This window comes from Pristis pectinata, chromosome 44, assembly GCF_009764475.1.
Source record: "Pristis pectinata isolate sPriPec2 chromosome 44, sPriPec2.1.pri, whole genome shotgun sequence".
In the NCBI taxonomy this organism is placed as follows: domain Eukaryota; kingdom Metazoa; phylum Chordata; class Chondrichthyes; order Rhinopristiformes; family Pristidae; genus Pristis; species Pristis pectinata.
In genome coordinates, this window is record NC_067447.1 from 3,316,993 (window position 1) to 3,389,081 (window position 72,089).

The 72,089-nt window shown below is 46.6% G+C and overlaps 1 protein-coding gene across 1 annotated transcript; it reads left to right on the forward strand.

The window, feature by feature from the left end:
- Nucleotides 1-12,512: 12,512 nt before the first annotated feature.
- LOC127566678 (NACHT, LRR and PYD domains-containing protein 3-like) lies at nt 12,513-33,615 on the forward strand. The gene is made up of 11 exons (XM_052009210.1): nt 12,513-12,631; nt 15,377-15,542; nt 20,445-20,531; nt 24,173-24,339; nt 25,262-25,433; nt 25,533-25,598; nt 29,627-31,364; nt 31,838-31,924; nt 32,082-32,252; nt 32,408-32,575; nt 32,741-33,615. The coding sequence occupies exons 3-11, from the start codon at nt 20,474-20,476 to the stop codon at nt 32,826-32,828; spliced, it is 2,715 nt and encodes a 904-aa protein (XP_051865170.1). The 5' UTR covers nt 12,513-12,631; nt 15,377-15,542; nt 20,445-20,473; the 3' UTR covers nt 32,829-33,615.
- Nucleotides 33,616-72,089: the final 38,474 nt, after the last annotated feature.

Here is a 72,089-nt window from a genome sequence, read left to right on the forward strand (position 1 = left end):
GTGAAAATGCAGAATCAGTTACCAATGTTGAACAAAATACTGAAAGAAATCCAGGAGCTCAGTATGTTAAAACAATGCAGTGAAAACAAAATCACATTGGAACATTGTAGTTTTAATTATATTAGGTCTGTTTTCATGAAAGCTCATTGATTTAAACAGGTCCTGATCCATGTCAATACCTGAACATTGCCTGAGGTTTATCTGAATTACCCACTCAACTGAAAGGTGAGAGATGAAGTGCAGATTTCAAACCACTTCTGATTCAATGTTAGACTGCAGCTTGACAGAATTTAGGAATCAAAACTTGAAATTGGAGTGCATCTCATCAGGAATAAGATTTACTTAAATGCGTAAAACTGCTGAAAAAATGTTTTGCTAAGTATAGCAGGGGAGTGTTTGGGGTCGAGAAAAGACCATGTGGTCCAAATAAATTAGACCCCTGAGAAGTGAGGCAAACCACCACCCATTCCCTTCTTGCTTTAACAGTGTCCATGTAAATGTGTTCTTTCTCCTTGATCACATTTGTCATGGACCTTCAAAGTCCAGACTTCAGTTAACTTTGGCGGAGGAAGATAGGTTCAAATATCCCATTTATCTTGGCCACACAAAATAATCAAACTGACAAGCACATCCCTCAAATGAAATTGCCAATAAATAAAACTTTTGCTGATTCCTTTCTGGAACAGCGAGGTCTTGCATTGGTCTGAAGCAACAGCCATCACCAGGCAACAGACGTATACTTTTCCTCTCCCCTTTTGCCATTCAATAGGAACTGTTCCTTCAATAATTCCCCACTTCTGTTTCATCTCCAACTCTGAATTGTGGATTTTATAATCTCTTCTCTTCCCACCTTCCTGGTGAAGCATCCATTCACTTGCAATGGCAAGTCAGTACATTTGCTTGCTCAAGATGTGGTTTACAGTGGGAAAACCACAGATTGGTTGAGCACTTGGCAACGTGACCCCTACTGTTACCAGTCACATGGTAATGGTGACTCTGAGCTTCCAGTTGCCTGCCCCTCTGACAAGTCTCCACACTTCCAACAAAGCCAACTGTGAGCTCAAGCAATAGCACCTCATCTTCTGGCAAGGAACCTGACTGCCCTCTGGGTTCAACAATAAATACAGCTCCAGCTTAGTTGTGGCGGGGGGTGAGGTGTGAGTGCGGGAGGAAGTTTCGATGTTCCAGCTCAGTCCTGCTCCAGTTACCATGTCTCTTTTCTCCAGTAAATACAACAGTTCTGGATGACCAGCACCTCTAGTCTGTATCAGATTTTCTCTTTTGATGAAACGTTGTTAAACTGTGATGTCAACTTCACTATTTTCCCCTTTTCCACAGACGATCCCTGACCTGTTGCTTGTTCTTCTCATGGTTCCAGCATTGTTTTCTCCTCTCCTCTACTTCCATTTGCATCTCCTCCAGACAGATCACCTGCAGTCGACAAGGATTCACCAGCCTCTGCTCACCTGCACCAGCACCATTTATATCATTCTGGCTCCACCCTATCACAGATAGTCCCTTCACTCTCCCCACTTCTCCCTTCTCTGAAACTGAAGATACTCTGTTTTTCTTTGTAATTATTCTGTAATGTCATGGACCTGCAATGTTGTCATGGCTTCTCCCCTCACAGATGCTGCCTGACCTGCTGAATGCACCCAGCACATCTTTTTCCCACTTCTATGCAAAAAAAACACCTGTGATTGTCCTATTTCCTCTTTAGCAGAATGTCCAATGAGCGGTTCAACCACTCCTTGCAGATTTATAGAGGAGCTTTCAAGATGTGGTCCATAAGAAGAGTGCTAGCTGTAGTTTAAAGGGAGGTGTCTACTGTAAGGCAGGCAGGATACTTTAAATTATCAGGGGGAACATTCACCTTCACAGCTCGGTTCTGAATTTGATAAGCTGATGTTTTTTGGCTGTTTCTCACTGAAGTTTATATTCTGCAATTAATTGAAGTAATTGTAATCTTGTACACTGAGTGTTGAGTCAGAAATTTGATATTAAGTTAAAATGTGTAATGCTGTCGATGCTTTTCCGGGTTCCTATAGAAGGTGTTCAACAGAAACACAAGGAGACTCTGCGGGCACAGACTGAAACACTGAGAGTGAACACAATCCTGATGCGGGAGAAGGTGAAGGTTTTCCAGTTGGTTGAGCTCACGGTCATTTCTACTGTTCGAGATCGGAGACTTGTGGAACATGAGCTGTTGTCAAGAGGCTGGTACCATGAGGAGTGGAGAGAGAAACATCTCCGAGGAGAGCTTTAAAAAATCCGGACGGTTCAATTTTTCCAGAGCAGTTTTCCCAGTGTAAGTCCAAATCTGGGACCTCGGCAGCAGTGGCCGGAGTCCCGGGGATCGGGAAAACAACCATGGTGCAAAAGATTGCTTATGACTGGGCCACGGGGAAAATATACCAACACTTCCAGTTTGTCTTCAGCTTCAAATTCCGGGATTTAAACTCCATTAACTGTAGAATAAATCTAAGGGAACTGGTTCTGGATCAATAACCCTACTTTGGGAATATCCTGGCAGAGATTTGGAAGAACCCAGAGGGATTGATGTTTATATTCGATGGTTTGGATGAATTCAAGCACAGAATCGATTTTGCTGACAGTCGGAGAGACACAGAACCTCAGCACATGTGCCCAGATCCTGAGTTGTGGTGTGAAGTGTCTGACATTGTGTACAGTTTAATCCAGCACAGGCTGTTCCCAGGGTGACCACCAGCCCCACTGCGTTACATTTATTGGAAACGTCAGAGATCAACATCTGGGCAGAAATCCTGGGATTTGTTGGTGAGGAAATTAAGGAATATTTCCACAGGTTTTTGAAGATCAGATGGTAGCAGCAGCCGTTTTCAAACACGTGGAGGAGAATGAGATCCTGTACACCATGAGCTACAACCCCTCCTACTGCTGGATCCTTGGTCTGGCACTGGGCCTCTTCTTCACACAAAGACACAGGGACACAGTGACCACAGCGACCATCACCCAACTATATTCCTACTATATTTACAACATCCTGAAAAACCACGGCCGTGAGATTGAAAACTCCCATGATGTGTTACTGAGGTCTGGTCAAATGGCCTACACAGGAGTGTCTGAGAAGAAGATTGTGTTTACAGATGGAGATTCGATCAAGTCCAATCTGCAGCCTTCCCAGTTCCAGTCCGGGTTCCTGATGGAACTCTTGGAGAGAGAGGATTGTGCCCGGAGCATGGTGTACACATTCCCACACCTCACCATCCAAGGGTTTGTAGCCACACTCGCACAATTCCTGACTCCAGATCCCAGGGATATTCTGAAACTCCTCACTGAAGCCCACAGCACGACAGATGGGTGATTTGAGGTATCTCTCCATTTTGTTGCTGTTCTCTCCTCCCCAGGGTCAGCTCAGGGGCTGGAGGAGTTTCTGGGTCCATTTCCTCATCAAACAATCTTTCAAGTGATTGACTGGATGAAAGAAGAAGTTAAACACCAGATCAGGTACACAGGGAGTGAAGCTGGTAAAAGGAGGCTCCTGAACACACTGCACTACCTGTTTGAGTCACAGAACCATGGACTGGCTCAGGCCGCACTGGGATCTGTGAAAGAACATTCATTTTATGAATTGCAGCTGACCACGATTGACTGCGCCATCCTGTGTCATGTCATTGGGGTCTGTGATACAATAGAATGCCTCAAGCTGTGGAACTGCCACATTCAGTGTGAAGGACTCCAGCACTGGGACCCAGGCTGCACAAGTGCCAGAGGCTGGGGTAACTGTTACTTTGTCTTTTGCTCTAAATTTTAAAATTGTCTTGCTTTTGTTTCTTCTGAATGGAAGATGAGGACATTTTTGGCTAAAATTAACGAAATGCAGCTTCAGCACAACTTTGATGCATTATCAAGGTCAGTAATTCCAAGGAATGGAGGAGCTAAATTGGCTCATTGTGAGTTGGAGTTTTTATCAGAACAGTAGATAACAATCATTGATTTAACTAATTAATAACATTTATTGCCATGTTCCTCACTGTCTGCAACGTGTCCATTGATGACACTCCTTCTCACTGTTATGACCACCCAGGCCAACACCGACTGCGGTAGTTGGTGAGTCAGAGCATCCCACCCTCTTGCCAAGGAGAAGGGACAAGTGACAGCCACTGGACTGTTGATGGGAGCATTCAGTTCCAGAGGACAGGCACAGCTGTGGGCAGTCATTTGTCAGTGGCTGAGCTTGCTTTCTCTACATTCTTAACTTGGAAAGCAGACAACCAGACAGCCCTTCATATTCTACCACCCACCTATCATCCCTTCACATAGCATTTGATGGTAATGGATTCAGGACCATGCTGATATATTTGGCAGCTAAAATCTGCCAGTGAATGGTCACAATCTAGCAGGTGTGGGGTTTATCCTGGGAATACAAATGCAGACCTCCCAAGGAGTGAGCCACTGGGGCAGGAAATGTGGGAATTCTCTACAATCTGCCCCCAGGCACTGGGTTCCACTGGGGAGGGAACTTTGGGAACCAGTTACACCTGAAAGAAATGTAGGGCTGGTGTAATGGGGATAAAGGGAGAGCTATCCCTCCTCAATGAACTCAGTTGGGTCATTGAGAACTTTAAATGAACAGAATAAATGTTTCCCACTATCTCCTAGTTCAGGACATAAATTTAGGAAAGCTGTGAGCATCATTTCAGAATAAAAATCATTCAGTATTGTACAGGTTAAAATGTGGTGTGTGACATCTTGGTACAAGGAATGGTGCTGTTATTTTAATCCTGGGACAAGTTTCCCATTCCCTTAAAATCCACTTTTGGGACACAGTAAATAAAGGATGGAACATGAAGAGCTGGTCACTTTGCTCAAGAATGATGGCTCTAATCAGGGAATGTGACTATGAAAGAGACTGACAGCACTTCATTCATGGAATGTCAATGATTTATGGGATGGGAGCAGAGAGTGAGATCCCTTTTCATTGTGGGAAATGTGGTGATTAATTTCCTGAAATATCAAAAGGTATCATATCTGATCAGTGATTTGACTCAGTTTGTTTCTCATTCTGAGTGTTTGTGTTTAGACTTGGGAACAATGAATTGGGAGATTCAGGTGTGAAATTGGTGTGCAGCTCGGAGGAACCTGGACTGTAAAGTACAGACGCTAGAGTAAGTAGCAGAATCTGAACAGATTGTGTTTTGGTCACATTCAGTATCAATGTGATCTATATGCTGTTGTTTATAAAGGCTTGAGATTTCATCATATCAATTTCTTTCCATTATTGCCTCTAATCTTCAGTCTGTATGTTAATGGTCTCACAGCTTCTTGTGCTCAGCATCTCGCCTCTGCTCTTGGTACAAACTACTCACTGATAAACCTGTACCTGGATTTAATCAGCTGGGAGATTCGGGGATGGATCTGGTGTCTGTCATTCTTGGGAAGTTGGACTCTTAAAAGCTAGAGACTGATGTAAGTATTGAACTGTGAGAGATTGGAGCAGATCTTCTGTTCATTCACCAATTACCTCTGTCACTGCAGACAATTGTATGCCCTCATCTTGGGTTTGGAAAGGTGGTCACCTCTACCTCTCCAGAATTAGTGTTTTCCATCCTCTTGAAGAACCAGAATGCTTTCCATCCATGTATGTATGAAAGGAAAGTATATATGAAAGGCCTTTATCCAGTTCCTAGATGGACATGGGCCCACAATATGAAACTGCATACACCTGGCCCCAAATGACAATCTGACAAAGAAAGCTACAAGGAAACACAGGTTTTCTGTGGAATGTTTCTTGCCAAATAGATTAAATTTCAGTCGATTGTGTTTTTTTTATTTGAATTTATCAGTATTTGTGTAAATAATGAATACTGATCATTACTCTGGGTGTCAGTAACTCAATCATCTCTTTCCACCTTATGGGATATGTATCTTTGTCATGAGGATATCACGTTAGTATTAGCACATGCAGTTCACTGGGTCTGGGGTGAAGAAACTGGGAGGTGTTGGAACCAATCTGCTGTTTGCAACTTGGAACAGAATAGAAAAAAAAATGGGATAATTTCCAGCCAGTGTTGTAATAACCACTGGAACCTTCTACTGGGTGTCGGCACTTCTGTTGCACTAACCTGGATTTCTTTGCACCAGCTTTGGCTGTTACTGAAGCAGGTGCCATCTTCTGCTTGCCCCAGTATTGCCATGTGAAGGGTCCATGGAGTCCAGTGGGGTAGCACAGATTTCCTCAGATTCCCACATTCACAGGTTGCTCTCCTGCTGACCCTGTGACAAGTTAGACCAGTCACATTCAGTGGACAGAGTAAGATCAATGGACAGCAGTGAATTCTGGGGGAACAGTTAGTGGAATTTGCACTTGAAAAAGGTGAATGATCTCTATTGAGTGAGTGTTTGACTTTTGAATGGTTCTCTCTTATTTTCAAAAGTTTGTGAGTGATGTTTGAATATTTAAATGTTTGAGATTCTCAATTGTTCAATTTCAGTGACAGACAGTAGTGAGCCTGGGGCAGGGCTTTAGCAGCAAATCTCTTTCTGCTAATGCAGCCGGATGCTGAGGTTCTGAAGCCCACTTCTGCTGAATGATGGGGAGCCTCATTTCAGAGGGCTACTTCCCCAAGGATCATGATGGTAGGAAGAGCTAATCTCAGCAGACAGTCAATGAAGTCTAGTTCTGTGGGATGCCTGCCCAATCACTAATGTCAGTCTGAATAACAAACTGCTGGAGATTTGCCTGATTACTGTTATTTCTCTCTCTGATCTGCAGTTTAAGGGGTACCAGTCTCTTGGATGCTTGCACTGAGAAACTTGCCTCTGCTCTCAGTGCAATCCCCTTGCTGAAGTAGCTGGACCTGGGAAAGAACTCCTTCACAAACCGATCTGTCCCTGCTCTCTGACATCTCATCCAAACCGGCTGGAGTCTGCAATGGATTGCATGAGTGTCTGTGTAGATATTTTGTATAATAAAATAAGTGGATCCATGGGCTTTTCTGGTGATATGTCTGTAAGTGCTGATGGAATAGTAACCCCAGTCAGCTGTTATTGACATTGTTGTGCAATCTGTTTACTTCCTCTTTGTTTCAGGCTGGGGGTAGATCATCAGTTCAGTCCAACTGGGGAGAAGGAATCCAGACCTGGACTGACTTTGAAAATGTGAACATCTCAATGTATGAACATCTCTGCCTTTTGGTATGGGAATAATTTTGGCTGATTTTCCATTCCCTTTAAATTGTTGCATTCCAGGTCTTTGGTTTCCAGAACAAGAAGCACAGTTCTGTGACATTGCTTCTGCCAATGGCTCATGCAATGGTGACCTGTGTAAATGTGGACAGACAGGAAGGGCCTGAGGCGAGTTAACTTTGGGCTGCCTTCAAAGAATGACACGCAATAATATTGCCATGAATCTGTTCATCTAGGATGTGCTCCTTGTTCAGTGCTCTCTCGGATTGCCGTGATCCAGAGAACGGACCCCGTCTTGAGAGTTTCCTGATGATGATGCGCAAATTGGACAAACAGTCAGTGTTGTTTTTCCCAAGTGAAATCATTGACTGGAAATATTTGATGTGTACTGTACCATCCATAATGGAACTCAGACAGGTGTTATCTGTCTGGGCCTTTTGAACCTGTGTCACCACTCATCAAGGTCATGATTACACTGTACTGTCCCCATATTCCATAATTATCTTAATATTAGAAGTCGATCGATCTGTGTGGAATGAAAATGTCTTGGCCTCCACAGCTATCTGGAGCAGAGAATTCCACAGATTTATCATTCTTTACATGAGAAGTTTTTCCTTGTCTCTGGCCCAAATGACCAACTCATTATTCTGAGACTGACTTCTGAGTCTAGCCTCTGTGGCCAAGAGCATAGCCTGCTTGCATTCTGCCTTTCATCCTGCAAGAATATTGTTTGTTTCTACAAGATCAAACTTTTGAGATGACAGGTGCAGTCTACTCAAACTCATTATTAATGCAAACCCACTCTCCCTGGAACTTGTCTCATGCATCTTTGCTGCATTCCCGCCACTGTAGGTATGTCTTTATTTTTAAGGAAGGAGAGATATGTTACACACAATCCTCCAGGTGTGTTCTCTCAGCTTGTATAAAATTGCAGCAGGCCATCTTAACTCTGGTACTCAAATCGTCTTGAAATGAATGTCAATATACCACTTTCCTTCCTTGTGCACAAGTACTCATGTGATGCTCTCTATCACATTATCAAGTCATACCATTTTAAAATCATGCTCTGCTTTTCTGTTTTGTAACAATGTGGCTCACTTCACATTTTCCACATTCTGTTCCATTTGCCTTATTTTGTACCCCTTGCCCATCTCACTCAAAGCCTCTTTATACTCTCCTCCCTAAGCACAGTCCCAGTTAGTTTTGTTATCGGCAGGCATGGAAATATGACATCAGATTAAATCATTAACGTAGAATCTGAATGTTTGGGACCCTAACCCCTATCCCTGCAGTACCCATCAGTCACAGTGTCAAAGTTGAGTGTATTGTCATCTGCACAATTTCATGAATGCACAAGTGCAATAAAAATCTAACTTGCAGCAGCAGCAGCATCACAGGTGCAGCATTCACAAGAAAAACATCAACATAAATTATACACAAAATGCTGGAGGAGCTCAGCAGGTCTCTGGAGGACAGCATCTATGGAGGGAAATAAACAGTCCACCTTTCAGGTCAAGACCCTGCATCAGCCCGGTATTTTGTTTGTTTTGCTCCAGCTTCCAGCAGCTGCAGAATCCCTTGTGTCAACATAAATTATACACAATTTTACAAGAAATAACACAAATTAAAACAAAAAAAAAGCACATTTTAGTGCAAATTGATCATCATGTTGCTGAACTGTGGTGATTAGTTTGTGCCGGTTGGTTCAAGAGCCTGCCAACCTGAGAAGTATCCTTTTGTTTACAACTTTTGCGTTCTATCCAGTAACCGATTTTCAATCCATGTAAGGAGAGAGTTAAATTTTCCAGAAGTCATGTTTGATTCTCCTTCGTATGTGCAACAGTGTACGAAGCAAAATGGTGTCAGCTCAGAATGTGGTGAATGTCTTGAGAACGTACCGGAGTCTTGGCACCCAACCTTGGTGTAGCTAACGGTGAATGTTGAAAAATATGTTTTTCTACAAAACCTGATGTCTTGGTCTTTAAGTTATCTGCCCAGAGATAAGAAGGTAGCACCTGGTACCTTGGAAAAGTACTCGGGTAAGGGGTTTTAAGGGGTATAAAAAAAAAGCTGCTCCTTTGACTAAGGAGAATCTACGTTAGGCTGGAGATGTGATGGGTGCTGAGAGACTGACACCAGGCAGAGAGAGAACTGCAGAAGCGGCTGTCAGAAACCTAAGGTTCCCTCCTGCATTCTATCGGATCGATCCATTGACTGATTGGTGGATAAGTGTTCTTTCCTTCTGTATTGTAGTGAAATGGTTATTGAGTGGACTTTGTATAATCCCAATAAAGTAGTTTTGTTTTTAAAATGACCTTTAATGCGTGTACAGAGCCTCTTTTCTTTCTGAATACCTCTTGTTGCTGAATCAGGTAATAACAAGGAAGGAATTTTAAAATATTCTGTTACAAAATTGGCATAGCTTGTCGGATTCAGCAAAACACTTTGCAAACAGGACGTACCCACAGGTGGGAGTGAAGTTCGGGCTGGACGGACAATACCCATGGTTTTGGAGTAGTGGCCAAAACATTGTCTGTGTGTTGCCCTCTCACGTGTTGGGAGCAGAGATGGCAAGCAGTCGTGGCGACATCCTGGGTACGGTAGTCACTCTGTTAAATAAGGCAGGGTTTCCTAAACAAAAGCAGAGTAATGGTACGGCCGAATGGATCTTGCTGTGCACCTGGAAAAAGGAACAAAACCGGCGTCAGGCGGCGGAGCAACGAGTGGCCACCCTAAATGGGAAAGTCGTAACCCTAGAACTGCAAAGTGTCAGTCCACGAATGGGCCGAAACCCAGCAAATCCCCAGCCTATAAACTCATTCAAGCATGCCAGGAAAATTGGGAATGGCTGAGGGATCAAGATCCGGATCCTGTCAGAGTAAGCGCCAAGGGTTGGGATCGCGATAGACGGGATGGCAATATATGGTATTATCCCGACACTCCGTGTGGCGATGGTCCCGAGGGTCTCCCGCCGAAGTATGAGCGGGGCACCACGGATGAGAAGCTGACCGTACAGGCTTGACCGATAACGATCCACAGGACTAAGAATGTGATAGGGGATGAATGCATGACTTAGGAAGAGAGGCTGACTGGGGCGGTGGACAACTCAGGAAAAAGTGGCAATGTGGGATAAATATAAACTGAAGACCCTTGTTTAAATTTATCCCACAATGAGTCCCTTGCCTTATGGTTAATTCAGTTACGGGGTGTGGTGGCCAACGCGGTGTTTCTAACCGCAGAGGGGGCAAATAATTTGCTTCCTTTCTCTATCCAAGGCAACATTAATCACCAGATGCGAAGTGATAACGATGACCCTACGTCCCCGTTCGCACGGATTCAGCGTGTGATATTGATGGTGTATCCCTCTGCGGTAGATTGGGAGCTACACAGCTTACCTTGGCATACCAGAGATGAGGGAATTATCGGACTTCAGTCTGTGGCTACGTATACTGGGATTTACCGGAGGTTAAGGTGGATACATGGATGGATGTTCAATATGCACCTGCCAACATGAAGGGGGTCTTGCTGCATCTCTTAGTACCACAAGTGCGAAGGCCCTTGAGGGAGGCATGTGACAGGATAGAGGGACTGCGACAGATTGATGATGGAAAAGTGGAAGTCAAAGTTCTGCGGTCAAAGTTTAGTCTGGGAGGCAATGATGATGATGCAGTCAGTAAACCCGGGTAACTCGGAAAGAAATGTTTCTGGCCCTGTTGAAGGCAGGACTGGGAAAAGCAAAGATTGATGGTGTTCCTCCGGGAACCATGTCTGCCTTATGGAAACATCGCTGTGCCAGTGAGGGAGTTGAGCCTTGTGCCACTCCCGTGGAAGAGCAATTCATGACGGGGACTGAGGTAGAGAGAATGGTTGACAACAAGGTCGCAGGGACTGAGTCAGTGTGGCCCAGCACTCCTCAACCTCTCGCATCGGGGTGTAGCCAGTGTTCTCAGGCAGTCAGGACGAAGGGGGCTCCAGCCCTAATGTAGCCATCACTTAATGGAGGGGAGACGGAACTGAGCAAAGGGTTAACACTCTCTGAGACATGGTCGCTGAACAGTCGGGTTTTTAGTGGAAACCCTGACTGTCATCAAGGACCCCTGGTGCAGAGAGAGGGGTCAGGGGAATTTATAATAAAGATGCGAGAGACGGCGGTTCCATCAGCTATTGGGGAGGGACCCCGATGGAAGCCCGAGTTTCCAGCAGCTGCGGGTGTGTTTCCGAGGCCCCGCCTCCTGATGTCGCACAGACCATACTGCGCATGCCCACACTGCGCATGGACCCCGAGGGCTCCCCGCACTCATGTGACGTCACACACGGGCTCCCCACACAGGCACCGGCCGGTTCGCGGCCCTGACGTCACCCCCGCGCTGCCCGGCTCGCGCGGAAACGGTTGAACGGCCGAGCGCGCGCCCGCCAACCGTCACCTGACCCGCCCACTGTCAACAGAGGAGGGTCGGGAAAATCCCGCTCCCATTGGTGCGAAGGGACGTCAATCACTGGTTATACCCAATAGCGGAGGCGGACCCGCCGAGCGGGCGTTCCCCCCGCAGACCCCGCCTCCCCAAACTCCCGGTCAAACTGAGCAAATCTCAGAGCAAAGGAGCCGCTTTTTATTTCTTCCCGTTTCCCTCCGGGGGGAGTTGGGGCCGTTTGTGAACCGGTTTCCCCACCGACGGGTGAAGCGGCTTCCCGGAGCCGGTGAGTCCACTCATTTATCGGTGAGAGGCATGAGGAGGCCGCTCGGCCCATCGGCTCCATGCCGGCCCCCCGGGGGAGGGATCCCCGCAGCCCTGGAGTGGAGAGAGTGAGGGGGGAGGTTGTCCCGAGGGAGGGAGCCTTTCACTCCGTGTGGAGGAGACCGGGAATGGGCAGCTGCTGCTGTTTGTGCCGCTGATGGTTCAGTGTTGTTGTTCAGTGGGGCCGGGGGGACGCGAACACAAATCAGGTTCAGCAACATCGCAGCGACTGGAATTAAATCAGCGTGTTTCCCCCTCGGCTGTGAACCGTGTGTGGGGCTGGTGCGGGGACACAGCCCGTGTCTCTGGGACCGGGGGTGGGGGGACGGTGACGGGGCAGATCCGGCCGTCAGAATAAAATGCAGCTGCTGTACCGGTGACTGAAGCGGAGGGGGCGGCTGGAGGGTCGGGCTGCGGGTGTGGGGCGGGGAGCTGGGCCGGTGGGTGGGGCAGCGGGGGGGGGCGGGGAGCTGGGCAACCGGGTCACGTGATCCCGTCCCCCGCTTCACCGCGGGTTTGCACCAGCTGCGGGTGTGTTTCCGAGGCCCCACCTCCTGAAGTCGCACAGACCACACTGCGGAAAGTGCCCGGATGGGCGGCGGTTTCCTTCCGGACTTGTGTTGAAGCGGGTCTGCGGTTGTGGGGCTGGGAGTGGGAGAGGCCCCGGTCTGCGGGGCTGGGAGCCGGGACAAGGCCCCGGCCTGTCGGGCGGGTACAAGTTCCCATCGGTGAGTATTTCCACTCGTCCTGGCTGGGTGAGGTCTGATGTTGGGCAGTGACTCCGGTTCTGTTCCCCGAACAAGGCGGCCTCGGCCCCGCCTCCTGAGGCTGAGCTGCAGCTGAGGCGCTTGTTTTCGGGTTCTGGCGGCGGAGGATCGGTGAGGGTGGTTGACCCATTCATTCAGTTTTCTTCTACCTTTGCTGACCGTCCCCACCCCCCTCCTTCACCCACCTGTTCCACCTTTCCATTTCCTGCCCATCCGGTTCCACCTATCATTTCCAGCCTCTGTCCCACCACCCCACTGCTATATATCGGCGATGTTTCTTCTTCCCTTTGTCCTGATACAGGGTTTGACCCGAAATATTCAATTTCACCTTTTGCCCCTTCTGATGCTTCTTGACTCACTGAGTTCTTTCAGGTATTTTGTTTGTTAGCTGGAACTGCCAGAGGATTTATTGAATGCACCACGAGGCAGGGTAAAAGCAACCGTTGGAATTTTACTTTCAATGTTACAAAATGGCTGAATTTTATGTCTTAACCTTTATCATAAAGAGACCCGCAGCATGTGATGCTGAGTTTCTTATCTCTTTTTTCAGTTATTTTTGGTGAGGCACTTCTTCTATTCCCTGGGTAACAGCCTGCAAGAGCTGCAAGGGGTGTTGCACATTTTTATCGCTCTCTGCTCACTGCCTCACAGTGGAGAGAAAGTGGCCTCAGGAGCAGGTGCAACAAGAATGATAGTGGATGTTTTGGGTATTTAGCGTGTGGGATGCATTATGCCCGTGTTGGAACGAATTGATAACTAACGAACGGGTGGGGATGGCATTCACGCAAATCTGTTGATAATTTCAGGATGTTCCAAACATTTTGCTATCAGTTAAAATTAGTGTATCAAAATTTTTTTTAAAAATCGGGGTTTCAGGAAATTTCAAAAAGACAATTCTGGAAACGCTCAGCAGGTCAGACAGCATATTGGACAGTCCCAGATCCGATACTGGTTCTTCCACCATTTCTCTTTGCACAGATGCAGCCCGATGTGCCGAGTTTCCAGCGTTTTCTGTTTTAAATTGCATATAAATGCATTTTGTTCCTACTACATTGGAGAGAACATGTCAGCCAATTGTGCTTGGCACGATCCCACTCAGCAATAAGAAAATAATCAAATAGCTCAGTTTAGCTGCTGGAGAAGGGATAAAGTGTCTCCGTGCCCTCCGATGACCTACAGCCCGGTTTTCCAGCCTGAACCCTGACCCGGGTGGAGGATCATTAGGTTCCAGTTATGCCTTAGTTTGTGAACTGGAAATGGAAGGAACCCTGCAGCAAATTGCTGACAGCAAAGAGTCCTGGGGCAGTCGGTGTGAGAGTTATAATTCTGGGGTAGTGCCTCCGAGGATATGAAACTGGCAGTATATGGGCTTCAGCAATTCTACAGCTGTAACTGGATGTTCCTCCTTTTGCAATGAAGCAGAAGTCTCAGGTGGTTGGACATTGATTGTGTGGAAATCACTGACTGCACCACCATATCTGAGACGGTTTCTAACCCAGAGAGGATGGGCCCCGGGGATCAGGCTGCCCGGGTTGATGATGTGTTTAGCGAACAATTCTGTTTTGGGGTCGGATGTTTGGAAGCTGTCAGTGCTTCTCTGGGGAGAGAATGAATTCCCATTCTATTCCTCACAGGGAGACACCATGAATAAATGAACAGTTCTGCATTTGCAAGATGAGAAATGGACCTGTGGTTCAGAATTCTAACCTTGTTTGGAAGCTCCCCCTCACTGTCACCTGTGAGCTGGTGGAAATCAAAGAAAATGTAAAGATGCTGGAGATCTGCAGTGAAAACAAATTGTTTGAAGCTACTCTGACAAAGGGTCTGGGACCTGAAACATTAAATTTGTTCTTCCCTCCACAGCTGATCTTTACCTGCCGTGTTTCCAGCATTTCTGGCTTTTATTACATCCGTCTTGGAATCGTTTAAGTCTCCTGGGAAATGGCATTGATTTTGTATTAGTTAATGGGGCAGTAATGAAACCACAGATTTTCCCATTAAACTATCCTGCCACCAAATTGCATGTTGTTCTTGGAAATGTGCTCATTAGTTGTTGTTTACAAGGTTCACAAGAATGATGAAGAATTTACATATGAGGAGAGTTTGACAGCGCTGGGCCTGTACTCAATGGAATTCAGAAGGATTGGGGGGAGGGATTTTATTTAAAGCCACCGAATACTGAGAAACCTGGACTGAGTGGACGTAGAGGGGACGTTACCGTCAGTGGGAGAGCCTGGGGTCTGAGGGCACAGCCTCAGCATAAAGGAACTGAGGGGAATTTCTTCAGCCAGGGGGTGGTTAATATGCAGAATTTGTTGCCACAGAGGGCAGTGGAGGCCGTCGTTGTTGTATGTATGGCAGAGATTGATACGTTCTTGGCTGCTGAGGAGCTCAAGGTTTACCAGGAGGCAGGACAATGGGGTTGGAAAACTCGGTCACGATTGAATGGTGGACCAATGGGCTGTATGGCCTAATTCTGCTTCTTTGTCTTATCATATCATTCTGAACTAAATGATGACTCCTTTATATTCGCATGTCGAGTGTTGTGATGTGAGAGGGACAATTGTATATTAGTTCACTGGGATCATTATATTTGTATTCAACATTGAAATTTCAGAGAGTTTTGTTTTTAGGAACACTGACTAGAAATGTTTTGTTCTCCTTTGTATTGCTAACTTGCTTCATCATCTGTCCTGTTAAATTTAGTCCTGCAGTGAGAAACTGATTTGGGGAAAAACCTCACAGCTGGAAGTGAACAGCAGCTGAAGACTCGGGAACAGCAACAAGGGAACCAGCCCCGGAACTGAGAGAAGCAACTGGAGAGAACCCTTCTGATCCAGAGCTTCCATCAATTCAGTTGGGAGAAAGCTTGGTGAGTCTAATTTACTCAGACACTTGTCCTTTGGATGTTACCGATCTGTACAAAGGAAGGCAGGAGATAGTTGGCGTGACACTGAATGTGCCCAGAAGTGGTAGGTTACACCTTTGGCAGATCACGTTTCAGTTGCTGTAGGTGTGGTAGCAGCCCAGCTCTTTAAACCGATCTTATTCCCTTCCAAAGTATTTCCTCATTCCAATGCCTTGCATCTTTTGAAATAGTTTTTGGTCAGTTGTTCTGAAATTTTCTCGTGCAGTTGTGTTAAGTCATAACCATCTCAAAGAGGATTGAAAATTCTCCCCATTTTAAGACGCCTCAAGGGTAGTCATTGCAAAAATAAGGTATTGCCATGAAGTGCAACAACTTATCGTTGATTCTCTGGATACTGCAAGCTGGAAGTGTATGTTATGGCAATGTTGGTCATTAGCTGTGGCAGTTGGCAATATATTCCACAGGAAGTGCCTCCTGGTGCAGTATCATACATCCTTTCAACAAGGGCCCACTGCCGTGGCACTGAACTGTATTTGTGTGAGCGACGGGTGTAAATAACCAGCACTTGGAAGTGGAAGCAGGCAGAGTCTGTTGGTCACATTACATTTCCAGGTTGTCTGTCACAGACAGATTCTACTCTGACTACTGACCATGATGTTCTTGGGCCTTTCAGTGAGGGGGTGAGGGATAACTGAAGGGTAGAAGCCCTTGCTGAGGTCCAAACACTGGTGTAAGTGATTCAGTTTAACACCATCTCTGTGTCGAGGTGGAGAAGAAGGATCCCAGTGTTTTAATGGAGGAAGGCCTGGCGACAAAACTGACTGGATTTGCATTGAGAACTCTTCAACGAAAAGTGTAACAATGTTAGTGGTCATCTCAAGTTAATGTTTTCCTGCCCAATCTTACACCCCTAAGCTGAGGAATGCTGAGCGGTAGAGCATAGGGGATGGATCAAGTTAATGGATCCCAGGTAAAATTGTCGGCTGTCTCAGAAACAGACTGTCTATGCACAGTCTGTCCCTGGGTAATGGACAGAATGCCATACGAAAAGTATCCACTATCTCCAGTGTGCACTGTCCTCTGATCTATCTCTCCACTCAGACTTCCCCTGTTTACTGAGAGAATACCACAGAGAGAGTGTCTACATCTGCAGTGTGGTGGGAGAAAGAGGAGAGAGTGTCAATGGCTTAGCATACTTGTCAAGTGTATCAGTGCTGCAGGTTGTGAAACATTGAGCAAATATCCTGCTCAGTGTGGGCTGGACCATCACACGTGGAGTTGAGCTGGGGCCAGCCACCTGTTGGTAAAATGGAGAAGAGAGTATAGGCACCCAGCACTGCTCCAGAGCCTTATGGGGAGAGCCCAGAGATAGGCCGCTGAAGACTGACTGCGGCTAAAACCTGGCCAGCTAAAACTCATGGTAACAATTGATTGGCAGTCTAGTGCCATTTTCTCCATAATGGTAACATCGGTAGTACCTACAGGAGGCACTGTGTCGAGATGGCAACAATCGTCATGAAAGATCCCCATCATCCAGGCCATGCCATTTTTCTCACAGCTATCTCTCTCTCTCTCTCTCTCTCTCTCTCTCACTGCCACTCCCAGGCCTTGAGGACTGGGACCTTTCCACCCCTCTCCCTGTGCTATGTACTCCTGGGAAGGAGCGATCCACCTCAGTCCATCTCCCTTCCCCATGTGTGTGAGCAGCCACCCCTCTGTTTGGGCCGGACTGAGGTCCTTTGCAGCGGGTGTGGACCCTGGGCTGGGCTCAGGGTCATTTCCCCCGGGAGACAGTCCCATTCCCACAGCCCCTGGGGATTGCGGGGAAGCAGAAAGGAACAGTTTTGTCCAGATGTGGAGGGCTGCTCCTGAGAGTGAGGAGTGAAAGGGAATGTGGGCCATCCCCTGGCTCCACACTGAGCTCACCTCAGGGTGGATGGTGTGGGCTCTGTGCCACTGACACAGGACAGTCTGTGAAATCATCGGGACAGCAGGATGACCCACCAGGCGAAGGTGCTGTTGGGAGCTGCAGCTCGGGGACTGAACCTCGTTCACGTAGTGTTCATTGCTGGATGTCCCATTGGGTTCCGTCTCTGTCGTTGTCTGTCTGTCACAGCATTAATGTGTTGGCACCTGGTTAAAGTGTTCAAGTGTATGTGGAGTAAATTAGTGGGGAACAAATCACAGAGACACACAGGATCAGTTCACATTCGCCCTCTGGCAAACAATGACCATTAAAGGCAGGAAATGCAGCAGCAAGTTGTGGGCTCCTGCTGTTGCCTATTGGCTGGGTTATGAGCCCAGGAGCTGGTGTCCTCGTGGCTACTGCAGCACCGTCCGCACCGTAACTGTCCGCTCAGGACAGTGGGCTCAGGGCTGCTTTAGAAAAGGTCGGATGTCCCCGTTCACACAGCCCTAGGCCGGCAGTGCCCAGAGTCTGGCTCTGGGGGAAGGAAGCAGCAGCGAGAAGGAGAAGGGGTTGTTTTCCATCACTGGGGAGTGGAGCAGGGGCATCACTGCCCAACTGGTGCTGGGTCGCACTGATCTCTGACCGTCTCGCTCCGGGCTTTGTTGTCGGGGAACATGGAACGTAGAACAGTGCAGGGACAGCTCCTTTGGCCCACCATGTCAGTGCTGTACCATGATTGCCATCCACACTAATCCCATCGGCCGGCACGTGGTCTACATCCCTCTATTCCCGTCTGTTCCTGTGGCTGGCTGAATGGTCCTGAAACATTGCTGTCGGATCTGCGTCCGCCACTTCCCCCTGCAGCGCGTCCGAGGCACCGACCTCCCTTTGTGTCCAAAACCTGTCTCGCACATCTCCTTTAATCTACACCCCCCTCACCAACATAAAACCTTTGTCCTCTGGTATTTGAATTCCCACCTTGGGAATGTGACTCTGACCATCTTCTCTATCCACGCCTCTCAATTGCACAGAGTTCTGTCAGGTTCCCCTTGTCCTCTGTCGCTCCAGAGAAAACAACCCAAGTCTTCCGACCCCTCCTTATAGCTAAAACTCTTTGATCTTGGCAACATCCTGGTAAAGCTTTTCTGCACCCTCACCAAAGCCACCATGACCAGAACCGCGCCTGTGTTCCAGATGTGGTCTGACTGAAGTCTTATACAGCTGCAGCGTGACTTTTTGACATTTATACTCCACACCTCGACCGATGTCGGCAAGTGTGCCTCCTTCACCACTTTACCTAACTGTCTTGCCACTTTTTGATAGCTATAGACTTGCAGCCCAGGGTCCCTCTGTACACCGATGATCCGAAGGGTCATGTCCATTTACTGTGTATTTTCCTCTTGTGTTTTCCCTGCCAGAGTGCACACTTCACACTTGTTCAGGTTAAGCTCGATCCTGCACATCTGCCCAGTTTTCCAACTGGTCTCTATCGTGCTGAATCCTGTGACAACCTTCCTCACTATCCACATCTCTGCCAGATTCTCTGTTGTTACAAACTTACCGTTCATCCCACCTCTAATGAGATTTTTTTTTAAAAATCATTTCTTGTTCTTTTCTGACTCAGCTGCAACAGGTATTCGCAAAGAAAGGAGACCCCGTGAACATGTTAAAGGTTATAGAGGCACTACTTTATTAGGATGACAAGAAAATACTCATTAACCACTTCAAAAACTACAGAAGGACAGAACTCAGAACAGTGATTAACCAATTAGTGAAGTGATCAATGCCAGAGCGAACCCCAGGTGTCTTACAGCCATTTCCACTCTCTGCCTGTGTGTGTGTCCCTCCCCCTCTCTGGCCCTCGCCCCCTCATCCCCCCTCACCCCCTCAAGGCCAATTATGAGGTGGTGTTTCTCCAACCTGTGTCTGGTCTCAACGTAGCAATTGAGGAGGCCATGGATAGACATGTCAGCAGGGCAGTGGGCTGTAGAATTGAAGTGGCTGGCCACCGCAATGTCCTTGCTTTTGCGAGGACGGAGTGAAGGCGCTTGAAGAAGCGGTCACCCAATCTGCGTCGGGTCTCACCGATGTAGAGGAGGCCGCACCAAATGCAGAAAATGACACTTAGATTTGCAGGTGAAGTCCTGCCTCAGCTGGAAGGAATGTCTGAGGCCCTGAATGCTGCTGAGGGATGATGTTTAGGGGCATTTGTATCACTCAGCGCAGTTGCAAGGATAAGTGCCTCCTCCTTTTTTCAGTAAATGGGGTTTCCCTTCCACCATCAATACAGCCCTCACCCGCATTTCCTCCATTTCCCTACATCTGCTGTCACATATCCCCCCTGACATCACAGGGACAGGGTTCCCTTGTTCTCCCCTACCACCTCACAAGCCTTTGCATCCAACACATCATTCTCCGCAACTTCCACCATCTCCAATGGGATCCCACAAGAGGCACATCTTCCCCTCCTCCCTCTTCGCATTCCGCAGGGATCGCTCTCTCCGTGACTCTGTTGTCCACTTGTCCCTCCCAACCGATCACTGCCCCACCCCCAGCACATAACATCAGCACCAGTGTTGTAAAGAACCAGTTGTGATTGAATAATTTGTGGAGATCAGTGATGAGAGGAATCGATGTTTCATGGCCAACAAAATGGTTTCAGGCTGCGCTGCTGGAACAGGCATCCGCTGCTCAACATAGCGCTACTGGTGTCAGGAGGACCGAAGCAGCGGGCGCTGTATGGTCAGCCGCTCCAGCCTGCCCGACAGTTCCCATGACCCACAAACTGGTTTTACACCATAGCCCTGATCCAGGCAGCATGATTAGTTCTTGAAACGGGACTGGCGTGAATTCCGTGCCGCTGGATCAGGGGGTGTCATGACCCGAGTGGATAGACCCAAGTTATTTCGAAGGGCGTGGCTCGATTCGCCAAGTATCCACCCCCTTTTCAGCTTAGTTAATGTCTGACCTTGCTGTTACTTCTGTGTTTATTACAGAATGCCAGAATCTGACACCTGTCCCCAAAATGGCTGAACGAGTGGGCAGGGGAGGAGTTCCAGTGAGATCAACAGGAAAGGCCACGGGTATGTGAGAGAATTATTTTAAATTATAAATATTGTGTTGACTGTGAGGCCGGATTTAATTCAGGAACGGCAATTCACAAAATATTTGTGAAGGGACCGAGCAGAGAGATGAGAGACAGTTAACATCTATAGAGACAGCACAGTCACGTGTGGAAGAGGTACAATTACTGTTTGATTCATGATCCTCTTTGCGGATTCGCAATAAAACAGTGAGAGACTCCAGAGATATACTGAGGAACGGGGTGACCCGGCAAGCAGAGGGTAACCCAGAACAGAGCAGTGCTGATGGGCAAGTTGAACATTAACAGGACAGTGAGAGTGACGGGTTTCTACTTTCACGGAATGAGCAGTGTCTTATCCAAGCACAGGTCCCCAATGGATAGTCTATGTTCCTGAAGACAGGAAAAGGAGGCTTCAACAGGTGGGGCCATCTCTGGGAAGGGAAGTAGGAAGAAACAGAGTAACAAATATGATGGGCTGAATGTCCACCTTCTCTACCACCTCCTTTGACCTGAATCAATAAAGTCATTACAGAGTACTTGATATATTGAAAGCAGGAGAGATATGACTCTGTATCCAGAGGATGGTGTTTGGGTCTGAATCAGACTCGCAGCAGGATGGTCCTGAGATGCTTTGATCAGTCACAGGACGTTGTGACGAGAACAGGTTTAATAATAGCTTCCGACAGACCAACGGAATACTTGCCCAGCACAAGCATCATGAAGGTAAAAAAACCTACAGGTAACTTTCACCGCCAAGCACTCTCCAGTCCTTGGACACATGAGATGAGGGCACTCTAGAGTTGGTCAAATAAATAAAATGCTGTTTCTTAAAGGAAGAGAGATGTGGAGAGATTAAATATAATAAGGGATGGAGTGACCTGGTGATTAATGTACTGAGTTTGTATCCTGATCAGCGAAACGTTCGAATCCCACTATAATGCTTGAATATAAAGCAAAGTGATAAAATAAACCTGTAGCACAATACCAGTGTTAGTTATGGTGAACACGCAACTGCATGATTGTCGTCAGAACGTTTGTAACTGTGCAGCGGAAAGCTGCCATCATCCCCCACATGCTTGTCTCCAGATCCTCTAAACGACGACTGCCCTCAGATGGAGAATGTGTTACATAGTGGCTGAAGTTTTGTCAGTGTTGATGGTTTAGAGGCAATGAATGTGTGAGGTAGCTGCATTTGGACACAATTCATGTGTGACATTAAACAGAAAATGGCGGAAACACTCAGGTAGTCGAGCAGCATCCGTGGAGAGAGACTCGCACAGATGCATCTGAACGGTCTTTCTTCCTCAACTGTGGCTTCTGTCAAAGCGAACAGAGCCCGCGAAGGCATCTCATCTATTTCCCACATCACTGCTCTCACCCGCTCTCCTCCTGGACAGACCAAAAGCAAAGGTTCCCTCGTACTCACCTTCCACTCTATCAGCATAGCATTCAATGGATCATCCTTCACAATCTCTGCCAACTTCAACATGATTTCACACAGGACACGCATTCATTCTCTTCTCGCATTTCAACATGGCAAACAGATGCACTGCTTCAACTCCCCAGAACGCTCTTCATTCCTCATTAAACAATCCCCTTATATCACTTTCCTATGTACCACCAACATTTGACATCTTACCACACCACCACCTTCTCCCCAAACAACATTTCCAGGTGAAGCAGTGACTCACTTGTACTTGCAAACTAGTGTATAGCATTTGGCCATCTCTGCGGCGAACTCACGCCGGAGAAGCCTAACTCAGATCGTGGGACCGTTGTGCAGAGCCCCTGCAATTGGTTTACAGGAGTGCCCTCAGCTTCCAGTTACCTACAATGTTAATTCATCATCCCACTCGCACTCAGTCCAAATTGTCTGAAGTATTCTGCATGGTGTGTAGCCTCATGTTCACCTTTTCAGATGCTGGCAGGTGTACTTAGCTCCATTAATTGAATTTCCCAGCTGTTATGGCAGTGCTCTCTACAAAAGAAGTCTACTTCAGAAGAATTGCCGATCTGAGTAACCAGAAACCTAGGAAACAGGAGCAGCAGTGTGTCATTCAATGCTCTGAGCCAGCTCTATCATTCACTATCTCTGTCCATTTCTACCTATTTCACTTGATCTCTCCAATGCCAAGCAATGTCCAACTCCTTCTTGATTATATTTAATGATTTGACTTCAACTGTTTTATGTGGTGGAGAAATCTACAATTCATCTTACTTGAAGTGGCTTCCCTTTATCCTAAGATTATTATACTTTTTCCTAATCTACCTGTTATCAGGAACATCCTTCTGCATCCATTCTGTTAGTTACTGTCAGAATTTTGTTGGTTTATCTGAACTACCCTCCCATTTTTGTAAACACGAATGCCTATCAGCCTAATTGGCTCAATTTATCTTCGCACATCAGTGCTGCCATCCTAGAAATCAGTCTGGTGAACTATTTCAGAACTCCCTCCATAGCAAGAACTTTATCCTCGGATAAGGAGACCAAAACTGCACACAATACTCAAGGCGTGGTCTCAAAAGAACACTGTGTAATTTCCGCAAGACATCTATGTTCCTGAACCCGAATCTTCTCGCTCCGATGGCCAGCAACACATTGGCCTTCTTTTCTGCCTGCTGCTCTTGCACAATTACCTTCATCGACGACGAACATGGACTTCCGGGTGTCCCTCCATCTTCCTTTTCAGACAGCACCATTCAGATCATCCACCTTCCTGTTATCGCTACCAAAGTGGACAAACTCACGTTTGTTCTCCACATTGCATCTGCCATGTATCTCTTCACTTCCTCAACCACTTCAAATCAACCCGCAGCCTCTCCGCATCCTCTTCAAGGATCACTTTCCCATCCAAATTTTCTTGTTCCACAAACTTGGAGATGTTACAGTTAATTCCATCATGCAAATCATTTGTAGTTATTTTGAACAACTGGGGTCCTGACACTAATTTTGGAGGTGCCCCACTAATCATTGCCTACCATTTGGAAAATGACATATTTATTCCTACTCTGTCCTGTCGACCAGTTCAAGCCAATGAACATGTACTTTAACTTTGTCTGCTATTCTCTAATGTGGGATCTCAATAAACGTCCAAATGCACTGCATTCTGTGGTACCTCTTTATCTCATTTTATAAACCATTGTCGGATTTGTCCTACCCTTTCAGTTTTCTCCTTTTTCAGTTTCCTCCATAGTCTCGAATTATCCACACCACTGATGTCAGACTAACCAGTAAACTATCTTTAATTTTAGCTCTGCCTTTTCTTTGAGGGAATTACCTCCCAAACCATTCAAACTGTCTCAGAGCCTACCTCTGCTTTGACGGATTCTGCAGCCACTTTATGCAGTATCCTCGGCCTGTTTAAAGAAAATTGCTGAGCTGGGTCAATGCAGGTGGAATTAGTGAGAAGCGAGTGACACCAAAGTTGATTCAGGAGGGACTGGAATGGTTCAGATGAAATGCCTTTGTTCAGCACAGACAATGTGGAAAAGTGAAATCCCAGACGTTGTGACTGTGTGTGTTTCGGATTTTGTTTGGTGACGTGGCGCACAGTAGCCCCGTCCTTTAGTACCAAAGAGAATGTTGCTGCCCAACAGGAGGTTGACAATGTCTTTAGTTTTCTCCATTTTCCCTCACAGGTCCAGACTCTGAGATCACCGAGCTCCTGGCAGATTGGAATGATTTCAAACTGCTCCAGTTGACAGATTTTTACCGGGACAGGCTGCAACAGGCGATGGAAGGAGGGGTGCACGGAGTCAGCTCAGCGTTAACGTACGAGAATCAGTTCAGTGGTTGGGAACATCGGGTGAGTGGGAAGGAGAGAAACTGAGTTTGGGTTATTCACACATCATGGGACTGATGGGATGTCGGAAATCAGAGCCATCGGGTGTTAAAGTAGGAAAACAAACTGGGGAATATCTATCAAACTGGAAAAAAAGTGAATCTGAAGCAATGATAAAATGGGCTGAAAATATCCCATGGACTGGTGGTAGCTGCCCAATGTTCAGATGGAGGGGAAGCAGGTAAAGTTTTTATGAGCTTAAAGTAACAGAGCTTAAATGGAAATATGATGGGAAACTTCAGTTTGGGAAGATTGTGTAGCACAACAGCAGGATGTCAGAACCGGGCCAGCATCTGAGGGTGCCACAGGGGCTGGTGTGTTATGGATGGAGATGATTGTGTCATAATTTGAAACTGTAAATAATGTGGAATACTGCAATGTTGTAATAATGTGATGGTTCAATCACTGAATAAACCTCCTTTGGAAAAGGAAAAATCAAGTATTGTCTTTCAGCCAGTAATTCGCTGTCACGTTTGACACCGGCGGATTGAGGCGATGAATCACATCATCTGTTCTGTAGCTTCTCTGAGACTGCCGCTCTCTTAGAAATATTGTCCCAACATCTTTCTTCATCTGTGATCATGATTTTCTGAATTTTGTTTGACAATCTCAAACCCCGTGAGGTATTATTTTCCAGCATTTCTGGATCTGGAGTCACGTCAGCGAAGTTGTCGAGGACCAGCCAGGATCTCATTAACTGGTGGAACAGGCAGGAGGGTGAATGTCCCTCCCCGCGTTCTGCTCCCAGAATGTACAGTCCGTGTTCAGACAGGATCAGCATTCATCCTGGTGGCTGCTCAGTGTGAGCCCGTCACGGCACATCATTTACTCTAGTTCTCTGTGTGATTCTGTCAGTTATCAACATATTGATTGTTCCTCTTCGCAGAAAGTTACTGAGCTCGCTGATAAAGGAGAGCGAGCGGACAGTTCCAAACTCCTCCTGAACCTGGTGATGGAGAAAGGTTCCCGGGCCCGGAGAGTGATGTGGGAAACCTTTGTGAAAATGCGGAACGGGGTCCCGAAGTTGGACAAAATACTGAAAGAAATACAGGAATATGGTGAGATATTATCAAATATGATTTCAATTTTGAATACAAACACTGCACATTTTGCAAATTTACATATTTCATTTCTTCAAATTGTGCACTTTGAAACAGGGTGTGTTCCGTATGATCGAGCAAACATCGCTCAAGGTTTACCAGGGGTGCCCAGTGAGCTGAAAGGTAAGGGAAGAAACGGTTCCTTCCACCAACGGTTGATATTTGTGCAGCGCCATTAAGTCGATGATCCACGGGGGTTTGATCAGGTAAATGTTGGCGCTGTGACACAGCACATAGTGGGACACGTGGAACACAAACTGCTGAAGGGAGAGCATTCAAGGGGCATGATTATGAGGAATGAGGCAGAGAGCTGGGAGCTTGAGGAAAGGCATCATGCCTCTCTGCGGCCTATAGCTACAGCTTCCTCCACCAGAATCAGAGCGAATCGTGTTGGGGAAGACAAGGGGGCGGATCTGGAGGAAGGAGAAGCTGGTCAATTACTTCACCAAAAAGGTCAAATTCCTCCCCAGCGCCCATCCTAAACGGTCCTCACCTTAAATCATTTTCTAAGCTCCCTCTGTTCCTTCACAGCAGCATTTCTCAGGGTCTGGAGTCTGTGGAAGTTCAGGTCACGGACTAACAGGAACAGCTTCCCTTTAGTTAGAAGAGCAGGTAACACCCCAGCTAATGTGTTCAACCCCCAAACAGCAAATGAAATCCACTCTGCTCACTTCTGCAGACCCTCAGTGCAAACAATGCCACAGTTATCCAGTTTAATGTCCAACTCAATAATCCTGGGAAGTCCATCAAGAGACAGAGTTGGTGAGGGTGGGATGGGGGACACCATCCTGAGATCAGTCCACAGAAGCTGCAATGCACTCGTGCCACTGGTGTGTGATGGAAACTGGGGAAGTGCAAAAGATGTGAATCAGTGCAGACAAACTGAGTGTTGTGGGGTTGGGGAGAAGAAGGCCCAAGGAAAGGCTTGGAGAAATCTACAAACAACAGTGCAATTAACTATTGGACAGTCTGAGCGGGAACTGACGTCCATCAGTAAACACAAGGTGTCTGTGTAAATGGAGTTCGGTGCAGTGCATGAGCTCAAGAGTTTGGAAGGCTTTATATTTGCAGAATATGTTGGAATACTCCACAAGTAACCAAGATGAGAGCAAGGTTTAAGATGCAGACAGGGACAGGTGGGTCAGGGAAAGAACGACATAGACTGCAAAACTTAATCTTGCAATGGGCCATTTTTTTATGATTATCCAAAGGTGTTGAACAGAAACACAAGGAATCCCTGCCTGAACCCTTCTTCATCCTCTCTCATTTCCAATAAGTCCAGGGATGCGGCCTTCCTTCTTGGACAAGAAACATACCGATAAGGAAGTTTACAAAGCTCATCCTCATCCATGTCACTTCTGTTCCTGCTTCTCCAGTCCACATTTAGACATTGAGGTCCCTCACTTTCACCCCACCATGGATTTGGTACCTCACTACAATTCACCTGCAGAGTTGTTCTTCATTGTCCTCCCTGCTTCCTGCCTAGAGAGCAGACATGGCAGTCAAAATCCCTCATCGTTTCTGAAACAGAATTGATTTTCCCTGTGTCATTGAAGAAAATCCTCTCTATCACCGCCGTATTCTCTCAAGTAACTATTTCCACAATCTCTGCTTCCCTATGCCGCTTGTCTTGTCCTAATCTGTTGAATAGATAAGCATTGAGAAACCGTGACTGCATTTTGTTCGCCAAGTCACTGCAGTTGTCTCCACAGCTCTAAGATCTCCAAGTTGATGACATAAATATAAACACTTTTGGCTAGGCCCTGAAACACGATGACGACTGATCCGGTCCTACCAAGATCCTGACACACTGCCAAACCGCATATATAGCTGGCAGCTTCCAGATACCAGGAAGTCCACACAACAGTGGCAAGCTCCTGATGCACAATTCAACCCCACACAACTATGAGAGGGCCCTGACGCACAATCTACTTACTCCTTGATCGCATTTTATGTCTCAGACATATCGGTGTCTGCTCACCCATTCCAATTCAGTTATCCTTTATTTCACCTCGTGATTCTGCCGTTGAAAAGTCTCCTAATTACTTTGGGAATGGTGGGCTTGCTTGCTTATTCCTACAGTGTTGGGAATGTCATTTATAACATTCCAATATGTGCCCAGACTCTTGGTCGAACACAATACACTTCAGGCTTCCCACGACCTAATTTCTCTCTTCATGTTTAGCAGGAATCTTTTTGCATGATTCAGTAGTTGTCGAGTTAAATTAAATGGTCCACAGAAATTCCGCCAGTCCTGAAATTCTTGACAATCTGTCTTTTTCCAGATCCAGCATCCCAGACCATGTTCTGGATGCTCTAATAAAGTGGAGTCTGTGAAGATTTGGATGGGGGAGTGGTGTTGTGTCTGCATTTAGATCCTCCTAAGCTGAAAGGTGTGGCTTCAGGGGAGGTGTGGAAATACGGGAGGGGCAGCATGGCTGAGTTGGAGGCTCTGAGAGGTGCCCGCTGGAGCAGGAGACAGAGACATGGTGGACTTGTAATGGGTCATGAACTGGAATTAAGATTTATTTCGAAACAGGATAATCGTGGATTGGTGACCAAGGTAGGGAGAAGCGTGGGGTTGCTGGGTGAACCAGGACTGATGAGAGTTAGGGGACAGTCACCAGCGGTTCAGACAAGACGGAAGGTTGAGGGAAGGACCGAGCACTGCAACTGGAAAAAATGGAATGATCTGGTGGTTTAAGCACCAGAGACATGGCAAGAGGGACTATATTACTTAGGTGGAACTGGACGGGTCTCGCAGTCAGGGTGATACGATATTAGGAACTCAGCTGAGGCTCAAATGGAAAACTCAGTGAAAACGTTCCATTCTCTCTCTTCCTCTCCCACTGCCCCGTAGACCCATCTCACCAAACCTCTCACTGATACTGCCCCAGTCGAAGCCCTGTTCATTCACAGAGTGTCCCAGATAATCTGCCCAAGGGGTGAAGCAACAGCCACCACTGGAAATGTGATGTCAGCACCAGATGCATCCCCTTCCCTCTCCATTCACCATTCAGAAGGGACCGTTCCCTCTGTAATTAACTGACTCACCTTCGTGCAGCACCTTTGCTGTTCTTTTACCTCTTCCCTTCCAACCGTTCAAGAGAACAAACACCTTCCTGGTGAAGCAGGGATTCACTTGCATTTATTACAGTTGAATGTTAGGCTCTCACCATGTTACTTCTGCCACTAACGGAGAGTGGTGATCACTTTACAGCATGCCTCCCCCTCTCGGCCCCTTTCAGTTATATTCCACTTCAATTCTCCATCGCCCACTCAGTCTGTCACCTCTGACTTTAACCTTCCACACAACCCCAGCTTGAGAGAAAGAACAGCTCCTCGTCTCCACATCAGGCAAGCGGCAGCCTTCTGAACTCAACATTGTACACAGCACTTCCAGAAACCCAGTCTCTTGTCTATGCCATAGCTTTTCTTCTGAGGACAGGTGGTCAACCTGGAATATTCACTCAGTTACTTTGTCCTTTTTCCTTCAACGCTGCCCCGTCGATTTATTCCTCCTATCGACACGAATGCTGACCCACATGGTCCTCTTTCAGCGATATATGTCATCCAGTCTCTCCACTGATCTCCCTTCCTTGTGTTTGAAGACACGTTGATTTTCCAAATTGTAATTCGAATGAAACTAGGAGACCAGTAACGTTAACGCTCTCGCTCTCTATCTCTCTTTCACCGGAGGTTGCCAGAACTGCTGAGTATTTCCACCACATTCTGTTTTTACTTTGAAACAGTAACAGTGTGATTGTGTTTATTTGTTAACAGTGTCAACAAATCCCCAATGTAGGTGTTCCATTATCAACACTGGTGCTGTCCATATTTGTCCTACATGAAAAGAAATATGGCTCTGGGGTTGTCGTGCGAGTGGGTAATAAAGGTCAGATAGGAATAAGTGAACCATCAGGAGAACGTTCACCTTCACAGCAGTTAATGTCCAAGTTTGAGGGAGTCACTTTTTTCAGCCATTGCTCACTTTGGACTCGCGTGTCTGTAACCGTTTAAATTCCTGCGCTATAAACCATTGGTGAATTGACTTAATTCCAGAGCACATGATTAATCGTGTAATCTTAAATACTGAGTTTTGACTTGAGCCATCTAACATGTTGACCATTCACTGTCTGTTCCCATGGAAGATGTTCAATGGAAACACAGGGAGACTCTGCGGGCACAGACTGAAACACTGAGAGTGAACACGATCCTGATGAGGGAGAAGGTGAAGATTTTCCAGCTGGTTGATCGATACGCTGAGCTCACTCTCATTTCTACTGTTCGAGATCGGAGACTTGTGAAACATGAGCTGCTGGCAAGAGGCTGGGACCATGAACAGTGGAGAGAGAAATATCTCCGGAGAGAGCTGGAAAAAATCCAGATTAATCAGTTGTTCCAGAGCAGCTTTTCCCGGAGTAAATCCAGATCTGGGAGTTCAGCAGCAGTGGTCGGAGTGCCGGGTATCGGAAAAACAACAATGGTGCAAAAGATTGTTTATGACTGGGCCACAGGGAAAATATACCAACACTTCCAGTTTGTCTTCAGTTTCAAATTCCGGGATTTAAACTCCATTAACTGCAGAATAAATCTGAGGGAACTGATTCTGGATCAGTATCCTTACTTCAGGAATATTCTGGGAGAGGTCTGGAAGAATCCAGAGGGATTGATGTTTATATTCGATGGTTTGGATGAATTCAAGCACAGAATCGATTTTGCTGACAGTCAGAGAGACACAGAACCTCAGCACATGTGCCCAGATCCCGAGTGGTGGTGTGAAGTGTCTGACATTGTGTACGGTTTAATCCAGCACAAGCTGCTCCCAGGGTGTTCAGTACTGGTGACCACCCGCCCAACTGCGTTACATTTACTGGAAAAGGCGGAGATCAGTGTCTGGGCTGAAATCCTGGGATTTGTCGGTGAGGAACGGAAGGAATATTTTCACAGGTTTTTTGAAGATCAGACGGTGGCAGCAGCTGTTTTCAAACACGTGGAGGAGAACGAGATCCTGTACACCATGAGCTACAACCCCTCCTATTGCTGGATCCTCGGTCTGACACTGGGCCCTTTCTTCACACAAAGACACAGGGACACGCAGCCAGTTCCCAAGACTATCACCCAACTCTATTCCTACTATATATACAACATCCTGAAAAACCACAGCCGTGATATTGAAAGCCCCCGTGATCTGTTACTGAGGGTTGGTCAGATGGCCTTCACAGGAGTATCCGAGAAGAAGATTGTGTTTACAGATGGAGATTTGATCATGTACAATCTGAAGCCTTCCCAGTTCCTGTCTGGGTTCCTGATGGAACTTTTGGAGAGAGAGGATTGTGCCCGGAGCGTGGTGTACACATTCCCACACCTCACCATCCAAGAGTTTGTAGCCGCACTCGCACAATTCCTGACTCCGCTTTCCGAGGATATCCTTACACTCCTCACTGAAGCCCACAGCACGACCGACAGGCGATTTGAGGTATTTCTCCGTTTTGTTGCTGGTCTCTCCTCTCCAGCATCAGCTCGGGGGCTGGAGGAGTTTCTGGGTCCATTTCCCCATCAAACAACCTGCCGAGTGATTGACTGGATGAAGGAGGAGGTGAAACATCAGATTGGAAACACAGGGAGTGAAGCTGCTCAAAGGAGCCTCCTGAACACGCTGCACTACCTGTTTGAATCTCCGAACCGTGTACTGGCTCAGGCCGCATTGGGATCTGTGGAAACACTTTCATTCAGTAAATTGCGACTGACCCCGATTGACTGTGCCGTCCTGTCTCATGTCCTTGGGCTCTCTGATACAATAAAACACCTCGATCTTGTGGGCTGCCACATTCAGCGTGAAGGGCTCCAGCGGCTGGGACCTGGGCTGCACAAATGCCAATATTTGGAGTAACTGTGAATTTGTTTCTATTTCTGAATTCAAAACTTCCCCGATCTGTATTGTTTCTGTCTGACTCCCTGCCCCACCTCACCCTCCCGGTGTAACACTCTCTCCTTCATCTGTTCACTTGATGGGACTCTCTCCCCTACCTCCTCCCCCGGCGCATCCACTCTCCCACACCTTCCCCGGCACGTTCACTCCCCCCACAGCCATCCCCAGCGCGTCCACTGTTCCCCCCTCCTCCAACCCCCGGCTCGTCCACTGTCCCCGCTACCCTTAGCCCCGGCGCATCCACTGTCCCCCAACCCCGATAAATTGCTGACATTCCGTGAGTGACCAAGAGCTGGGCACTGAGGGGTGGAATTAGTAATTAATTTCCTGAAGTGTATCATGTAATATCTGAGTTATATCCTGTTATGTCAGACTCTGACTGGACCCTGGGTGTGAATCAGTTTGTTCCTCACTCTGTCTCTGTGTTTAGACTGGGGAAAAACGACCTGGGAGATTCGGGAGTGAAACTGATGTCTGCGGCTCTGAGGGACCCGGAGTGTACAATACAGACATTGGGGTAAGTCCCAGACTGTGAGAGATTGTGTTTACAGTCACTGGGTGTCTGACCCTGAACATTAATGTGGTCAGTAATTGTGTTACTGATAAACCCTGGGGATTTGCACCGTCTCCTGTCTCTGTGTCCCTCACCCTCACTCTCTCTCTCTCATCTCCAGGCTGAGGGATGTCGGTCTCACAGATTCTGGTGCCAAGGATCTCGCCTCCGCTCTCAGTACAAACCGCTCACTGACGGAGCTGGACCTGAATGATAATAACCTGGGAGATTCGGGAGTGAAACTGGTGTCTGCGGCTCTAAGCGACCCAGAGTGTAAAATACAGAAACTGCGGTAAGTCCCAGTCTGTGAGAGATTGTGTTTACAGTCACTGGGTGTCTGACCCTGAACATTAATGTGGTCAGTAATTGTGCGACTGATAAACCCTGGGGATTTGCACCGTCTCCTGTCTCTCTGTGTCCCTTACCCTCGCTCTCTCTCATCTTTAGGTTGTGGGGGAACAATCTCACAGATTATGGTGCCGAGGATCTCACCTTCGCTCTCAGTACAAACCGCTCACTGATGGGGCTGGACCTGGGATCAAACTCCCTCACAGACCGATCAGTCCCCGCTCTCTGCCGCCTCATCCTGACCCTCCCGAGTCTGCAGTGGATCTGGTGAGTGTTTGTGTTCATGTTTAATGAGATAAAATTTCAGTGGATGGGCGGGGTTTTCTGATGCCATTTGTGTGTGAGTGTTGTTGAAACATGAGCCCCAGTCCCCAGTCACTGACACTGATGTGTCATCTGTTCATTTCCTCTTTACTCTTCACTCTGTTTCAGGCTGGAGGGGAATTGGTTCAGTCTGACTGGGGCGAAGGAATTGAGGTCGTTGCTAGAACCCAGACCCGGACGGAGGGTGATCCTGTGAACGTCCCAATGTACAGACATCCCCGCCCGCAGGATGGGAATATTTTTGGCCGGTTTCCCGCCCTCCCCTTTAAAAGTGCTCTCCCGGTTTAAATCCCAATGGCCGTAGCGGAGCGCGCGCCTCTTCCCGCTGTGACGTCAGGGAGAGTCCCACTGACACGTGAACCGAGCACTGCCACGTATTTTCGGACTGGCTGTCCCCTAGTGGGGCTCTGAGGAATTACACAGACAGGAATGTCCCAGGACAGACATTTAATATTCGGGTGGGGCTGAGTACGGGAGACCAGTACTGGCATTCTGTGTCCGTGGTGGCGCTCGGTCTTGGACACGAGTGATGGCATTCAGTGCCCTGCTCGCGGGCTCAATCTGGGACACCAGTAATGCCATTGAGTGAGACGGGGGGCGCAATTAGCCGGGTTTGGAACCTTTCTGGCCACGTTGCTGAGGGGATCGGGTGTAATTTTTCCTCCATTGAGCAGCCTGCGTATAGATTAGTGATAATTTGTAAAACACTTCAATAGATAACCCCAGACCTGTAGCTTTCTCGGACATGGCCCTGAAGTGTGATTTATAATCAGTCTGCTGTTAATTTGAGTGAAGACAGAGAGCATCCGGCAACTCCTTCTGGTGCGGAATGACGTTGACTGATTATTCAACCTGCCACTCATTGTCGCTTGTCTGTTAATTGTGCGCGAATGGCACTGAATTGTAAGCAGCTTATTTTACTAGCACATCAGAAAATCACTAAGTGATGATTTATATTCGATAAAAGTGAGCTCAATAAAGCATAGTCAGTTGAATTCTGAGTTCCTGTCTTGGTATCTGACTTGTGTCTGTCTTGATAAAAATGAGCGATGGCACACCAGCGAGGCACAGAGCGCCTGTTTTGCTGAACAGACCCAGTGCTTCAACGGCGGCATCGAGCGCCCAAAACTGCCAGAGCACCAGCAGTACACTTCTACGTGAACCCAGAGCGTCCCTCGCCGACAGAACACCAGCGGTACACTGTAACATCAGCCCACAGAGTCTCTCACTGACAGAACACCAGCGGGACACTGTAACATCAGCCCACAGCCCCACTCACCGACAGAACACCAGCGCGACACTGTAACATCGGCCCACAGTGTCCCTCACCGACAGAACACCGGCGGTACACTGTAATATCAGCCCACTGCATCCCTCACCGACAGAACACCAGCGGTACACTGTAACATCAGCCCACGGCCCCCTCACCGACAGGACAGTTGCATTATCTAATGAGTTTGAGGACAAGCGGCAGACGGAGAAAGAGGGAGCGAAATTTGGAGAGAAGAATGGGTGAGACGGGGTGTAGAAAGAGATGGGAGAAAGGTTTGGGGAGGAGTTGGAGGGCGTGGGGAAGAGGCGAGAGAGTGTTTGGGAAAGTGATCGTGAGGAATCTTGCAGAGCGAGGTGGTGAAGAGGAGGGAGTGGGCGGGAACTGGATGGGGAAAGTTGTTGGAGAGATGTGGGGAAACGGGGAGAGCGCTTGGGGAAAGGAAGGTGTGCGGTTGGTGAAGGAGAGGAAGAGTGGTTGGGGTCGGAGGGGAAAGGGGATGCGGAAGAGGTGAGGGTGGGGAAAGTGGGTGAAGAGGTGGGAGATATGGTGGTGAAATCCGTAGAGAAGTGTGGGGCAAGAAGTTTTGGGGAAGTGCGAAGAGTTGGGGGAAAATGTGATTGGGAATAGAGGGGGGTTGGGAAAGGGTGTAGAGCGTTGAGTGAGTGGAGGTGAGGAAGATGGTGAGTGGGTGTGTGGAAAGGTTGAGAGGGATAGAATGATTGAGGAAGATGAGAGGTGAGAGATTGTGTCAGAGAGAGAACATGCGTGCGAGAGCGAAGGGGGAAAACGAGGGGACAGAAAGAAGGGGAGAGGGGAGGAGAGAAAGGAGATTAGGGAGAGAGGGAAAGAAAGGTGCAGGGAACTGTCGAGACATGGGGGAGCGAAACGGGGACATAATATAGAGAAAGTGGGAGAGAAGGGCGAGAGAGGGGGAAACGAAGGGGAAGAGGAAGGAAGTCAGTGGGGAGGAAATCGGCAAAGAGAGGGTTAGAATGTGAGAAACGGAATGGATGAGCGATGGACAGATGGAGGGAGAGGCGAGTGATAAGGGGACAAAGAGGGGTGAGAGTTGAGGACTCGAAGGCAGATGGGGAAGCAGCAGGGGTGAGACGGGATGGGGGAGAGAGAGATGAGAGTCACCGAAATCAGGAGAGAGGGAGAGGAGAGAGAAGTAGTTAAAAGTGGAGAGGGAAGAGAGAGAGCAGGGAGAGGGGAGAGCCCCAGAGAGACGGATGTAGATGTGGAAAGACAGGTGTCGGGGCCGGAGGGTGTCCAGAGACGGAGACGGGTGGAGGGCAGGGGAGTCACAGAGACCGAGAGGGGTGTAGAGGCCGGAGGGGTTCACAGAGACGGAGGGGAATGGAGGACCGGAGGGGCTGACAGACAAGGGCAGCGGTGTAGGGGCCGGAAGATACAGACACGGCAGGGGTGCAGGGTCCGCATGGGAACATGGAGACGGGGATAGCTGTTCAGGCCGGAGGGTGACACGGAGACGGGGAGGGGTGTAGGTATTGGAGGGGATCACGACGGCGGAGAGGGGGTGCAGGGGCCTGTGTTGCCCACAGTAAAAGGGAGACGTACGTGCAGGAGTTGGAGTGCGTTACGGCAATAGAGCGAATTATGGGGTTTGAGGGGAGGGGTTACAGAAATAATGAGGGGTGTTGGAGACGGATAGTTTATAGAGTTAAAGAGGGGTGCAGAGACTGCAGGGGATTATAGCGATAGGTTGACTTATGGGGCTTGATGATGTTACAGAGATCGGGAGGGATACCGGTGGGGAGGGGGTCACAAGGAGGGGAAGGGTTGTAGGTGCCGTGCGGGAGTTTACAGATACAGGGAAGGGTGTGGGTACCGGAGGGGGTCACAGAGACGTGGAGGGGTGTAAGGGCCAGAGGCTGTTACGGAGATAGGAGTGGTGTCGGGGCCGAAGGGTGTTACGGAGACCGGGAGGGGTGTAGGTTGTAGGTGGTCGGGTGGGGAGGGGGGGGGGGTTACAGAGATAGGAAATGACATCAGGGCAAAAAAGGTCTAAGACTTGACAGTGTGACTGACTGCGGTTCTGACTGTTAAATCTGGCATTAACTGTGTTCGTGCATCAGGGTGTTTTCCAATCATCCTGTGACCGAACAAACACGCAGACAAACCTGCTGGGATACAGTCGGAGTAGCTTCTATAAATCCGGAGTCCCCACCCCTCTCCCCCATAAATACAAATGAAACAGTTTTACAGACGCTGCAATTCTGAAATAGAAACAGAAAATGCTGGATCCACTCATCAGGTCGAGCCGCGCCCGTGGAGGGAGAAACGGAGGGAACGTTCTGGTCTGAAATAAAAGTGGGTGCAGGCAGTTGTGGGTGCAGGCGGTTGTGATCAGGAGATCGGGCAGCCTCTGTGGGGAGAGATGGAATTTTGCCCGGACAAGTACAAAGTGATGCATGTCGGGAAGTTAAACCAGGGCAGGACACACGCAGTGAATGGCAGGGCCATTTGTTGTGGGACAGAGAGAATCAGAGGTACAGGTACATCGTTCCGTGTGAGAGCCACAGGTGGACAGGGCAGTGAAGAAGGCGCACAGCACGCTGGCCTTCATCAGCAAGAGCATTGACTACAAGAGTTGTGACATCATGTTACCGCTGTACAAGATGTCGTTGAGACCGCACTTGGAGTGTTGTGTGCAGTTCTGTTCGCCCAGCCACAAGAAGGGTGTGATTAAGCTGGAGTGGGTGCAAGAAAGATTCACAGGGATGTTGCCGGGACTGGAGTGCTCGAGTTATATAGAGAGGCTGCGAATATTCATGCTCTCCTGTTTACATCGACGGCGCTGAGGTCGAGAAGGTTGAGAGCTTCACGTTCTGAGGAGCGAACATCACCAATAGCCAGTCCTTATCTAAGCACGGCCAAGAAAGCTCACCAGCTCCTCTACTTCCTCAAAAGGCTAAAGAAATTTGGCATGTCCCCTTTACAGATACACCATTGAAAGCATCCTGTCCGGATACATCGCGGCACTTCCCGTCATTGCAAGAAACTGCAGAGGACTGTGGACCATGCTCACCACATCATGGAAACCAGCCTCCCCTCCACAGACTCTGTCTACACATCTCGCTGCCTCGGTAAAGCAGCCAACATAATAACAGACCTCTCCCACCACAGAAATTCTCTCTTCTCGCTCCTCCCGTCCGGCAGAAGATACAAAAGCCTGAAAGCACGTACCACCAGGCTCAAGGACAGCTTCTATCCCACTGTTGTAAGACTATTGAACGGTCCCCTAGTACGAAAATATTGACACCTGACCTCACAATGTACCTCGTTATGGCCTTGCAACGTATTGTCTGATTGCACCGCACTTTCACTGTAACTGTAACACTTTATTCTGCATTCTGTTATTGTTTTCTATTGTACTGCCTCGGTGACCTGTTGTGATGAAATAACCTGTGTGGATGGCTTGCAAAACAACGTTTTTCACTGTACCTCGGTAAATGTGACAATAATAAACCAACTTACCAACTTACTGGAGCAAAGGAGACTGAAGGTTGACCTTATGAAGGTTTATAAATCCATGAGTGACATAGATGTGGTGAAGGGTCACTTTCTTTGTCCGCAAGCTGGGGAGTTAACAACTGGAGGGCAGAGGTTTAAGGTAGAAGGGTAAAGATTTCAGAGGTACCTGAGGCGCATGTTTTCCACACAGAGGGTAGTGAGTCAATGGAACAAGCAGCCTGGGCAAGTCGCAGAGGCGGGTACATTCACAACGTTTGAAAGATATCTGAACAGGTACATGGATAGGAAAGGTTGAGAGGGATATGGGTCAAAGGCAGGTGAATATGACGAGACCTCAGGTAGGCAGCTTTGTCGGCATGGACAAGGTGGGCCGAAGGTCCTGTTTCCGAGCTGTAGAACTCTCTGACTGTAAAGAGTTAATGGCTGATCAGATTAGCTAATGTCATATATGCCAGGGTGCAATGAAATTCCTTGCTCGCCTTTTCCAGAATTTCATCTTATTTTATTTTCGATATGAAACACTCCCCCTGTTTCTCCCTCCACACACTCTCCCGACCAGCTGACCATCTCGCTTCTGCATTTTCAGAGAAAGCAAATGCCATATGGTTTGAGAATACGATATTCAGTCCTGCAGCCTGTAACCTGCCTGGACAGAAACTGAGATGATGTTCCTCCAGCTCACTGTTGTAACAGTGCAGGAGGCTAATTTTCCGGTCCCATCCTACCCGCCTGTGAACAGTGCATGTGTCATTGGAGAGGGAGGACTCTGTGTCCACTGTCCCGCCCTCAGTGGGCACCTCAGCGGGTGAGGTACACCCTGTATACTGAACTCAACGCTCCGATTTGCATCTAAAAGTATATGACATATGCCTTCCTCTCTGCCCTATCCACCTCTGTTGGAAATTTCATGGAACAATGGACTTGGACACCGAGATTTCTCCGTTTATTAACATTCTTTCGTGCCCTGTCATTTACTGTTCCATGATCCTGTAATCATATTCTCCGCTTCTTCGATTTAAAAAAAAATGTTTGCCATTTAAGTTTATTCAGGTCAGACCCTAACCTTTTCCTTTGCGATGCAGACTGTCCCTCACTTTATACCCAGTCTGGTCCTGCCTCCCTGCGTCCTTGCACCAATCCAAGATGGAGGCTTTACTTGTTCCGGCTCTTAGGTCATCGGAAACTCCTCCATCAACCCAGTGGGGAGGGCCCTTCGCAACTGAGCCTCGCGGGGGGCAAACTGGAAATCAAACATCAAAATGGCCACCTCCGACAGCTTTGCCTGATAAACCCTGGGGATCTGTACCGTCTCCTGTTTCTCTGTGTCCCTTACCCTCACTATGTCTCATCTCCAGGCTGGGGTGGAACCGTCTCACAGATTATGGTGCCGAGGATCTCGCCTCCGCTCTTAGGACAAACGGCACATTGAGGGAGCTGGACCTGGGATCAAACTCCCTCACAGACCGACCTGTCTCCGCTCTCCACCGCCTCATCCTGACCTGCCCAATTCTGCAGTGGATCGGCTAAGTATGTTAACGTTAAATTAATAAAATTACAGTTGTTGTTCCGGTGTTCCCAGTGATATTTGTGTGTCAATGCTATTGAAGCATTAACCCAGTGCCCTGTCATTGACATTGTTCCGTTTATTTCCCCTTTGTTCTGAAGGCTGTTTGAGGCTGGAGGGGAATCCATTCAGTCGGATCGGGAAGCAGGAATTGCACGACGTGCTGGTGCTGAGCGTTGCACGTTGGTTCCGAGATGCCTCTGAAAACGGTGAATGTGCCAATGTGTGAATATCCCCGCCCTCGGAGTGGAAATGTTTCTGCATCTTCTCACGTGACAATCTATTGTCAGGTGACCCGGCCGTCTGTCCGCACGGCGCTGCTTCTGCCGGATATCCGGGACTGGGGTTCCCAGTGGGTCTCCGGAGAGTGGCACAGACAGGAACACTCTGGGGTGGGATTCAGCCTGGGGCACTAATGAAGACGTTCAATGTCCCTGCGTGGGCTCAGTCTGGGACACCAGTAATGGCGTTAAATGTCCGGGGGAGGGGTTCAGTCTGGGACACAAATATTGGCATTCAGGGTCCCGGGGTGGGGTTATCCGGGTTGAGAAGTTTTTGACCACGTTGACGCCGGTGCAGCTGGTACTTTCACTCCAGTTCCTGCTGCAGTCTGTCGATATGATGTTAATTTGTTAAATACCTCAGTAGTGGTCTCTGGGTCTGTATCGATCTCGCACACTGCCCTGGAGTGTGATTTTATAATCAGTGGTCACCCTGACGCAGAATGATGGTGGAAAACGGAAAGGATTATTTAACCTGCCACTCATTGTCTGCTGATTGTGTCTGGTTGGAACTGAACTGTAAACTGATTATTTTTCCACAAATTAAAAAAGTCACTCTGTATTTTGGTTACAATTACGATGGAGGAATCAACCAACAGTTGTCAGCTCCGGACGTGCTGTTTGACATGTGATGATTTGCGGGTGGTATGTGCCGACGCACCGACTGCTGCAGTGTATGTGGGTCTGGCTGCTGGAAACAGTGAGACGGAAGTCGTCAATGGACGTGTCTTCAACCTGTGGGAACCGGACTTAGGCTCCCAGCTCTGATGTTCAGACTGTTGTCCCCGAGTGCCAGACTTTCCGTGGGAATAGTTTTTCTCCCTCTCTTCTAGCTCATCCCTCTGATATTCCGAAATCATCCGATCATTCTTCAACTTTCCACATCCCAAGGATACATCCTGGGTCGTAATATCTGCACTGGAATCCCGGGAACATACTGGTCAATCCACACTGCTGTCACTGAGGCTGGATTCTCCCTCCTATGGTGTGGGATTGTGCACTGCTCCCTGTGCTCCCGGGAAAGGCAGACCAGGGCTTTGTATCGCTGAAGCATAGTCCCTGAGACATGGAGTAAGGGGTCCCTCAGTCTTTCTGTTTGACTTCTGTAATTGCCCAGGACCTTTATAGAATCGATGTACACGGACCTCCAAGTCACTTTAACAGCTGGAAGAAACAACAGTTCCATCCGTTGGGAAGTGTGATCCAGGTTTATTCTGGGGTACTTTCAGGGAACACTCACTGATATTTGAGCTGATTCACAAGAGCGGCGCTCCAACCCCTGAGCTGTGGGGCCACAGGTAGCAATGGGACAGTGGGGTGTGAAGGGTGGGTGTGGATGGGGGACGTGGGCTGGGAATGGAATCGGATGACGTGCATTAATAGCTGTATAGTCTGTGAGTGAATGCCCTGCTGTCCCTCTGTAACATGGAGGGTCTGAATCACAGGAACACAGTGCTGGAAGAACTCCTCAGGACAAGCAGCATCCGTGAAGACAAAGGGAGGGGTGCCATTTGAGGTCGAGCCCCTGATCAGGACTGATTGTGGAGGGAAGATGGCCGGTATGTGGAAGTTGGGGAGGAGGGGAATGGGCGGGGTGGACAACAGTGGGGGATGGGGGGTGTATTGTGGAAGGGGATGGGCAGGGTGGAGAGTGTGGGGCGGGACGTGAGCTGGTGAGGGGTGGGACGGGGTGAGCAGTGGTGGCTGATGGCTGGAACCAGGTCATGGTGATAGGTGGAAACATAAGGGGGAGTAAAGGTGGTTGGGTCCGGCTGTGGGGAGGGGGCTTAGTGTGGAGGCCGATGTGCGAGAGCTGGATCCAGAAGTGGGGAGTGAGGAGGGACTGAATAGGCCACGATAAGCATTAGGCCATTCGGTCCATCGAGTCTGGTCTGCCATTCAATCATGGCTGATTACTTTCAACATTCTCTCACCTTCTCCCTGTAACTATTAACCCCCCCCCCCCCCACCCCTCACCAATCAAGACCCATCGATCTCTGCCTTAAATGCGCCCCATTACTTGGCCTCCACCGCTCTCTGGGGTAACGAATTCCACAGATTCACCTGAAGAAATTCCTCCTCATCTCAGTTTCAAAGGGTCGCACCTTTATTCTGAAGCTGTAGCCTCGTATGCTGGACTCTTCCCACTGCTGGAAACATCCTCTCCATGTTCACTCTCTCCACGCCTCCCAGTGTCCCGTACGTTCAGCAGTCAGAACCTCCATCAGTCACCGGGAAGACACCCCTGTCGGTCAACAGTCAGAGGCCCCGTCAACCCCACCTGTCAATACCCACCCCGACAGTGTCCGTCAGTTTCCAACCTGGCTGTGTCTGCCTGTCAGACTCTCTCTCCATTTATTTATTTCCCTCGGTCTCTCTCCCTCTGTCGGTCTCTTTTTCTCCCCCTCTCTCTATCTCTCGCCATTTGTCCGTCCGTCGGTCTCTGTCATCCACTATCTCTCCACCTCTATCTCTCTATCTGTCTCTCTATCTATCTTTCTCTCTCTTTGTATGTCTGTCTGTCTGTCTGTCTATCTCTGTCTGTTTAGTCTCTCGCTCTCTCTCTCTCCCTCGCTGTATCTGTCTGTCTCTGTCCATCTATCTCCCCCTCCCCCTGTGTTCCCACCATACCAACCCCTCAGCCTGTGCCGCCAATTCCCGGGTAGTAGCGCCCCGCCTTAATCCGGCCCCTTTCCCCATGTGACAGGCTCCCATTCCCGCAGATCCCGGGGTTGCGCGGTAGAAGGAAGGGGGCAGTTTTGCCCAAACGTGAGGGCGGGTGCTCCCTGAGCTCTTCTGGTAGTAAAGGGGAATGTGCGCCGATCCCCGGCCCCCCACTGAGCCCAACTCAGGGAGTGAGGTGTGGGCGCTTGGCCACTGACCAGGGGCGGGGCAGTCTGTGATATCACCGGGACAGCAAGGTGTCCGTCAGGAGAAGGTGCTGTTCGGTGCTACAGCTCGGATACTGAACCTTGTTCACGTCGTGTTCAGTGCCTGACGTCCCATTGGGCTCCTTCTCGGCTGTTGACTGTCTCTCACAGCATTAATGTGTTGGCGGCTGGTTAAAGTGTTCAATTGTATGTGAAGTACATCAGAGGGGAACAAACCACTGATGTAAATGGAACAGACCTGGAATTTCCAGATTTGTCTCTGTTTACTTTCTGAAACAGAAGAACAAATTCTAACAGAGACAGTGAAAAATATATAAAAATATAACCACACTGGCGGCAGGGTGTCACATCGGGCTACAGGTGAGACAGAAACTACTTGTGACCGTGAGGCAGATTGAACACAACCTCTGTTATTCCTGTCTGTATTTCCTTCGTCTTCCCGCTCTCTGACCTGTGCCCCGACCGGGGATCCGGCCGTTCTGTGAGTGTGAGTGGAAGCGGGTCGTCCACCTTTACCGGGGGTCGGGTCGCCCCACGTCGTTTTTGTGCTGGGCTAATCAATTAGCGATGTTATGAGTGAAGGGCAGAGCAGGCACCTTCGCCCCTTACTCCTATGTCCCTCTCTCTCTTTATCTTTCCCTCTTTTTAAATCTAATTCGCCTTCTACTTAATTCGCTGTTACGTCTCTCTCTTCCCTACTCTCAGATATCACTGCAAAAAGAGAATGAATCATTGTGTGTACATTCTGAGGTTGTGCGGCGGAAGAGTGAGGACAATTTGTGGACAAAATACCAAGATATTAGGCAGAAGCTAATATCCCGTCCTGGGAGAGAAGTAATCACGGGAACAACGTTATGTAGAAAAAGAGGTGAGAGGCAGGAAGGAAGACATGTAAATTACCAAATCCATCATTTGTTTTATTTTTGATAGCTCCCCCGCCCCACCTTCCGCCCCGGTAGTTTGGTGTTGGTTGTACAAGTCCTGGATACGCCCGCAAATCTTTCGAGGTGCTGAGGGTCAGATGAAGCCCATTCATCAGCACTTCACTGATGCAGACAAATCCAAAACTCTTTTATCAGGACACAACGGTGTGGCAACATTCATTAACTTATCAAAATGACAATCCACCGATGATCATAGGCTGGTTAGCTCAGGAAATCAAGACAAACAAACCCATCAAAAATTGGGGGTTGTGGTTGCGGTTGGGATTGGATACAATATACTCAGTTTGAACATTCCCCGCTGATAGAAAGCTCTATTGTAATTCTGTGACAGATTGAAATTGTGTGTTCGGCTGGCTCACGATGCCAGACAAAATAAGGGGAGAAATCGTTGAGACAAATCCCCTGCAAGCTTGGGCGGAGGGAAGGGGAGAGAGGCAGTGCCATCCTTCGTGATAGGTCAATCGGAAGCTGGGAATATGACTGAAAATGTTCAGTGGGATTGGGGCTCCCTCAGAGTAACGGGAGCACTGCTGTCGCTCAGGGTGATTCTGCAAGCGAAGAATAGCTGATGAGAGCGAAGGCGAAGATCCTTTCTATCTTCCTTCCTTCCTGTTATCACTACCTATCCTTTGTCCTCCTTTTTCACAACCTTCCGTTCCCCAATCCTTGCACTCCCCTCCTCCCAAATGCCGCACTCCCCCTCACTCATCTCTTTCACTCACCCTCCCACAGCCTCTCTATCCGCTCTCCATCTCCACCACCAGCCTTATCCTCGCTCTTTCTCTCCGCGCTATTTAACGCCTTCCTCTCCCCTTTCTGGCACTTGCTCTCTTCCCCCGCCGGATCCCTTTCATCTTCGCCCACTGCTGCACCGTCTCCAGTCCCACTGCCTGCGCCTGTCTCTCCCTCTCTCGCTCCCTCTTCTCTCTTGCCCAACCTCACTCTTTACTCTCTCTCCTCCGCTCTCAATCTTACACCACACTCCCCACTCATCTTTTCAACCCTTTCTCCACTCCTTACTAATCTGTTTCTAATTACTTTCCAAATTCTCACCACTTCTCCCAACCGCTTTCCCAGATCCCTCCGTAACGCCGTCGCCAAGTTTCCCTCTCCTGCATTATTCCTCCGTCCCTCTCTGTCCTTCTCTCTCTCGCTCCACCCAACTCTTTCTCTAGCTCTCTGTGCCAAACACACTCTCTCTTCCCTTTCCCTCTCCAACTCTCCTATTTCCCTGCCAGTGCAGTCCGCTCACCCACTCACACGCTTATCCCCGCGCCCACACCCTGTTCTATCGCCTTTGTCTTGATGTACTTTCTCATCGCCCTCTCCCCCTCACCAGCATGACTCTCCCTCTCCGCCCCCTTTCATTTAACAAAGGTGACTCTGAACTTTCAGTTGTGTTCCACTTCAATTCTCCATCGCACACGCACTCTCTCACCTCTGACTTTAGCCTTCCACACAACCCCAGCTTGAGACAAGGAACAGCAACTAATCTCCTAATAAGTCGCACGATAACCTTCTGAGCTCAACATAGAACACAGCACTTCCAGATACAGTCTCTTCAGTCTGTGCCGGATCTTTTCTTCTGACGGCAGGTCTTCAACGTGGTATATTCACTCATTTGCTTTGTCCTTTCTCCTTCGACGCTGCCCCGTCGATTTATTCCTCCTATCGACACGCGTGTTGGCCCACCCAATACTCTCTCAGCCATATACGTCATCCAGTCTCTCCACCGATCTCTCTTCTTTGTGTCCTAAGACACGCTGGTTTTCCAACTGCTGATTAGAATGAAACTAGGAGACCAGTAACGTTAAACTCTCGCGTTCTCTCTCTCGCTCTCCCTCTCTCTCTCTCTGTCACGCTCTCTCTCTCTTCCGCCCTCTCTCGCTCTCTCTCGCGCTCTCTCTCTCGTTCTCTCTCTCTCTCTTTCGCTGTCTCGCTCTCTCTCCACCACACTCTGTTTTTACTTTGAAACAGTAACAGTGTGATTGTGTTTATTTGTTAACAGTGTCAACAAATCCCCAATGTAGGTGTTCCATTATCAACACTGGTGCTGTCCATATTTGTCCTACATGAAAAGAAATATGGCTCTGGGGTTGTCGTGCGAGTGGGTAATAAAGGTCAGATAGGAATAAGTGAACCATCAGGAGAACGTTCACCTTCACAGCAGTTAATGTCCAAGTGTGAGGCTGTGATTTTTTCAGGCTTTGCTCAGTTTTGACTCGCGTGTCTGTAACCGTTTAAATTCCTGCACTATAAACCATTGGTGAATTGATTTAATTCAAGAGCACTTGACTAATTCGTGTAATCTTAAATACTGAGTTTTGACGAGCCATCTAACGTGTTCACCATTTACTGTCTGTTCCCATGAAAGATGTTCAGCAGAAATACAAGGAGACTCTGCGGGCACAAACTGAAACACTGAGAGTGAACACGATCCTGATGAGGGAGGAGGTGAAGGTTTTCCAGCTGGTTGATCGATACACTGAGCTCACGGTCATTTCTACTGTTCGAGGTCGGAGACTTGTTGAATATAAGCTGCCGGCAAGAGGCTGAGACCATGAGGAGTGGAGAGAGCAACATCTCCGGAGAGAGCTGGAAAAAATCCGGACTGATCAATTGTTCAAAAGCTGCTTTTTCCGGAGTAAATCCAAATCTGGGAGTTCAGCAGCAGTGGCCGGAGTCCCGGGAATCGGAAAAACAACAATGATGCAAAAGATTGTTTATGACTGGGCCACGGGGAAAATATACCAACACTTCCAGTTCGTCTTCAGCTTCAAATTCCGGCATTTAAACTCCATAAACTACAGAATAAGTCTGAGGGAACTGATTCTGGATCAGTTTCCTTGCTTTGATAATGTTCCAGGAGATGTCTAGAAGAATCCTGAAGGATTGCTGTTTATATTCGATGGTTTGGATGTATTCAAGCACAGAATCGATTTTGCTGACAATCGGAGAGACACAGAACCTCAGCACATGTGCCCAGATCCAGAGTGGCGGTATGAAGTGTTTGACATTGTGTACAGTTTAATCCAGCACAGGCTGCTCCCAGGGTGTTCAGTGCTGGTGACTACCCGCCCCACTGCGTTACATGTATTGGAAAAGGCGATCAGTGTCTGGGCTGAAATCCTGGGATTTGTTGGTGAGGAACGGAAGGAATATTTCAACAAGGATTTTGAAGATCAGGCGGTGGCAGCAGCTGTTTTCAAACACGTGGAAGAGAACGAGATCCTGTACACCATGAGCTACAACCCCTCCTACTGCTGGATCCTGGGTCTAGCACTGGGCCCCTTCTTCACACAAAGACACAGGGACCCGCAGCGATTTCCCAAGACCATCACCCAACTCTATTCCTACTATATTTACAACATCCTGAAAAATCACGGCCGTGAGATTGAAAGCTCCCGTGATGTGTTGCTGAGAGTTGGTCAGATGGCCTTCACAGGAGTGTCCAAGAGGAAGATTGTATTTACAGATGGAGATTTGATCAAGTACAATCTGCAGCCTTCCCAGTTACTGACTTGGTTCCTGGTGGAACTTTTGGAGAGAGAGGATTGTGCCCGGAGCGTGGTGTACACATTCCCACACCTCACTATCCAAGAGTTTGTAGCTGCACTCGCACAATTCCTGACTCCAGATCGCAGGGATGTCCTGAAACTCCTCACTGAAGCCCTTAGCACGACAGACGGGCGATTTGAGGTATTTCTCTGTTTTGTTGCTGGTCTCTTCTGTCCAGGGTCAGCTCGGCGGCTGGAGAAGTTTCTGGGTCCATTTCCCCATCAAACAATCTGCCGAGTGATTGATTGGGTGAAGAAGCAGGTGAAACGTCAGAGTAGAAACACAAGGAGTGAAGCTGGTAAAAGGAGCCTCCTGAACACACTGCACTACCTGTTTGAGTCACAGAACCGTGGACTGGCTCAGGCCGCATTGGAATCTGTAGAAACACTTTCATTTTGTGGATTACGACTGACCCCGGTTTACTGCGCCGTCCTGTCTCATGTCATTGGTTTCTGCGATACAACAAAACACCTCGATCTGGGGGGCTGATTCATTCAGTGTGAAGGGCTCCAGCGGCTGGGACCCGGGCTGCACAAATGCCAGGTGTTGAGGTAACTGTTAATTTGTTTCTATTTTTAAATTATAGAACTTTCCCAATCTATACTGCTTCTGTGTGACTCCCTCCCCCACTTCACACTCTTGGTGAAATTCTCTCTTTCATCTGTTCCCTAGGCGGGACTCTCTCCCCTATCCACACTCCCGGTGCGTCAACTCCCCCTCCACCCCATCCCTGGTGGGTCCACACTTCCTCCTCGCCATCCCCGGCCCGGCCATTCTCCCAACCCCGGCAAGTCCACTCTCACTTTCCCCCACTACCGGCACGTCCACACTCAGTCAAACACCCTCGGCCCGGCCACTGTCCCTTACTCCCGCATCCCATGCCCAGACACTTTCACTGCCGCCCTTACCACCTGAGCGGCCACTCTCACTCTACCACCAAACCCAGACCCGCCACTGTCTGACCACCGGCACGTCCACTCTCCGTCCCTCCCACGTCCCCGGCCAGACCAATCTCCCTCCCTCCCCCAGCACGGGCCCGGCCACTCTCACTGCCCCCTTCCCACCATCTGACCGGCCACTGTTACCACTCCACCCCCGTCGCAGCTGTCCATCCACCCCACTCAGTGTAACTCTCCCTGTCCCTTTTTCTGTTGTACTTTTGCTCTCCCCTCCTAACGCGCTGCGTGTGGATGACTTACCCCCTCCCCCACCCAGTCTCTCTCGCTCGCTCTCACACACACACATCGAGACTGAAGGTGGAGAGTTTACACACCACTTTATTTGATAAATTACTGACAATGGTGAGTGACCAGGAGCTGGGCACTGAGGGGTGTAATTAGTAATTAATTTCCCAACATGTTGCATGTAATATCTGGGTAATATCCTGTTATGTCAGACTGACTGGACCCCGTGTGTTGATATTAGTTTGTTCCTCACTCTGTCTGTGTTTAGACTGGGGAGAAATGACCTGGGAGATTCGGGAGTGAAACTGGTGTCTGCGGCTCTGCGGGACCCGGATTGTAAAATACAGGAACTAGGGTAAGTCCCAGGCTTTGGAGATTGTATTTACAGTCAATGTGTGTCTGACACTGAACATTAATGTGATCGGTAATTGTGTTACTGATAAACCCTGGGGATTTGTACTGTCTCCTGTCTCTCTGTGTCCCTCAACCTCACTCTCTCTCATCTCCAGGCTGGGGGAGAACGGTCTCACAGATTCTGGTGCCGAGAATATCGTCTCCGCTCTCAGTGCAAACCGCTCACTGACTAATCTGGACCTGAGTGGTAATGACCTGCGAGATTCAGGAGTGAATCTGATGTCTGAGGCTCTGAGGGACCCTGAGTGTAAAATACAGAAACTGTGGTAAGTCCCAGACTGTAAGAGATTGTGTTTACAGTCACTGGGTGTCTGACGCTGAACATTAATGTAGTCAGTAATTGTGTTACGGATAACCCTGGGGATTTGCACCGTCTCCTGTCTCTCTGTGTCCCTCACTCTCGCTTTCTCTTATCTCTAGGCTGAGGGGAAACCTACTCAGAGATTCTGGTGTCAAGTATCTCGCTTCCGCTCTCAGTAAAAACCGCTCATTGAGAGAGCTGGACCTGAGAGTAAACTCTCTTACAGACAGATCTATACCCCCTCTCCGCCGCCTCATCCTGACCCTCCCGAGTCTGGAGCGGATCTGGTGAGTGTTTGTGTTCATGTTTAATGTGATAAAATATCACTGGATACGCGGGCTTTTCTGGTGACATTTGTCTGAAAGTGTTGTTGAAACATTAACCCAGTCCCCAGTTACTGACACTAATGTGTCATCTGTTTATTTCCTAGTTATTCTTCACTCTGTTTCAGGCTGGAGGGGAAACAGTTCAGTTCAGATGGACGGAATCAGCTGAAGTCGCTGCAGGGAACCAGACCCGGACTGAGTGTGGTCCTGTGAACATCCCAATGTACAGACATCCGCGCCTCCCTCTGTGACGCCAGGGGAGTCCTGCTTACACGTGACCCGACAGCTGACATGGATATCCGTGGCTGGATGCCCCCTAGTGGGGCCCTGGGGGTTTACACGGATATGAAGATCCCAGGAGACACCGGGACACGAGTGATCGCATTTCGTGTCCGGGAGGGGCTGCATCCGGGACACCAGTGATAGCATCCAGTTTTCCGGTTGGGGCTCACTCTGGGACACCAGTAATGCCATTGAGTGAGACGGGGGGACAATTAGCCGTGTTAGGGACCTTTTTGGATACTTTGCTGAGGGGGCAGGGGTGGAAACTTTCCTTCATTCAGCAGCTTGTGTATATAATAGTGATAATTTGCAAACTACCTCAATAGATAAACCTAGACATGCAGCATTCTCGGACACGGTCCTGAAGTGTGATTTATAATCATTGCGCTGTTAATGTGAGTGAAGACAGAGAGCATCCAGCAACTCCTACTGTCGCGGAATGACGTTGATAAAAGGGTTGATTGTTCAACCTGTCTCTAATTGTCGCTTGTCTGTTAATTGTGTGCGGATGGTACAGAATTGTAAGCAGCTTGTTTTACCTGAAGGTCTGAAATTTAGTCAAGTGTTTAATCTATAATAGGCAAAGTGAACTCAATAAACCGTGGTCAGTTCAGTTCTGAGTTCCTGTCTTGGTGTCTGACTTGTGTCTGTCTTGATAATTATGAACGACCGGACACCACAGCGGCACAGAGCGCCTGTTTTTTGCGGAACAGACCCAGTGCTTCAACAGCGGCCTCGAGCTCCCAACACTGCCAGAACAGCACAGTACAACTCAACGTCAACCCAGAGTGTCCCCACCGACAGAACACCAGCGGTACACTGTAACATCTGTCCACAGCGTCCCTCACCGACAGAATTCCAGCGGGTACACTGTAACATCAACCCAGAGCATCCCGTACCGACAGAACACCAGGAGTACACCGTAATATCAGCCCACAGCTGTCCTAACCGACTGAACACCAGTGGTATACTGTAACAACGGCCCACAGCGTCACTCACTGACAGAACACCATCGCTACACTGTAATATCAGCACACAACGTCCCTTATCGACAAAGCACGAGAGGTACACTGCAGCATTAGCCCACAGCGGCCCTAACCAACTGAACGCCAACGGTACAGTGTACCATCAGCCCACAGCCCCCCTCACCGACAGAACACCGGCGGTTCATTGTAACATCAGCCCACGGTTCCCCTCACCGACAGAACACGAGCGAAACACTGGAACATCAGCCGACAGCGTCTGTCACTGACAGAGCACCAGCGGTACACAGCAACATCAGCCAACAGTGTCCCTCACCGACAGAACACCAGCGGTACGCTGTAACATCAGCCCACAGCGTCCCTCACCGACAGAACACCAGCGGCACACTGTAACATTAGCCCACAACCCCCTCACCGACAGAACACCAGCGGCACACTGTAACATCAGCCCACAGCGTCCCTCACCGACAGAACACCAGCGGCACACTGTAACATTAACCCACAACCCCCTCACCGACAGAACACCAGCGGCACACTGGAACATCAGCCCACAGCGTCCCTCACCGACAGAACACCAGTGGTACACTGTAACATCAGCCCACCGCATCCCTCATCGACAGAACGGTTGCATTACCTCCTGAGTTTGGGGACAGATCGGGAAAGAGCACAGAAATTTCGGGAGAAGGAGGGGTGAGACGGGTGGTGAAAGAGATTGGGAGGATTGCGGAGAAGGTGTGGGGAAGCAGCGGGAGAGGAGATGGGGAAGAAAGTGGGAGATGGTGAGGTAACAGGAGGGAGACCAGGTGGCGAAAAAGGAGTGCGGAAGTGCTGGGAAAAGTCGTGGGAGAAGTGTGGGGAAGTAGAGGTGAAATGGGTCAGGGAAAGTGAGGGAGAGAGGATTGGAACAATGGGAGAGGTGTGGGGAAACTGGGCGGATAGTTAGTTTGGGTATATTCGTGGGAGAAGTGTGGGGGAAAGGGGTGATTAGTGATGCGAGGAGTTAGTTCATTGTCCCTGTTGGGTATACCTTCAGTGGGAATCAGTGCAAGGATTTCCGTTATTTTCTATATTAGGAGTTTCATTCCCTTTTTGTACTTAATAAATTTAGTGAACAATTGACTAATCCAATAGTTAAACATACAATACTAATATGATTTCAATTTCGTAAAGTTTTTGGATTGAAACTTTGATTTGAAACTTTAATTTATCAAGTCCTATTCAATCTATTTTTTCATTCAACCGTCAAGAATTGACTCAGCTTTTTCCTTATGGAGAATGAAGGGAATAAAATGTTCTCGAGATTTATTCATTCATAACCCTTTTTTAATCTTTTGAACAGTTGTCGAATAAATACGATCTGCCTAGATCACATTTTGTTCGATATTTACAGATTAGAAACTTTTTAAAAGTTAATTTATCTTATTTTCCGACACCAGATGAAATTAAAATTACGGAAAATAATAGGCTTTAATCCTTATCAGAAGGGCCTGATAACAATAATTTATGATCGGATTGTGAAAATACATTCAGAGGAACTTGATAAAATTAAGAATGAATGGGAAAGAGAACTCCAGATACTTTTACCGACAGAGACATGGAAGAAAATTCTTCAATTAGTTAATACATCTTCAATGTGTGCCAGACACTCTTTGATACAGTTTAAGGTGGTTCATATGACCCATATGTCCAAAGACAAGTTCGCCCGTTTTTATCATCATATAAATCCTATATGTGACAGATGTAATTCCAAGGTCGCTTCCCTGACACATATGATTTGGTCCTGTACCTTTTTGGAAACTTTTGGAAAGATATTTTTAACATTATTTCATCTGTATTGAACTTTGATTTACAGCCTCACCCTATTACTGCAATTATTGTGTTACCGATGATGTAATTTATCTGCTTCTGCTTGTCGCATGATCGTCTTCGTTACATTAATGGCCAAGAGATCCATTTTTTTTCAAATGGAAGGATCCAATACCTCCCATCATTTTTCAGTGGTTTTCTCAAACTATAGCATGTTTTAACTTCGAAAAAATTAAGAGTGGCACTGTTGATCCTTCGCTTAAATTTGAGGAAGTTTGGAGTCCATTTATTCAATATTTCCATATGACATAAGCTGACCCTTTTCAGATCCCTTTCAATAACATTTGAATACAGAGGAGGGGAGTTGACGACATAATAATGATTTTTTTTTAATTGAAGAAATATCAGTCCAGTTTTTTAAAAAAAAGTTTTGTGTTTTTTGGTTCATTATCAATATTGTTTTTTGATGTGGGGGTTCTTCTTTCACATAATTAAATTTTATTTCTTTTAAATCTTTCCTTTTGTATTTTTTCACTTAATAAGAGAGTGGGAGGTCTAGAAGACTTTTTTTTACTCCTTGTGATTATATATATTAACGGTTATGATTGTTATCCTGATATCTTTGCGCCACATGTATGATTACTAATGTGTTATATAGTATTTTGTATTAATTTTTTAATTAATAAAACGATTGATAAGGTCAGTGTAGGGGAATAGAGGGGGTGGGTTCCAGTATGCGGGGAAGGGGCGCAGCGGTGTGGGGCAGAAGGGCTGAGTGTGTGTGGAAAGTCCGAGAGCGAATGGGGGAGAGGCGGTGGTAAAAAGCGGAGAGTTGTGGGGAAGATGGGGAAATCGGGAGACGGAGAGGGGGTGGGGAACGGAGGGGAGGGCGTGGTGAAAATTGGAGAGGTGTCGAAATAAGGGGAGTGTGTGGGGTAAGGGTGATAGAGGGAAACGGATGCAGGCACGGTGAGGGCATGGTGTTTGAAGAGGGTGTGAGGAAAGAGAGAGAACGAGTGCGCAGAAGGTTGGGGAGAGAGAGCGTGAATATGGGGAAATAGTTGGCGGGGTGAGGGTGCGGGAAAGTGAGGAAATTTGGGGGACAGTGTGTGTGAATAGACTACGGAAGAAGAGGTGGGGACGGGAGAGGGGATGGGGAGAGAGGGAAAAGGGGGTGTGGAACGTGAGGCGAGATGTTGTGGAAAAGATGGTGGAATAGTTTGTAGGGTAGAGGGTGCGGGGAAAGGGGGAATAGGTGATGGGGATAAGGGTAAATAGATGGTGGAGGGAGAGTGTGCGGGGAAAGAGTGGAATAGGTAGCGGGGAGAGCTTGCGGCAAAGTGGGGACGGTGCGGGGAATAATGCAGAGAGAAGCGAGAGAGCTACCAGAGACAGAGGAAGGGGAGGGACAAGAGGGAAGGGGAGAGGGAGTGAGGGGAGGGTTGGAAAGCGGGTAAGAGGAGGAAACGAGGAGCTGAGCAATGGACAGCTGGAGAGGGGAGTGTAAAGGAGACAATGAGGGGAGAGATGCGTGAGAGAGAGGAGAAAGGGGCGGAGAGAAGCAGATGAAAGGAGAGTGGGGACAGAAAGAACCGGAAGAAGGAAGAGCTGACGAGAGGCAGATGGAGAGGTGGAGAGGTAGGTGTAGGGACCGGAGTGGTCACAGAGACGGGAGGGAGTGTAGGAGAGGGAGGGGTTGACGGAGACGGGGACGGGTGGAGGGGCCGGAGGGAGTCACGGAGCCGGGGAGAAAGGGGGTCACGGTGGGGTGTAGGAGTCTTTGAAGAATGTTTTTGCAGACAAATTTAATATCTCGCTCATTTAGGCAGTAGTGCCCACTTGCCTCAAAATTGCCATCATTATTCCTGTCCGTAAAATGTCAAACCCAGCCTGCCTGAATGACTTCCGCCCTGTGGCCCTTACACCAATCATAATGAAATGTTTTGAGCGATTGGTCATTCAACATATTAAGTTTTCCTGCAAACTTAGATCCCCTACAGTTTGCATATAGAGCCAATCGATCTACAGAGGATGCAATCTCCACTTTGCTCCACCTCACACTGTCACTTCTGGAGGGGAAGAATACATACGCCAGGATCCTCTTCATCGACTTCAGCTCAGCATTTAACACGATCATTCCACAACAGCTGGTGGGAAAGCTGAGGCTGTTAGAGGTGGACACTGGCATTTGCAATTGAGTTTCCTGACGCAGCGGCGGCAGATAGTTAGAGTTGGCAGTCATACATCAGGAACCATCTCAGTGAGCACAGGTTCACCTCAAGGCTACGTCCTGAGCCCTCTATTGTTTAGCCTGCTCACACACGACTGCATTGCTAATCTGCACCAATTACATCATTAAGTTCGCTGATGACACAACAGTGGTGGGTCCCGTCAGTGACAATGATGAGTCTGCATATAGGATGGAGGTGGAGCAGCTAACAGCGTGGTGCAGATTCCACAATCTCTCCCTCAATGTGGACAAAACAAAGGAGATGGTGATTGATTTCAGGAGGGCTGGCAAAAATGCTCATACACTGCTGACTATTGATGGTACTTGCTGTGGACAGGGTCAGCAACATTAAGTTCCTGGGGGTTCACCTAGTGGATAATCTGACCTCCACTATTAACACTGCAGCCATAGTTAAAAAAAAACCAGCAGCGGCTTTACCCCCTCCGGAGACTCAGAAAGGCAGGCCTCCCTATTCAATACTTCATCACTTTTTACAGGGGCAAAAATGAAAGCATCCTGACCGACTGCCTCACCTCCTTGTCTGGTAGCTGCAAGGCCTACGGACAACAGCAGCTCAATAGGATGGTGAAGACAGCTGGCAGGATCATTGGTGCCCCACTCCCTTTTTTGATGGAGATCTATCAGCAACGCTGCTTTCTCAGAGCTACGGCCATCATTAGGGACTTCCATCACCCTTCTCACGACCTCTTTTCCCTCCTGTCGTTGGGGAAGAGGTATAGGAGCACCTGCTCAAGATCTAGTAGGATGCTGAACAGCTTTTTCCTACAGGCAGTCAGGATCGTAAATCGACTGTGTCCCCTTCCAATTCCGCTGACAAGCCCTCCCTCCACACACAAAGTCACATCAATACAGAAAAAGTTTGATAGTTCGTTACCTGATACGTTAAGCTTCATCTCGAGCTGAATAAGCACATATTAATATATAAACACACTTTAACAAAAATGAATATGTGGTGTTGATATGTTTTTTAGTTTTGTTTTAGAGATGTTTTTATAGACTATTTTAGATATTTATCACTGTTCTTTTCGTTGCACTGATATGAGCTGGTGAGAAACAGTATTTCGCTTTTTTGTGTATGTAAATACTCAGAGAAATGACAATAAAGTTAATCTTGTATCTTAAATCTTGAATCATTAGTGGAATACTTACGGACTCGGCGGAAGTCCCTTTAAGATAAAGAGAGAGAGAGAGAGAGAGAGAGAGAGAGAGAGAGAGAGAGAGAGAGTGGCATGCTTACGTCAACAGAAGGTAAAGGACGTAATGACGTTGTTGAAGAGGTCAGTCGAAGAGAGAGAGAAGGGAGAGAGACACCAGCTTGCTAGTTTTCTCTATCGATGGATGATAAACAATAACTGTGTCTGCCACTGAAATCCATGTATGGAAATTGGAAGTAATCCAGTGGAGTTCACCTTGTTGCTGACCTGTAGAAAGAAACAGGTATTTGTGTGGACGACCACGATTCGGATACTTTGCGGGGTGAGGAAGTCACTACCGAGTAAACACTGAAGTGTCGTTTGGGTCCCATCGTGGAACATTTGGACTTCGTAATTATTCTCTCTATGTTTCTCTACATCTACGTCTTATCTTCAGACAACGGTGGTTGTTGAAGAAGCCTTTGCTCATGTTTCACCTTATGACTTGCGGAACTGAACTTTAAAAACCATTCCTGGACTTGGAGTTTGGGACTTTGCCACACACACACGAAGAGTTTAGTTTTTGGGGTTAATGTTCAAGGTTTAACATTTTTGAATTTCTAACATACTAACATTTTTATTTCTATTTTTCGTATTATCATAAGTAGTGATTAATGAAATAGTTGTTAACACCGAATCATGACTCGGTGTGTTTCTTTTGTTGCTGGTTCGTGACAAAACTGGGGGCTCGTCCGGGATCCAACCCAAAGATTAACGAGTGTCGTCTAGGATCGTTCGCCATATTGACGAGATTCATTCGAGATTCAATCCAAAGATTGTTGAGGGAGGTCTGATAAATTCTTTTTAATTGGCTTGTGTGTGTGGAAACCAGCAGCAATGGATATTAAGGCATTTTTGAAGTCATCAACCCTAAAGGGATTGGAGGTGGCGAAAAAGGATGATTTTTTAAAGATTGCTACAAGGCTAAAGCAGTCTATGAGAAAAGCAGTTATTCATAGAATGATAGTTGACTATTATTTGGAGAAGGAAGTGCTTGAGTTGAGTGAGGTAGCTGAGTTTCCTGAGAGTAAACCAGAGATTTCTGATGTGATTTCTCGACCAGTGGAGTTGGAGGATCTGAAGGACGAAGAATTAGAACAGTTAAAAGAGTTTTCTGGGAGTGAGTCAGAGATTCCTGATAGCCAGGTTCAGATAGAAAAGATGGAGTTAGAACAAACACGACTGAAGTTCGAGTTGGGACAAGAAAAGATAGAGCCCGAACAAAAGAAACTAGAGGCTGAACTAGAGCAAACCCGGTTAAAGATAGAGGCTGAACCAGAGCTAACTCGGATGAAGTTAGAGGCTGAACGGGAACGGGAACTAATTCGGTTAAAGTTTGAGGCAGAGGAGAAGGAAAACAGAGGCGGCATGAGTTAAAAATGAAGCGAAAGAGTTTGGAATCTGATTCTGATGATGGGTTCTTAGCCAGCAGGGAGATTCGATTAGTCCCTCCTTTTGAGGAAGATCAGGTTGATCAGTATTTCCAACATGTTGAAAAGGTTGCTGTGAGTTCAAACTGGCCAATGGAAGGATGGGCTGTTATGTTACAGAGTGTAATTAAAGGTAAAGCTCAAAAAGCTTATTCTGCTTTGTCTGTTGAGGATGCAGCTGATTATACCAAGGTAAAACAAGCTGTGGTAAAGGCCTATGAATTGGCACCTGAAGCTTATAGACAAAAATTTAGAGACTTGAGGAAATCTGCAGATCAGACTTATATGGAATTTGCCAATGGAAAAAGAATATGTTTTGAACGATGGTGCATGGCTAAAAATGTAGATGGGGATTTTGATAAATTAAAATAATTGATGCTAGTGGAAGACTTTAAAAGATGTGTTTCAGCTGAATTAACAACATGTTTAAATGAAAAGGGAGTGGAAACTTTACAAGAAACTGCTAGGTTGGCAGATGATTATGTTTTAGCCCATAAATTCAAATGGGGACAACGTAAAACCTTTCACAAGAGTTATAAGGACAATCCAGGTAAACCGGAGATTAAATTGGGAGGTTATCAAAAGTGGAAGGATGAAAAGAAGCCCGTCCTAGAGAAACCTGTTGAGCGTACTTGTTATTGTTGTAAAAAAACCTGGCCATGTGATAGCTAATTGTGCGCTTTTGAAGAAAAGGAAGGAAGCTGTGCCCAATGCTTGCTTTCAGGCAATTAAAAATCAAAAATGTTTAGGAGATGCTGTTAAAGATCAGTCCTTGCAAGAGGTAAAAGCGGAAAAGTTGGAGGAGGTAAGAAAAGAATTCCGTTCTTATGTATCAGAGGGTTTTGTTTCACTGAATGATGAGTCACCCCAGGTGACAGTGAAAATTCTTAGAGATACTGGGGCTAGTCAATCCCTCTTGCTGGACAGTGTTTTAAATTTTGGTGAAGAAACTGACACTGGTGAGGTAAATCTAGTGCGAGGCTTTAGGGGTGACACCATGTCTGTCCCTTTGCATAAGGTGATTTTAAATTCAAAGTTCGTAGAAGGACCTGTCGAGATAGGGATAAGACCTAGTTTGCCAGTGGGTAATGACCTTGCGGATGGAGAAACTGTCCCTGTGGTACGGTTAACGACCAAACCAATGATTGATGAGTCTGAGAATGATCCAGATGTTTCCCATCCTGTGCGGTGACTCGATCCAGAGCTAAAGAATTAGCCAAGACCGACAGTCCGGTGCAGTCTGATATGGTTCCTTGTGACAGTCCTAAACAGGAAGAAAATTATGATGCCTTATCTGAGACTTTTCTGTCTTCAGTGGAGGATCAAAATACTTGTAGTGAGCCTGAATTTAAAGATTTGTCTTTGTCGTGGAAGGAGTTTATGCTGGAACAGACAAAGGACCCTGAGTTGACAGAATTGAAAGAAAAAGCACTCTCATGTGAGGAGATTGAAAAAGTGCCAATTAGATATTATGTCAAAAATGGAGTGTTAATGAGGAAATGAAGACCTCCTCATGTCCCTGTTAATGAGGAATGGGAAGTTATTTATCAGGTTGTTGTTCCAAAAGTTTATAGGAATGAGATTTTAAACCTGGCGCATAGTATGCCTTTGGGTGGTCATTTTGGTGTGAATAAAACTGTAGGGAAGATCTTGACACAATTCTATTGGCCTGGTTTGAGAAAAGATGTGGTGATGTTTTGTCGAACTTGTCACACATGTCAGATGGTAGGTAAACCAAATCAAAAAACCCCTGTGGCTCCGTTGAAACCAATTCCTGCTTTTGGTGAACCCTTTTCGAAGGTGATTGTGGACTGTGTTGGCCCATTACCAAAGTTTAAGTCTGGAAATTAGTATTTATTAACCATCATGTGTGTCACTTCTAGATTTCCGGAGGCAATACCCCTTAGAAATATTAAGGCCAAGACGGTGTCAAAGGCTCTTTTAAAATTTTTACTTTGTTTGGTTTGCCAAAAGAAATCCAATCTGATCAAGGCAGTAATTTTATGTCTAATCTTTTTCAGCAACTAGTCTATGAGCTGGGAGCAAAGCAGATTGTATCATCTGCATATCACCCAGAATCTCAGGGAGCTCTGGAGAGATTTCATTCTACTCTCAAAAATATGCTGAAGACTTATTGCTTTGAAAACACATAGGATTGGGACGAAGATGTTCATTTACTTTTGTTTGCCATTAGAGAATCAGTCCAGGAGTCATTAGGATTTAGTCCGTTTGAGCTTGTATTTGGACATAGAGAGAGAGGACCTTTGGAATTGTTAAGAGAGCAATGGGTTAATGAGGAAGTGCATTTGAGTCTGTTGGACTATGTCCAAAAATTTAAAACTCGGTTGGAGAGAGTCTGCCAGCTGGCGAGAGAGAATGTGAAAGCCAGCCAGATAAGAATGAAGACATGTTTTGATAGACGTGCTCGGCCTAGGACATTTGCAGTGGGACAAAAGGTTTTGGTATTTTTCCCTAGCCAAAATAATCCCTTGCAATCTCGTTTTTCTGGACCCTATATTATTGAATCCCGAGTGACTGATTTAACATATATAATCAAAGCACCAGAAAGACACAAGAAAACACAACTCTGTCATGTAAACATGCTGAAGCCTTATTATGAAAGAGATTCAGTTGTGGCCATGGTGGATGATATTAAGGTTGTTTCTAGAATGCCTAATGTTGATATTGAGGAAGGCCAATTTAAACCAAATATTGTTCCATCGAAACTAAAAAACCAAAATATCCTGGAGAACCTTGAAACGAAGTTGGATCATTTACAAGTTTCGCAAAACCAACAGATGAGAGAATTAATTTTAAAATTTAAAAATCTGTTCCCAGATGTTCCAAACATAACGTCGATAATTACCCATGATGTTGATGTTGGGGATGCAAAACCAATCAAACAACACCCATATCGAATTAATGTGGGAAAAAAGTAAACTTGTTGATCAGGAGATAAAATAAATGTTGGAAAATGATATTATTAGACATTCTACAAACTGGAGTTCGCCCTGTGTTATTGTACCTAAACCTGATGGAACTGTTAGATTTTGCACAGATCACAGGAAAGTGAATGCTGTAACAAAGTCAGATGCTTACCCTATTCCTAGGGTGGATGATTGCATAGACAGAGTGGGAAAGACAAAATTTCTTACAAAGATTAACCTATTAAAAGGGTACTGGTGTGTTCCATTAACAGATAGAGGAGAGGTAGACATCTGTCTTTGTAACCCTTTTTGGATTCTATGAATTCAATGTGTTGCCATTTGGAATGAAAAATGCTCCGGCAAAATTTCAACGAATGATTAATTCAGTGATTCATGGGCAAAACATACAGATGCCTACATTGACGACTTAGTGACTGGGAATGATACATGGGAGGATCACATCTCTGCGTTAGAAAGGTTGTTTCAAAGACTTTCCGAGGTTAACCTTACAGTTAACTTGGCTAAAAGTGAATTTGGCCACGCCACTGTGACGTATCTTGTTTATGTTGTAGGTCAAGGCAAGCAAGCTCCCGTTCAGGCAAAAGTTCAAACAATATCTGAGTTCCCTATTCCCACAGGTACGAGGACTGTTAGAAGATTTTTGGGAATGGTTGGAATATTATCGAAAATTTTGTAAAAATTTTGCTGATATTGCTCTTCCCCTAACTAATCTTCTGAAGAAGGGAGGAAAGTTTGTTTGGACAGATTCTTGTCAAGAAGCATTTGAGAAGCTGAAAGCCATTTTTATGCTACCATCCTGTGCTCAAATCACCTGACTTTGAAAAGCCATTTTCGTTAGCAGTAGATGCCAGTGATGAAACTGCAGGAGCTGTGTTGTTGCAGAAGAGTGACCTTGATGATATTGACCATCCTGTAGCTTACCTTTCAAAGAAATTTAATGCGCATCAAAATAATTATTCCACCATAGAGAAAGAATTACTGTCGCTTGTTTTAGCCTTGCAACATTTCAGTGTATATGTTTGCACCGCTCAGAAACCATTGACTGTGTATACAGATCATAACCCATTGGTGTTTCTGAGCCGGGTCAAAAACAAGAACAGAAGGCTGTTAAACTGGAGATTAATTTTGCAAGAGTTTGGTCTCATGATAACTCACATTAAAGGCAAAGATAATGTGATTGCTGATTGTCTTTCCCGATGTTAAATGGGAAACATGTATTTGTACTAATCTGATATTCTGTAATTGTGTAGCAGGATAATTATTAACATTACTAACTGTATGCGCGGTTAAAATTTTTCTTGGGAAAAATTCTTTTTAGATGGGAGGTGTTACGGACTCGGTGAAAGTCCCTTTAAGATTGTGTGTGTGTGTGTGTGTGTGTGTGTGTGTGTGTGTGTGTGTGTGTGTGTGTGTGTGTGTGTGTGTGTGTGTGCGTGTGTGTGTGTGTGTGTGTGTGTGTGGAGTGCTTATTTCAATAGAAGATAAAGGACGTAATGACGTTGTTGAAGAGGTCATAAGAAGGGAGAGAGAGAAGGGAGAGAGACACCAGCCTGCTAGTGTTCTCTATCGATGGATGAGAAACAATAACGGTGTGTCTGCCACAGAAATCCATGTATGGAAATTGGAAGTAATCCGGTGGAGTTCACTTTGTTGCTGACCTGTCGAAAGAAACAGGTATTTGTGTGGACGACTACAATTCGGATGCTTTTCGGGGTGAGAAAGTCACTACCGAGTAAACACTGAAGTGTCGTTTGGGTTCCATCGTGGAACATTTGGATTTCATAATTACTCTCCCTATGTTCTCTACATCTACGTCTTATCTTCAAACAACGGTGGGTGTTGAAGAAGCCTTTGCTCATGTTTCACCTTATGGCTTGTCGAACTGAACTTTAAGAACCATTCCAGAACTTGGAGTTTGGGACTTTGCCACACACACACACGAAGAGTTTAGTTTTTGGGGTTAATGTTCAAGGTTTAACATTTTTGAATTCTAACATACTAACATTTTTACTTTTATTTTACGCATTATCATAAGTAGTGATTAACAAATAATTTTTAACACCGAATCAAGACTCAGTGCGTTTCTTTTGTTGCTGGTTCGTGACATATGCAACATTGCGTGTGCAAGGCTGATTTCTATTGGATCTGCGAACAATCCTGCTTATCTTTGGCACAACAGGCCTCGATTGCACATCAGTCCCCTTCACATTACATCTTCAGGAATTATGGCTCGATCTCTCCCACTTTTACCACCCATCACATTTGAAATTTGCAATCAGGAATCTTTGGTAGTTTTATTTCCCAACACTGAGGCATGCCCACATCTAAATGTGAACTCAGTTAATCATAGAATCATAGAACAATACAACACCATACAGGCCCTTCGGCCCACAATATTGTGCCGACCTCAAACCTTGCATAAGACTATCTAACCCCTTCCTCCCACATAGCCCTCTAATTTAAATTCCTCCATATGGTTATCTAGCAATCTCTTGAATTTGACCAATGTACCTGCCTCCACCACCACCCCAGGCAACGCATTCCATTTCCCAACCACTCTGTGGGTAAAAAACTTCCCTCTGATATCTCCCTTGACCTTCCCACCCATTACTTTAAAGCCATGCCCTCTTGTATTGAGCATTGGTGTCCTGGGAAAGAGGTGCTGGCTGTCTACTCTTTCTATTCCTCTTAATATTTTGTACACCTCTATCATGTCTCCCCTCATCCTCCTTCTCTCCAAAGAGTAAATCCCTAGCTCCCTTAGTCTCTCCTCATAACTTAGTTCATTGTCTTTATTTCCCTGACATCATGCATTGAAGTATTAGCAATTAAGACTGGACAAGAAAACATTTTGTCTCTCTCTGCCTCAGTCCTTGTTTCCTCCATGCACCACACCACGTCCCTGCCTTCAGCTCATTCACTAAACCCAGAGCCATTATTGACCTTCTCCCTTCTGCAACTGGGTCAGTCTCCTCAGTAGTCCCATTACCACTGTGCCTAATTTATAGCACATCATAGATTCCAGACCGAAACTTCAGGCTGATTTCCCGAGCAGTACCCAATCAATTGTGCATGAAGGTGGGTGTTCTATTAAAATCCCTAGCCATGCTGCAGGGAAATGGGAAGAGCTCCTGCATTGTTCAGTTAGTCCATTGAACACGTTTTCTTGACATCTCATTGTTTGTGGGAATTGCTCTCCAGAAATTGATCACTGTATTTCCACATTTCTTTCTTTTTTAAAAATATTTTTATTCATTCCAAATGGAAAATACGAAGTACATGAAACAAAAGAAAAGACAAAATGTTGCAAAATACATTGTATTGAATCACACTTGAAATCACAATACTTCATATTAATGAACAGAAATGGTAACTAATTAATATTAATAAATTTGAATAATTTTATTATAAAAAATATCTAACTCCACTAAAAAACCGAAGCTGTTTGGTAAGAAAAAAAGACAAAAAAAAACACCCTAATAGTATTGGCCAATATCTGTACTTTAAGCACCAAATCCGTGGTTTTGAAAGTAATTCAAAAAAACGTCCCCATAAAACTTGAAAGTTCAGATTAGATCCAGAAATAGAACAGCAGACCTTCTCTAAATTTAGATATGACATAACATCCCCTAGCCATTGAACATGAGTGGGGAGAGTAACTTCCTTCCATTTAAGCAACACAACCCTCCTGGCTATAAGAGAGATAAAGGCCAATATGTGTAAGTCAGAAGTCTCCAGAATTATATTTTTTTTCTCCAACAATCCCAAATAATGCAGTTAAAGGATTTGGTTGAAAATTTATTTTACAAAGCACTGAAAAGGTTTGAAATACCTCTATCCAGTATTTTTTCAGACACCGACATGACCAAAACATGAATTAAGGAAATCTCTCCATTATTGCATTTATCACAATAAGGAGATATATCCGAATAGAAACGCGATAACTTGTCTTTGGACAGGTGGGCTGTATGGACCACTTTAAATTGAAGGAGGGAGTGACGCGCACATAATGATGAAGTATTAACCAGTTTAAAAATTTGATTCCAAATTTCCTCAGAAATTGAAATCTGCAGATCATGTTCCCAAGCGTTTTTAATTTTGTCTAAAGGAATCATATTCGTTCCTGATAACCTACGATAACTCTTGGATATTGAACCATCATAAAAAGGCTTCAAATTCAAAATTATATCGAGTAAGTTATTATCAGGACTTACAGGGATAGTATGTACTTGAGACCGGAGAAAATCTCTAATTTGCAAATATCGAAAAAAGTGAGTTTTTGGCAAATTATATTGTTGACAATTGTTCTAACGTTGCAAAATTTCCTCCAGCAAATAGATCCTGAAAACAAGTAATACCCTATCCCATTCTTTAAAAACTACGTCAGTCATGGAAGGTTTAAAAAAAACAATGAGCAAAAATGGGACTAGACAAAGAAAATTTCAATAAACCGTCATATTTTCTAAATTGTAACCAAATCCTCAAAGCATGAGATTATCAGTTAATTTATTTAATGATGAAGGAAGTGAAGAACCAAGCAAAGAAATAATAGAAAAACTTTTAACAGATTGGCTTCCAAAGAAACCCACACTGGAGAGGCCTCATGATTAATATAATGTAACCAAAAAGTAAGATTTCGTATATTGACTGCCCAGTAATAAAACCTAAAGTTGGGTAAGGCAAAGCCTCCATTACTTTTAGCTTTCTATAAGCGAACTTTATTTAATCTAGGATGTAAGAAGATATAATTGAGTCAAGGGAATCAAAAAAAGACAGGAATAAAGAAGGTAAGGCCTGAAATAGGTTCATAAATTTAGGTAAAATATTCATTTTAATTGAATTAATGTGGCCGATCAGTGATATAGAGAGGGGTGACAAGTTTGATAAGACCCTTTTCACATAATTCAGTAAAGCAAGAAGGTTCTCTTTAAATAAATCTTTACAATTTTTAGTAATTGTTACACCCAAATAGGTAAAATGGTTTCTTATTATTTTAAAAGGAAAGTTAATATCGAATGGCATCAGATTGTTCAAAGGGAAAAGTTCGCTCTTGTGTAAGTCCAATTTATATCCTAAAAATTGGCTAAAACCGGAAAGTAGAGAAAGCATAGAAGGTAACGAAGTCCCAACATTATAAATGAAGAGCAGTATATCATCAGCATAGAGTGAAACTTTGTGGGTAATACCTCTCCTGAAGATACCGGCAATATCTGTAGATTCTCGAAAATCAATATCTAAAGGTTCTAAGACCAGGTCAAATAGCAGAGAGCTCAAAGGGCATCCCTGTCTGGTTAAAGGTTCGGAGAGTTGAAAGTTCGTAAGAACACGAGCAGAGGGAAAGAAATAAAGTGATTGCATCCAATGAATAAAATCGGGCCCAAAGATTAAAGCCCTAGCTCACTGAGTCTCTCCTCATAATGCACACACTCCAAACCAGGCAATATCCTGGTAAATCTCCTCTGCACCCTTTCTAACGCTTCCACATCCTTCCTATAATGAGGCGACCAGAACAGGACACAGTACTCTGAGTGTGGTCTTACCACAGTTTTCTAGAGCTGCATGATTACCTCACGGCTCTTAAACTCGATCCCACGACTGATGAAAGCAAACATCCCATAAGCTTTATTAACTACCCTATCCATCTGTGAGATAATTTTCAGTGATCTGTGGATATGAACCCCCATATTCCTCTGCTCACACTACCCAGAATCCTGCCATTAACCTTGTACTCCCCCCCTGGAATTTGTCCTTCCAAATTGTACCACCTCACACTTCTCCGGATTGAACTTCATCTGCCACCTCTCAGCCCAGCTCTGCAACCTATAAATATCCAACTGCAATCTCCGACAGTCCTCCACACTATCCACAACACCACCGATCTTTGTGTCGTCTGAAAACTTGCTAACCCCTTCATCCAAGTCATTAATAAATATCACGAGGTCCCAGAACCGATCCTTGTGGTACACCACTAGTCATAGCCCTCCAATCTGAATGCACTCACTCCACCACAACCCTCTGCTTTCTGCAGGCGAGCCAATTCTGAATTCACACGGACAAGCCTAACTGGATCCCATGACCTCTGACCTTCTGAAGAAGCCTGCCGTGTGGAAGCTTGTCAAGTGCCTTACTAAAATCTATATAGACCACATCTACTGCACTACACTCATCAATCTGTCTGGTCACCTCCTCAAAGAACCCTATCAGGCTTGTGAGGCAAGATCTTCCCTTCACAAAGCCCTGCTGGCTGTCCCTAATCAGTCTATGATTCTCCAAATGCTCATAGATCCTATCGCTAAGAATCTTTCCAAAAGCTTATCCTCCACAGACGTAAGGCCCACCGGTCTGTAATTCCCTGGAATATCCCTGCTACCTTTTTTGAATAAGGGGACAACATTCTCCACGCACCAATCACCAGTACCAACCCCGTTGACAATGAGGACTCAGAGATCCTAACCAACGGTTCAGCAATCTCCTCCCTCACCTCGCGGAGCAGCCTGTGGAATATCCCGTCTGGCCCGGGGACTTATCTGTCTGAATGTTTTCTAACTGCTCCAACACATCCTCTCCCTTGATATCTACATGCTCTAGAACAGTAACCTTCCCAGCACTGTCCTCAGCGTCGTCAGACTCTCACTTTCGTGCCGTGATTTCTATTGCTCCCCTCTCTGTCACACCCCTGGCACATGCCGATTCTTCCACTCCGTCGTCCGTGTCTCCTCTCTCTCTCTCTTCAGGCCATTCGGGAGAGTGGGATCAAATTTTATAACAGACCTGGATCAGAACTTCCCGTTTTGCGAATAGCAACACAGATCAGAGTTTGATAATCTACCCGGCGTTTCTGACTTTTTATATAATCATATTCCGAGGTCACTTAAGAATATGATCCTTGGAATCTCTCACCTGTCCTCTCAATTCCCGTGGTCACCAACCTGTAGCGTCACTGTCGTGTATTGTTCGATACCTTCAAGCTATCGAAAAATTCTTTACTTTTAGGTTGTTTTAAAAAGCCAAAGAATCAATCCATTATCGTCATCACGATTTGCAACAAAACGTTTGGCTGAAGTCTACGAACAAATATATTTGCATAGTTTAAACGGTACTGCAGCTGCTTGAGCAATGTGAAATATCTCAACAGGATCTGAGGGGACACTCTGCTGACTAGAGAGATATAGTGTGAGAGATATGGTGCGAAAAAGAGTGAGTTAGAGAGGGAGATGGAGAGGGAGAGCGGGCGAGCGAGAGAGAGAGAGAGTTCTGCCCTCTCTCACCGAATATATCTTCGACTTTAGCATTTCTACCCTACTTTTCCACCTTGACCTTCTTGACCCAGTGTTGACTTCGTTTTCCATTTTTTTTTTACCTTTGGCACATAATATCGCATTGCGCGTTGTGTGCAGATTACCCCTTCCCAAGGTACACCTTTTGTTGCTGTGGGAACAACGAGGCGCCAAGACGGGCGAAGAGTCGTTTCAAGTTTCATCGGGCCAAGAATTGAGATTTCGAGATGTTAAGAGTTCCCTGGTGTTGCTCTGGACAAAATAAATTGTGCATATATTTTTGCCCTTCTTGAGAATTTAGCTTCTTGATGTGTTGCTTTGGGAAATTCTGAGTGTAATATTGCATGTGCGCATGTTTCTCAGTTACACTGGTGAATCAATTTCATTTGACACCATTTCGTCCGTTCGCTTGTGACAAAGCTAGAGGGTCACAAAACAGCCCTTTGGCCCAAGATGTGCATGCCGACTGTTGGTAACGTTCGACCCCAATCCCCTATACAAAGCCTTACTGACTCTCTCTAATCTGGCCCGTGCTTTCCAAGGGAACTGAAATCCTGCCCCTTCTATTTTTCTAATAATTTCTCTATTTCTGATGCACGGCTCACCAGCCTGTACTTTCCAGGCTTATATCTACTGCCATCTTTGATTAATGGAAAGCATTAGCTATTAACCAGTCTTCTGGAAGGTTACCAGAGGCCAATGAAGAAAGAAAAATCTCCGTGCTTGGCTCCCATTGCATCCTTGGTTGAATCCTGTCAGGCCCTGTGAGTAATCCACCTTAACTTTTACCAATATCTTTAACAATTCTTCTTTCCTGATACAAATATGTTGCAAGGTATCAGTGTACTCCATTCTCCACATCCTTCTCGGTTTACACCGAAGCGAGTTATTAATTTACGAACCCACTCAGATTCCCTGCTCCACATGTACCCCGTTGGTCCCTGGGGAAATTATTCTTTCCCTCGCGATCAACTTGCTATCAATATAAAGTTATCTGGGAGTCACCTTCATTTTGGCTGATCAACGACATTTCACTGCCCTCTTTTTGCCTTCCTAATGTCTTCTCAGCATCTCTCTCCTGGAAACCACAGGACTCACTTATACCGATTGCCTATTGGTAGCGCACACTTCCTTCGTTTACATGATCATACATTCAATTCCTTTCGTTCACCAGTGTCCTTTTCTTGACTTTAACATATTTCCTTTCTACATTTACTCGGACTTTCTGACTCTGAACTTTTAGTACGTCACCTTTACACACCTTCCACCTATCACATTTTTTGTTGTCCAGCATCCGCTATCAGTCTACTTTCATTCGGTGCTGTCTTATTCGACTGGATCAAGCCTCGCGGCCACAGGGGCAAGATGGTCGTCCTGTATTGCTGGTACCGGACGTCAGGATCGGACATAGGCAGCAGCTCTTCTCACCGTATCGCTGTGCAGCGCAGGAATTAAGTGTATAATATTTGACCGGGGATTTATCGGTCTGCTCTCCCTCTCCCTGATACTATGTAGAACATCCCTTTCCCTACATCCTGTGCTTCAGAGCATTGCGGGTCTTTCTGTCTCTCCTCATTTGCGAGACATCCTCTCTCTTGATAGCAACATGCTCGAGAACAATAACCTTACAAACACTGTCCTCAGCGTCATCAAGTCCCCTCTCCTTGAGGAATACTGAAGAGAAGTATTTATTGAGGACCTCACCCACTTCCACAGCTTCCAGGCACATCCTCCCACCTTTATCCCTGATCGCTCCTACCTTTACTCCCGTCATCCTTCTGTTCTTCACATGTGAAAAATGCCCTGGGGTTTACCTTAACCTTGCTCGCCAAGGACCTTTCATGTCCCCTTCTTGCTCTCCTCAGCCACTTCCTTCCTTGCTACCCTAAATCCCTCAAGAGACCCATCTGATCCTTGCTGCCTCAACCTAACGTATGCTGCCTTCTTCCTCCGAACTAGATGTTCCACCTCTCTTGTCAACCATGGTTCCTTCACTCTTCAATTCTTTCTCTGCAACACTGGGACAAATTTATCCCTAACATCCTACAAGAGATCCCTGAACAACGACCATATCTCTATAGTTCATTTCCCTTTACAAATGTTATCCCAATTCACACTCGCAGAGTTCTAGATTTATAGCCTCATAATTTATCCTATACTCCTGTACTCTTTGCTACTATCCTTGTCCATGAGGATGCTAAAGGTTAGGGTCGGTGGTCACTGTCCCCCAAATGCTCACCCACTGAGAGATCTATCACCTGACCCGGTTCATTACCTAATACAGGATCTGGCTTTACTCCATGCACCTCTTCCACTGACCTCTACATCCAGTTTCATCCCCCCTTGCAAACTAGTTTAAATCCTCCCAAACGACACGAACAAACCTGCCTGCAAGGTTATTGGCAACCCTCGAGTTCAGGTGTAACCCATCAAATCTGTACAGGTCCCACTTTCCCCAGATGAGATCCCAATGATCCTAAAAATATAAAACCTTGCCCCCTGCACCAATTCCTCAGCCACGCTTTCATCTGTCATTTCCTCCTATTCTTACCTTCACTATCCCGTGGCACTGGCAGCCATCCTGAGATTGCTGCCCTTGAGGTCCTGTTCTTCAGCCTTCTGCCTCGCTCCAATAAACTCACTTTCCACGACCTCATCTCTTTTTCTACCTACGTCATTGGTCGCAACATGTAACACGACGTCTGGCTGCTTTCCCTACCGCACAGGAATGCTGTGGACCTGATCAGAGACATCCTGGATCTGGCACCTGGGAGATAACTTACCATCCGGGATTCACTCTCATGTCCACAGAACCTCCTGTCAGTTTTCCTGACTATCGTCCCCACATCACTATTACCCTCAACTTCTGCTCCCTTCCCTTCTGAGCAGCAGGACCAGTCCCAGTGCCTGAGTCCTGGTTTCTGCCGCTTGATCACTGGAGGTCATCCCCCTCAACAGCATCCAAAGCAGAATACCTGTTTTGAGTGGAACAGCCTGCGGGGTCCTCTGCTCTGTCTTCCTGTTCCCTTTCTCTTTCCCCCCCTGATAGTCACCCATCTATCTGCCTCCTCAACCACTGAACTACCTGCTCTCAGGGGGGTGGCTGCCTCCCGATGCACTGCATCTACATAACTCTGTTTCTCCCTAGTGCTTCGCGGTGTTTAAAGCTGCGTCTCCAGCAGATCAAATCTGAGCCGATATTTCTCCAGCCTCCAGCACTTACTGCAGATGTGGTCACCGTGTACCACAGCAGGGTCCACTAGCTCTCACATCATGTAGCTGCAGTACATCGACTTGTCCTCCATCTGAACTCTCTTTTTTTCTACCTACCTGTAGTCGACTTTAAAGTTATAACAATAAACAAAAAACCTTACCTTTACTTAGCAGCTACTCACCAGTGTTGTTGCAGATGGTCAGAGAGACAACGTTAAGATAATTATGGGGGATTTTAACATGAAGGTAGATTGGGGAAACACCCAAGGCAGTGGATCTCAGGAGAGTGAGTTTGTGGAAGGTCGACTGGACGGGTATTTTGGAGCAACTTGTTGATGAGCCCTCTAGGGATATGGCTGATCTGGATTGGGCGCTGTGTAACGAACCGGAGGTGATTAGGGAACTAAATGTAAAGGGACCATTGGGAACTAGAGATCACAACATGATTGATTTCAGTTTCAAATTTGAGAAGGATAGGCTGATAGCTGGAGTATCGATATTTCAGTGCAACAAAGGAAATTACAGTGGCATGAGAGAGGAACTGGCCCAAATTGATTGGAAGAGTAAGCTTGCTGGAAGGTCGGAAGAGCAGAAGTGGATAGAATTTCTGCAAGAAATAAGGAAAATTCAGGACAAATATATTCCAAGAAAAAAGTTTTGAATGGAAAAAAGGCGCAAATGTGGATTACGAGAGAGGTTAAGGCTAAAATAAGAGAAAAAGGGAGGGCATACAAGGAAGCAAGAATTAGTGGGAAAACAGAAGACTGGGAAACTTAAAAACCTGCAGAAAGAAACTAAGAAGATCATTAGGAAAGAAAAGTTGAATTATGAAAGGAAGTTGGCAGATAACATTCAAAAGGATACCAAGAGTATTTTAAATATATGAAGAGTAAAAGGGAGACACGGGTTGATACAGAACCAATCTAAAACGGTGTGGGAGAGATTATAATGGAGGATGAAGAGATGGCAGAGGAACTAAATGAGTATTTTGCATCGGTCTTCACTGTGGAAGACATCAGCAATAAACCAGATAGTCCAGGGTCTTAAGGGATTGAACTGATTTCAGTTCGGATTACAAGAGAGAAGGTACTAGGAAAGTTAAATGGACTAAAGACAGATGTCTCCCGGACCGGATGAGGTGCATCCCCGGGTTCTGGAGGTGGCTTCAGAGATTGCGGAAGCATTGGTGATAGTGTTCCAGGAATCGATACACTCCGGCATGGTTCCGGAGGACTGGAGGGTCGCAAATGTAGTTCCGCTGTATAAGAAAGGTGGGAGGCAGCATAAAGCAAATTACAGACCTATTAGTCTGACATTGGTGGTAGGGAAGTTATTGGAATCGATCCTCAAGGATGAGGTTATGGAATACCTGGAAGTGCAAGGCAAGATATGACCAAGCCAGCATGGTTTCGTGAAGGGAAGATCCTGCCTGACCAACCTATTGGAGTTTTTTGAGGAAATCTCAGACAGGGTGGATAAGGGAGAGGCGATAAGATGTTGTGTATTTAGATTTTCAAAAGGCCTTCGACATGGTACGGCACAAGAGACTGCTTAATAAGATGAGAGCTCAGGTAATTACAGGTAGGATAGTAGAATGGTTGGAGCATTGGCTGGTTGGCAGAATAAAGGGATCCTGTTCTGATTGGCTACCGGTTACTAGTGGGGTTCCGCAGGGGTCGGTGTTGGGGCCGCTTCTTTTTACATTGTACATAAATGATTTGGATGATGGACTAAATGGTTTTTGTGGCTAAGTTTGCGGACGACACCAAGATAGGTGGAGGAGTAGGGAGTATTGAAGAAACAGGAAGGTTTCAGAGAGACATAGATTGTTTAGGAGAAT

Coding starts and splice junctions, on each gene's coding strand:
- LOC127566678 (XM_052009210.1), top strand. CDS start 20,474: ATGGCTGAACGAGTGGGCAGGGGAGGAGTTCCAGTGAGATCAACAGGA. Junction 24,340..25,261: donor TCAGTGGTTGGGAACATCGG/GTGAGTGGGAAG, acceptor TCCTCTTCGCAG/AAAGTTACTGAGCTCGCTGA. Junction 25,599..29,626: donor GGTGCCCAGTGAGCTGAAAG/GTAAGGGAAGAA, acceptor TTCCCATGGAAG/ATGTTCAATGGAAACACAGG.